We start from the raw sequence: 71562 nt of genomic DNA, 5'->3' as shown, positions 1-71562 counted from the left end.
TCCTAACGTGAAATGGAGAAAGCGCCTGTGTGCTGGATGAATAGTCACATGAAAATATGCTTCTTGTAAGTCGAGGGACGCAAACCAGTCTCCCTTGTCTAGTGCTTGGATTACGGCTGCCAGGGTAATCATTTTGAATATTTTTTCAAAGATAGCGGTTTAATCTGCGGAGATCTAAAATGGGTCTCCATCCTCCCGTCCTTGAGTAGTGAGATGTAGAGGGAACACCAGGAGATGCTGCTGCCAGCTGTTGCTTCTGTGCTTGTTGCAGTGAAGCCGAGGGTGCTCAAGACCTCGAATAATTGCTACAGCAGGGGTAGCGGTGTTCCTGGTGGTGATGCAAGTGATTGGAATCATGGAGAGAATAATGCCAATGGTAAGTGGGGCTATGACTTCTATATGGAGAAGGATGCCTGTAATATACGAGTATGCAGAACGAGGAGACCCTCTTGATGAAAGGGGTGGAAAGCAGTCGTATGCCCTATATGGCAATGCTGAGACATCATATCTGGACCTGTAACACCTGATGTCTTGATATGCTCTATGCCGGTCTGCTCTTGTTAAGTAGGGTGAATGTGGTGAGGATGGTGCTGGAGAGACAGTCAAAGGCTCAGGGCTTAATTGTTCCGGAGGGTTCAATTTTCAGGCCACTTTTCTTGGTGTGGGCAGGGTCGAAGGGCTATATGGGGCCGGAAAATGTTCTCACAATGTAATCGGGTGATTGTGGCACCAAGTCTCTCCATGCTGATGGTGCCGATGTGGACTCTGGGTGTGAGATAGCCAGTGTCGATGCGGTCGGTGCTGTGCGCCCCCATGCCACTGTGTTTGGCACCAACGTCGACAGAGCCAATTCCACCGGTGCCGATGTGGACGATGCCGTAGTGGCTGGCACTCACTTCTGCGCCGGTGTCGCCAGTGCTAGTGCCAACTCCAGCCCAGTGGTCAGTGTGGTTGCCAAGGGTGCCGAGCGATGGTGGCACTGAAGATAGTTTTTGCCGTGGCTTTGGTTCTGAAGCTGATTTTTGCCTGTGCCCAACTGCACCAGAGGTTCCCAGCTTGTCTCCTACACTCTCTCTGGCTGAAGGTAGGCTGGTGATGGTCTCTTTCAGTCTGGGGCCAGCATAGGTGAAGCGTCTCTCCTTTTCTCAGATCTAGGAGATCGCAGGTTTGAGGCTGGCTTCGAGAGCTCTGGCAGTTGCAGAGCTTTGTCAAAAAGTATCATCTTCAGCCTCATTTCCTTGTCTCTTCTCTCCCTTACAGTAAGCTTGGTGCAGTGAACACACTTTGTGGGACATGCGCCTCGCCCAAGCACTTAATGCATTCGGCATGGCCGTCCAAAGCCACTATTGTGTCTCTGCATGTGACGCACTTTTTAAAACCGGGGGGAGCCCAGCATAACTAAGTCCTATCTATGCTATAACTAATGAACAAAAAAAATTTTATACTAACACGAACAAACTATAATGTAATCGATTAACTAACACTAAATACTAAAAATAGCTAACTAATTTAACGTTTCCTAACTCCTGACAGGATTCTGTGAGGAGAAGGAGCTCGCTTCTTCTGTGACTGCAGGCAGTGAAGGAACTGGAGGGAGCCAGACCGCACGAGAAATCAAAGGATGCGAACAGCCCGCAGCGCATACTGCACATGCACGGTCCAGCTGACAGCTGCTCATCAAAACTCTGAGCTGTGGCTCCGGGACGACGCATCACCAACAGTAGAGCACCCACGAGGACACCACTCGAAGAACTATATTCTACTTCACCAAAGAATGTCATGTGAGGTCTTAAACAGAAGCTGGAGTTGCACTGCTTGTTAATATTGGTTTAAAACATATATAAGAATACTATATGTATATATAGAGAATACATTTTTCAAATCTGTATCAAGATTTTAGTTACCAAGAAAGGTGAAAAACAGGTTTTCCTCAGACTGAAGATAGTAAAGTGTATATCTCTCTGCCAGGATGTAAATTAAGCATCATTAGCTAACATAATGGATGCCCATTTACCTGCAAATTCAGATATAAATGAAGAAATGTGAAGTCAACAGATCATTTAAATCGCAGCTTCATTTGCCTTTGCCTACAACCCTCATCTACATGGCTCCATCGATGGAGCCATGTAGTCTAGACACAGCCCATGAGCCCTGCCAGCCCCGTGCCACACAGCTCCCTAGATAAACAATAAGAAGTCCTTTGGCACCTTAGGGTATGTCTACACTACAGCACTAATTCCAACTAACTTAATTTGAATTAGTTAATTCGAACTAAGCTAATTCGAACTAGTGCATCTAGACCTAAAAACTAGTTGGAATTAGCATTTTGCTAATTCGAATTAACATGTCCACATTGAGTGGACCCTGAACCGAAGTTAAGGCTGGCCGGAAGCAGTGCCGGCAGGGCATCAGGTTAGGACTTAGAGCATGGAGCTGCTGTCTCAGGCTAGCCGAGGGCTGTGCTTAAAGGGACACGACCCCCACACCGGACAGACAGTTCTCAAGGTTCCCCGCTTGCTTGTCTACCTCGATGAGGGACAGCAAAGCAGTCCTGACTTGGAGTGCCCTGAGTGCCCACACTCAGCACATCACAGCACTCGGCCATCAGCCGGGCTGCACTTGCCGCAGGCAGCCAGCTGGGGGGGTCAATCGGGAGGCTGCAGGAGAGCTTCCACCCCGAGGAGCCCGCAGAGCCACCTCAGTCCTCCCCATTGGGGGCTCGTACCCCACTCCTCCCTAGCCCCCCTTCCTGATGTACAAAATAAAGGACATGTGTGTTCAAAAATAGAAACTCTCTTTATTTAACAAAACCGGGAGGGGGGGGGATTAACCTCTGGGGAGACTGGGAAAAGGAGGTGGGAGAGAAGAAGAGAGAGCGTGGGAGAGGGGAGGGGGAAACCTGGGAGGAGGGAGCTCAAAGGGGGAAGCCAGGGGAAGAAGGAGGAGGGGAAGTATCAAACTATGGTACACCATATCTTCAGTACTGTGAACAGATGTGATCTCCTCACCCCAGAAAAGATGTTTTGGCCTTGGAAAGGGTTCTGAAAAGGGCAACTAAAATGATCAGGGGTTTGGAACAGGTCCCATATAAAGAGAGGCTAAAGAGACTGGGACTTTTCAGCTTAGAAAAGAGGAGACTGAGGGGGAGATATGATAGAGGTCTATGAAATCATGAGTGTTGTGGAAAGGGTGCATAAGGAAAAGTTCTTCATTAGTTCCCATAATATAAGGACTAGAGGACACCAAATGAAATGAATGGGTAGCAGGCTTCAAACTAATAACAGAAAGTTCTTCTTCACAAAGCAAATAGTCAACCTGTGGAACTCCTTGCCACAGGAGGCTGTGAAGGCTAGAACTATAACAGAGTTTAAAGAGAAGTTAGATAAAGTCATGGAGGTTGGGTCCATGGAGTGGTATTAGCCAGGGGGTAGAAATGGTGTCCCTGGCCTCTGTTTGTGGAAGGCTGGAGATGGATAGCATGAGACAAATGGCTTGGTCATTGTCTTCGGTCCATCCCCTCCAGGGTACCTAGTGTTGGCCGCTGTCGGCAGACAGGCTACTGGGCTAGATGGACCTTTGGTCTGACCCAGTACGGCCGTTCTCATGTTCTTATGTTCTAAGCTCAGGGCTCAGGGTTCGGGGTCTCACTGGACCACCTTGATTTTCATGCAAACCTGCTCCTGGGTTTGCATGTGGACTTTGGTGGCCAGGCTGGCAGCTATCCTGCCCTACACGGCCACTTTCCTGTGCCTAGTGCAGAGATCGTGGACGTTGGAGGCCTCCCCCCAAACCTGGATGAGGACCACGATCTCCGCACTAGACCAGGCGGGCGCCCACCTCTTGTGGCCCCGGACAGGCTCCTGGGAGCCGCCAGCCTGGTCCCGGGAATAGGCAGAGGGCTGGGTGGCAGCGGCTGGCTGGCTCGTGCCGTGCCAGGTGCAGGGTCTGCTGGCTGGGTGCTGGCAGGCTTGCAACTGGCACGGGCACCATAGCCGGACCATGCCCCTTTAAGGGCTCCGGGGCCGGGAGGGGGGCAGAAGAGTTTCCCTGGTTGTGCCCAGAGTGGCCACCAGGGCAAGCTGGGAAGGGCTAGCCTCACACTAGTTCGAACTAAGTGGCTACACAGCCCTTAATTCGAACTACTTAATTCAAACTAGGCGTTAGTCCTCGTAGAATGAGGTTTACCTAGTTCAAATTAAGCGCTCCGCTAGTTCGAATTAAGTTCGAACTAGCGGTTTGCATGTGTAGCGCCTATGAAAGTTAATTCAAACTAACGGCTGTTAGTTCTAATTAACTTTGTAGTGTAGACATACCCTCATAGACTAACAGATTTATTGGAGCAGAAGCTTTAGTGGGCAAAAACCCAATTCGTCAGATGCATATGGGGTCTTTGTCCACAAAGGCTTATGCTCCAATAAATCTGTTAGTCTATAACAGCAGTTCCCAGCCTTTTCCAGATGGGGACCCATTTTGACAATTCAGGAAGACTTGGTGATCCAAGGTAATTCAAAAATGGGGGGATGGTGGGGGCAGTGCCATAACTAGCTAATTTTGTGCCTGAGGCAAGAATATAAAATTGTGCCCCCTCCTGTTTATATATTCATAGTAGTTATTTCATAGAAAAACTGAAAATATATTAATAAAATAATAACACTACATTTATTTGAGTTGTGGTGGGGGAAAGACACTCGTCCCCAAACCACTCCCCGCCCCAACTTAAACCCCACACTCAGAGGCTGGAGGAGTCACACTCAGGAGCTGGAGGGGCTGGGAGTCACACACTCAGGGGGAGTCTCACACTCAGGGGCTGCGGGGCCCACTGGGAGTAGGGGGGCTGGGAGTCACACTCAGAGAGTCACATTCAAGGGCTGGAGGGGCTGGGAGTCACAGAGTCACACTCAGGGGCTGGGAGTCAGGGCCTGGGGGACACACTCTGGGCCTGGGAGTCTCACAGGTGTTACAAAAATATTAGAAACATAATACACATTATTCAAAAAAACAAGTAAAATTTAGTATTTTACCAAACAGTTTCACCTGAACTTGAATTAATGGGATGGTTGAGCTTGCATTTGCTTTGCTAACTGTTGTATCCTCGGAATTGTTGTGGCAAGTGCACATCGAAGATCATGTTCAATTTATTTCGATATTTGGTTTTAATTGTAAGCAAATGTGAGAAGCCTGATTCACACAAGAAAGTCGTTGGAAATGGAAGTAAAAATCTCAAAACTTCTGGCAAAACTGGGTAGTATTCCTCAAAAAATGAGGTTTACAGGATCTGTCAAAAAAGGCTTTATTTTCGACAGATCCGCATCTAGACTGCCCTTTTTTTTTCAAAAAAACTCTGTTTTGAAAAAAAGTGGCAGCCATGTTTATGATAATGAGGTGTAGACAGACGGACCCCCCCCCCCCCATCTCATCCATCTTATTTGCCTCTCTGAGGTTCCTGAAGCATACAGGACAGAGAAGGAGCAATAAAATCAGCATAGTTTATGCTGGCTCATCTGATCCTGAGAAGCTGAAAACATAGATATGAGGAGAGAACGATTAAGGCAATAAGCTGGCCTCGAGGCTGCGAGAAGTGCCCGGCTGGCACCCATGTTGATACGAACACACAGCCATCCCTGGGAGAGGAATCCCCCACTGAGAAAAGAATCTCCAGTACTTCCAATTTAATCCTCTCAACTCTCTCTTACAAGTGTAAATTAAGTTCACAACTCCCTTGTAAGAACTGGTCTCACAAAAGGCAGACCAGCACTATTTGACATCACAGATAAGAAAGAGAAATACGTGACCCCATGGGCATAAAGATGGGTACAGCAGCACACTCACTTTGAGTGTCAATCTACCCTCTACCTGCTGGTCGGGTTAGGTGTTTGACCTCCCGAGGTTCTATGGGGACGCCCACCTCGTATTTTCGTCTTTCCTAGGAATTGAGGGACCGGCCCTGGCCTGACATGCTGGAGTCGAGAGGCACAGAAGGGGGTAAAAATTGTACCTGGATGTGGTCCTCTGTCTTAAGTGTACACAGACTTAGAGATCTTTAAAGATTAAGCTGTTACTTGGTACCATTATTTCTATTTTCCTATCTTTATCTTCTTTGTAACCATTTTTAAGATCTATATTTTGCTAGCAGTTAAGAAATAGAACAATAGCCATTGCAACCATATGATTTATAAGCTTCCTCAATAAACCTGTAACTGTTGAAGCTTTAACCTGATTCCTTCAGTTGCTGTAACAGAACAGGCACAATTTAAAAGAACTTCAGCCGGTCTTAAGGGACAGATATAGGGAGAGCTTGGGCGTTTGGATTTGTGTCACTCCCAGGTGGCAGATCCGTTGGGGCACTTCTCAGCCTCCCTCAGGCTGCCCACTGCGAAGGAATCACGGATTCTAGCAGCTAAAATCTGAAGTGTAATAAGCTCTCCCTGTAAACTTATTGGGGCATCCGTCAACCTCCTCCAGGTTGCCCACTGCAAGGGACCCCGGTCTCAGCAGTTGAAGTCTCGGGTGTATAGCACACACACACACCACTCACTGCCCTGACCGTCAGCTGACATGAGGCATGGGATATTTAAATCCCGGCTTCATTAGCAATTTCAACATGCCTAACGTACATCTCTCTGTCGATAGACAGGTGTAGTCTAGACACACCTTCAGGGACCGGGTATAACAGGTAGTCAAAGGGTCTCAGAGTCTGGAGTGCACGTACTGTTAACCCACAAGGCAAAAGTAGCGGCTGGCAAAGCCCAGAGGAGAGTGCTTTAGTGGCTAATAAATGGTGTAAAGGAGTTCACACCCAGCTAGGCACACGCAAGTCTCCCTCATGCTGGTGGGAAAGGGGGTAAAAAGGCAACTCAATCCTGAGTACAAGAACCAACACTGAAAATCTGTGTTTTATTTTTTAGGTATTATACTTTTTAGCTGCCTAGAAGCTCTTTTTAGAGCATTATCACAAGTTCTACAACCCCAAATCTCTTTAACTAGCTGGAAGATTCACGAGCATGGGCTGTGTAGACATACCCTTAAAGGCTACATGCACACATCCCACATACTGATTGAGATTTGATGAGTGGCACTTGTCTGGAGTTGTTTTTAATTTGTCCTGGGGAATTGCAATAATTACCCCAGACTGATTTAAGATGCTGCAGAGAGCTCAGGAATTTGATCAAAGTAGGTATGTCAAGATTGTTCCCAGTGGGATGAGCGAATTGAACGGGGTGAGTGAGAATGAGTATGCAAAGCTCTAGATGAAGTTGGAGAAAGAGAATGGTGACTATGGTGTCAATGATGGTGGTGAGTCATGGCAGCCTCCAGGAATGGTGAAGGTAACCTTTGCCTTCGGGATCTCAGCAATTGGTGCCGACGCAGATCATGTAGCGTGGGGGACCTCGGTGCCGGCGGTGATGGTGACGGTGAAAAAATCAATGATCGAGAGCATGAGCGACTTCTGCTCCGATATGGACTCGGGGCGGTGCAGTGTCCCAATGCCGGGCACATCGGTGCCGGGTGCGTGTAGCATCAGTGCCGCGGGAATTGCGGCAGGCTTGGTCGGTGCCATATCACACGTCACAGGGGCGGTCGGTGCCGTTGGTGAGTTGGGTGCCACTGGTGCCGTTGACGCTCTCGGGGCAGATTCCCTCAGTGCCGAGGAATCGGCCAGTGCCGATGTGGACCTCGGTGCCGGCGCCAGTCTAGACGATTTCTTGATCTCCACCACCGTCGGAGCTTTGGGGCGCAGTTTTGAGGTACCAGACGTCCCTGGCTTATCTCCTGAACTAACTCTGCTCTGTGTTATAACTGGCAGAGATCTTGTAGGTGATGCCCTATGCTTCTTATGGGCCGCCGTAATAGGGGAAGAAGCCCCATGTTATTGAGGTTGAGTGGAGGAGGCCGCACTTCCAGAAGAGGCTGGTTTAAGTGCCTTATCAAATAAAATCATGCGGAGCCTTATCCTTCTGTCCCGTCTGGCCCGCACAGTCAGTTTTAAACAATGCGGGTATTTCTGAGGGACATGGGCTTCTCCCAGGCAGCGAATGCAACAGGAGTGGCCGTCTGAGGCAGGCATTGCCTCACGACACATGTCGCATTTCTTAAACCCTGAGGGGAACAGCATATTATATATTTTTTTTAATAACTAGTTAAATCTCACACTATGTACAATATTACTATGGGATAACTGGAGGGAAAAGGAGTATAGTAGGACTATAACTGGGTTATGAACAACAGAGAAAAACTGTTTTTTTGGGGGGGCGGGGTTTGTAGGAGATTAACAAGAAGGTATTCGGGAGAAAGGTGAGGAGAATGAACTAGGAATGGAACAGGCTCACGCAAGCAGAAGAGAAGATCACAGGAGAGCAGTTCACTCCACCTGCAGCCTGAAGCGGTCGAGAGGAACTGGAGGGGGCCAGACCGTGCAAGCACAGAAAAGAGTGCGAACACCGCAGGACGCCGCTGCGTATGCACGGTCCAGCTGAGTACTGCTGCGCAAAAGTCTCCGTTCTGCAGCGCTGGGGCAAGCCCAGCACCTATGGTGGAGCACCCACGGGGACTCCACTCGAAGAAGAATCCCCCATTCTATCCCTATTCCAGTGGCTGCCTGCCCCTTTCCATTCTACCTTTCTCACACACCCCAAACACTGTTTTTTTTCCTCTGAGAGATGTTTTATTCAGAGTGTCGGTATGTTAAGCCTAGTAGAAGGGATGAGGAGGTGACGTATTATTATGCTGGATGGTGTTAATGAGCGTCATGATCCAGTTGTTTGATGTACAGACAATTGTAGAAGTGCCTGACTGTTATGGGTGTGCTAAATAAATGGTGTTGTCTCCATGTGTCCACCATTTTTCCCCCTTTCAATCTGACAATTTTCCTTAAAATCAAAATGGTCCTGGTCATTGGTGTTGAAAAAATTCCCTGAAATGTTGCAATTGATTGACTGTGGCATTTAAAAATAATGGCATTGCAGGAAGACAGATGAAAAATGACACCAAGTGGAATACAAGGCCTTCCTATGCCTCATCCAAGTACTGTGCATGAAGGGTGAAACCTTGAGTAGTATGTTGTAGAATCACTTGGCCACTATATGATTTGCTCTTTACTGTTCTAAAGAGAGATGCTGTGTTTGAGACTAAGACTCATACATAGGGTGTCCCCACTATATGTCGCCCCAGTTCCACACTAATGTTGTTGACACTAATAGGAACTGTTGCATTATAAGTTCTCCCATTCCCCACTCTGACATCATGCATAAAAAAAAAGATCAGTTTGCACAAACGGAAGTCAGTCATGGGAAAAAAATTCCCCGCTTTACATCATTTCGCTACACATCTACTTTTTTGGAATGTATCTTAGACGTACATAAGAATGTCCATACTGGGTCAGACCAAAGGTCCCTCTAGCCCAGTATCCCATCTACTGACAGTGGCCAGTGACAAGATGCCCCAGAGGGAGTAAACAGAACAGGGAATCATGAAGCAATCCCTCTCCCATCACCCATTCCCAGACTCTGACAAAGGCTAGGGACACCATTCCTACCCATCCTGGCTAGTAGCCATTGATGGACCTAACCTACATGAATTTATCTAGGTCTTTCTTGAACCCTATTAAAGTCCTGGTCTTCACAACCTCCTCTGGCAAGAAGTTCCACAGGCTGACCATGCATTGTGTGAAGAAATTTTTTTTTTTTTTTAATCTGCTATTAATTTAATTTGGTGACCCCTAGTTCTTATGTTATGGGAACAAGTAAAAATAACTTTTCCTTATTCACTTTTTCCACACCGGTGATGATTTTATATCCCCCCTTAGTTGCAGTTTTTTGAATGTCAGATGTATAGTTATATAGTGGGGACACCCCGAACATGATTCAGAGAAGATCAATAATACCACATCCTGGAAGTACAAGAGTTAATGAAAAAATACCCCAGATAATGCTGATGTAAATCACCTCTGCTTAGCTTTTAAGATCTGACAACATCATAGGCTGAGAAAATGACAGAAAAAATGACAATATCTCATTTTGTCTTATTAAATAAAAAAATGAACTAGTTTGTTTTATGTTTATTGGGGGAAAACAAATAATAAAATTGTATCTAACTTCAGCCTCCTTTATTAGTTTTAGGGTCGTGCATTTTAGTTTCATACCTCAGTGATCCAGACCATCTTTAGATGAGGATATTATTCATATGCACTATTGAAAATTTTGCTATGGTGACTAACCCCATATTTCCAGACTGCAGCCACTGCAACATGTAAAATCTTTTAGAATTAATAGGATGAAGAAAAAAAAGCAAAGATGACAAGATACTGAATCTTAACAGCAGGATGCCAATTACTGTTCTCTGTTAAGAAAACATAGGGGCCCACTAGAGGTGTTCTTATCTCCCCACTTGTACAAAGAAGCAATTCAATTTAGTTATCCCTTTCCCTTTCAAACAGCTGAACAATTCAGGTAAGTTTCACCTAAAAGATCTCCATTTTACTTCACATACAGCATTATTTCTTGTCTCTATTTTGCACCCTGGTTACTATAAATTCCAGCTGTTACACCATTTGATAAATGCAGTAGCTTTCATAGGACACCACCAAAAAGAAGCTTTATAAATAAAAGAAATCATCTTGAATATGAGAGATGTTTTAAATGGAATATATTACATGAAGTAAGGGAATAATATGGCTGTGTCTACACTGCACCCCTTTTCTGGAAAAGGGATGCAGATGAGACAAGTCGGAATTGCAAATGAAGCGGGGGATTTAAATATCCCCCGCTTCATTTGTATAAACATGGCTGCCGCTTTTTTCTGGCTCGGGGCTTTGCCGGAGAAAAGCGCCAGTCTAGACGGGATCTTTCGGAAAATAAAGCCTTTTCCGAAAGATCCCTTATTCCTCTTAAAATCAGGAATAAGGGATCTTTCGGAAAAGGCTTTATTTTCCGAAAGATCCCATCTAGACTGATGCTTTTCTCCGGCAAAGCCTCGAGACGGAAAAAAGCGGCAGCCATGTTTATACAAATGAAGCGGGGGATATTTAAGTCCCCCGCTTCATTTGCAATTCCGACTTGTCTCATCTGCATCCCTCTTCCGGAAAAGGGGTGCAGTGTAGACACAGCCCCCAGGTTTGCCCCCTGTGTGTAAGGATTCTGGGCTTTACTATTCCCTCCAACTTTGTTTCAGGGCAGAAAACTTATAATGCTTCCTAGTCTGAGTACCATGTGCAACGTGGCAAATCCTCAGCTTGCAGCATATATAGTATGGATGTTGAAAAATTTCTAGAAGATGAAGTTTCAGGGAAGGGAGTAACATAAGCTATTTGGTTCAATGGCAGTACTGCAAACCTTCCATACATTCAGAAAAACTGAATCAGGTATCAGACATCCATGAGATGAGATTTTTAAAAATAAACATCAAGTTGTTTTCCTTTGCCTTCTGGAGGGCTGAATGTTGGGTGTGCACTCAGGCGATATTTTCAAGCATTTCTCTATAAGTAGGAGAACTAGAAACTTAGCTCTGGTTTATGCTTAAAAGTTTGATCAATATAGCTGCATCAGCCAGTGTGAAATCCTGACTTAACCCTTGGCATAGGCACAGCTATAGCAATGGAAGAATACTTCAATCGATGCAGCTGCCATCATTTGGGGAAGTGATGCTCCGACACTGACAGAAAAAAAACCTTCTGCTGGTGAATGTTGTGTCTACACCTCAGGGTAATGTTGGTGACCCCTAGTTCTTATGTTATGGAAACAGGTAAAAATAAATGTTCCTTATTCACTTTTTCCACATCAGTCATGATTTTACAGATATATCCCCCCTAGTTGCAGTATTTTGAATGTATAGTCTCCATAGTGCAGACATCTCCTTATTTTTTAATGAAAGCTGAGATTTTCCATTGTCACCTGCTTTCAGGAGCTGAGGCTTTAAAGTAAAAAAAAATCATGAGACTTATGACTGACATACTGTGATAGCAGCTTGTAAGTTGTGCACTTGTGCAGCCACTGAGAAGAGATTCAAATGCCACCCAGCTGATTACCAAAGCACCCACAGCTAGGGTTTTTTTTCCTGATGGTGCATATAAGCACATGTCTTGGTGCATGTAAAATTTATTATGCACACTGATGGAAAAAATCAGTATATGGATGGAAAACATTAGAGGAAATATTGGTCATGATGTGTGCTGACATCAGAACAGCATACCAGAACTAGGTACACACCTGAAACTTATCCTCCGGAGCCAATATTCTTGTTTTTCAATAGGGCTTCAGGTATGACTTCATGTGCCCAAGAAAGCTACAGCTCATAGAGACTTCCATCTGAAGCCATACTTATATGAAAAGCCTTAGGCTAGCTGGGCAAGTTCTTAGAGGATTCCGCTCAGCAGGAAACACTCAGGGATCAGGAGAAACCAGAATGAGGAACATTTTAAAGTCTGAGCTAAGAAACCAATTACCCAAAGACTTTGGGTTGAGAGCTTTGAGTCCTCAAAATTTTACTGTACATCTGTAAAACACTGGGTTTATCTGCTTTCTCATTTACTGCCCTTTTTTGGATAGGATGATGTCAGAGCTTATCAAGTGTGTGTGTGTAAAAACATGGCACCCTTTACTAGCTGCAGTCTTCAGAGGAAAAATCCTAGAGCCTAAGGAAAAGAAAGGAGAGGAGGAAATAAAAGAAGGAAAGGAGAGAGGAAGAAAGAAAGGATAAATGAAAAAGGGGGAAATGGAGGGAGAGGAGATACTGACGTTGTTTGTATTTAAAGAATGAGGGGAAAAGACAGTTACCTTCCATAACTGGTGTTCTTTGAGATGTGCTGTTTATGTCCATTCCAAGTTATGTGTCCGAGATGAGTGTCTCCGTGGGTGCTCCACATTAGGTAGGTGCACCGCCACTGAGCCATCAATCCGAGATTTTAGAGTAGTGTCCCTGGGACTGCGCATGTGCATGACTGCAGCTGTGCACTCCTAAGTGGCAGGCATCGTGCATGCGCGAGGCCCCCCAGCTCTCCTCAGTTCCTCCTCTACCCAGTGAGGAGGCCAGGATTCCAAAGTAGAGGGGAGAAAAGGGAGAGTTGTGGAGCACCCATGGGGACACTCATCTTGAAGAATATCAGTTACTGTCGAGGTAAGTAACCTCCTCTTCTTCAAGAAATGTCCCCATGGGTGCTCCATATTAGGGGACTACAAAGCTATTCCAAATTAGGGAGGTGGAGACTTTGGATCTGGCAGAAAAGCAGTGGAAAGGACCACCTTAGCAAATTTTAGGTTGGAGAGTGGTCCTTGCATAAGTTCATAGTGCTTTGTGAAAGTGTAGTCCTTGGACCATGCAGCAGCTGAACAAATGTCTCCTATGGGTATTTTGCGGAGGAATGCTATGGAGGTAGACATGGCTCTGGTGGAGTGTGCGTTTATATTGTCTGGAGGGATCACTTGAAATTGGGGTAGCAGAGATTAATACAGTACAAAATCCAGTGGGAAAGTCTTTTTGATGAGAGGGCCTGGCCCCTATTGTAGTTCGCTATTAACACGAAAAGTCTCGGAGACGCTCAAAAAGGCCTAGTTCATTGTTGGTAGAACAAGAGTGCTCTGCATAGGTCAAGGACGTGCATTGTCCTCTCAAAGGAGTTGGCATGAGGTTTGGGGGAAAAAGTAGGAAGGTGTACTAAGGTGGAAGGATAAGTGTACCTTGCGGAGGAATTTGGGTACTGTCAGGAGGTGAGCTCAGGTCCTAGAACGGACTCGCCCTGGTTCAGGGGAAAATACGGCCCCCTGGCCTAGTCCCAAGGTTCAGTGCCCCTTGTTCAGAGGAAATACGGCCCTCTGGCCTAGTCCCAAAATTCAATGTCCCTTACTCAGGGGAAATACAGCCTACCAGCCTACTCCCAAAGTTCAATGCCCCTTGCTCAGGGGAAATACGGCCCTCTGGCCTAGTCTCCAGGTACTCAGCCCTCTCCAAGGGCGAAGACAGCCTTCTGGCCTAGTTCCTAGATAAGCCCCTCTCAAAGCGTTGGAGGCTGAATTGTGGTGGGGTGGAAAGGTCGGGGGACTCGGGCCCTCCCACTCCACCAGGTCCCAGCCCAGGGCCCTGATGGCAGCAAAAGTTTTCACTGCCTGGTCGGCGGGGATGCCTGTCGGAACACGCCAACCTCCCGGAGGTCACTCCTCTGCCCTGGGCTCCTTCCTACCTCTTCCCCCACTGTGCAGGATGCTCTGTGGGCTGCTCACCAGTTCAGACCCAATCCGGCGCTCTCCACGCCCCGCGCTGTCACTGAGGCTGAGGCTGGGGCTGGGGCTATGGGTGCTGCTCCTGGGCGGTTGCGGCGGTGGGCGCTACTCCTGGGATGGCAGCGATAGTAGGCACAGCTCCTGGAGTGGCTGGGGCAGTTCAGGAGCTCCTCCATGAGCTCCTGCCCCTCCAGCTATTCCCCCTGCCTGCCTGCCCGGCTTTTATCTGCGGCCTAACTCTTGAGCATGCCCGGCAGGACGGCGGGGGTGGAGCCCGTTGGGCCAGCTGGGCCAGGGGAACTCCTTGGGCTTCAGTGTGGGGCAGCACCACCCAGTCATAGGTACATAGAGTGACCTTGTCTTTAAAAAAGATGGTGTATGAGGGATCCGCCATCAGGACTGTGATCTCTCCCACTTATCTCGCTGAGGTAATGGCTACAAGAAAGACAGTCATCATGGATAAATGCAAGAGAGAGGTGGTGGCCATTGGTTCAAAAGGTGGCTGAGTTGAAGCATTCAGCACGAGATAGAGGTCCCACGGTTGTGTTGGTGGGATATCAGGATAGAGTTATTGAATACCCTTTAAAAACCTTTTAGTGCAGGGGTGGGCAATAATTTTTGACCAGGGGCCACTTCAGAAATTTTTTAAGTGGCCTTGGGCTGCCTTGGAAGGGGCAGGACCTTGGGCAGAAGGGGTGGGGCCATAACACTTCTGTTCTTCCCCATCCCCAAACCCTGATTGGTCTGGAGGTGGGTAGGCGTGCAAAGTCTTTGCTCTGCCCAGAGAGAACCACCAGCTGTTCTGAATAGCTGGCGGTTATCTCTAGGTGCCCATGCCCCTTGCAATGGGACGAGACCTGGAGATCGGGGAGAGCGTGTGAAGTCTCCTCCCACCCTGCCCCTGTCCTGCAAGGAGCATGCGATGCTTAGAAGTGTCATGCCCCTTGCAGGGCAGGAAGAGACTTCACACTCCCCTGCCCCCAGGCATAGGCGTGCGCAGCACATTTCATTAGGGTATGCACCCAAATAATTTTTTAAAAATGTACTCTTTGACCCCCATTAACCACACTTCTAGAGGTAACACTTTCGGGGCAATATGGACACATGACCAAAAATAAAAGGTGTCACGTGACCCGCCCCAAGGACTTTTCCCACCATCCTCTTACCAATAGGGATTAGTTTGGCCCTCACCAAACCCCCCTCATGCAACTGTCTTGCAATTGCATTAACCCAATGCGTGTGACATTAACTCGGGGGGTGAAGAGGCTGGGGGAAGTGTTCCCTCTAAGAGTTTTCTCCCATGAGCACAATAAATTTTGTGATGTGCACCAGTACTGAGTTTGTGGCTTGTTTGGATGTGCCATTGTGGCACCCAAGTTATTAATAAATATCTTATGAACCTCTACCTTTCCCCTCTGCTACTCTGTTTCCTCCACTTGCTCCATCAGCTCCCCTGGTGCCTGCTGCCCCCCCCCCCCAACTCCTCACTCACCTCTGCTGTCCTGACTCCTGCCCTTCTCACTGCCCTCAGCCTTCTTGAGACCTGCCCCCCTCCACCAGCCTTTCCCCCCCCCCCCGTGCCCACTCCTCCAGTAGCCCCACTCTGATCATGTGAGCTACCCCTCCTCATCCCCTCGTCTAACCCGGGCTTCATTTGCAATTGCGGTATGCCTACATTACCCCGCTAGTTCGAACTAGCGGGGTAGTGTAGACATACCCTAACAGAGTTCTAGGGCCCCCCTGACTGTCACCCTTCTGGTGCTCCCACTACTCTGTCTTTCTTAGGTTTCTTAGCCCCCTTTTGGGCCACAAACCCCCACCCCACAATCTCTGGCTCCCAAAGTTCCTGCACCGGGTCCGACTCATAGGGTTGCCAGATAGACCCTCCCCAAAAAAACCAGACACACTTGATCTTGGGTGGCTGGGGGGGGGCAGGGAGGAAGAGGGACTGGCTGGGGGGCAGGGACTGGCCGAGAAGAAGAGGGATGGAAAGCAGCTCTTGGTGAGGCGGGGGCCAGCTGCGCTGCCCCCGACCCCAGCCACCCCCCCCTCCCCGGGGCCAGCCACACTGCACCCGATCCCCTGCCCAGGGCACACACACACCCCACCTTCCCGCCCACGGTTTAAACTCACCTCGCTTGATGGGGTGGCCGGGTGATGTTGCTGCGTCCCTCCCGCCTCTTTCCGTGGGATCCTAAGAACTGCCGGTTTTGGCCGCGCATGCGCGGCAAACCCAGCGCAGCGTCCATTTCCCAGAGCGCCAAAGCGGCTCTCCTTCGCTCACGCCCCCTTTGAAACATTAGGATGTGCCTGGGCACACCCAGCACACTCCATGCGCATGCCTATGCCCCCGGGTTAATCATGGCTTGGGCAGAGGGGAACACACAAAGTCTCTTCCCACCCTGCTCCTGTTCCTGAAAGGAGCACGAGGTGCTTCTAAGTGCCCCATGCTCCCTGCAGGATGGGAGCAGGGCGGGAGGAGACTTTGTGTGCTCTCCCCTGCCCCCAAGCCCTGACTGGCCTGGGGACGGGAAGAGGGGGAACGCGAAGTCTCTTGCTCCCTACCCTCAGACACACGGGGCTTAGAGTCCACAGGCCCTGATTGGCCTGGGGGCGGGGAAGCGACAGGGCCTCCACAGGCCAGATGAACCCACTTGGAAGGCCAGATTCAGCCCACAGTAAAGATGTTAAATACTGGTTAATTGACTAGTCGAGTAACCTCATGAATTCTTATCAGTTAGTCGACCATTCTATAGTACCTGGGGGGTGGGACTGGCAGCCAGTGCACTCCAGCCCCATTCCTGGGGAGCCCCCTGCCGCCCCGCTCCCTCTCTATCAGAGACAGCAGTGGGGGGTGCTAGGCTGGACCTGTTCCACAAGGGGAGCCAGTTTAAAAAGCAGCTCCCCTCACAGACTGACTGCCTGCCACCCCGCGTTGGTGCCCCTGAGGGTATGTCTACACTGCCACCCTAGTTCGAACTAGGGTGGCTAATGTAGGCATTCGAACTTGCATGTTCCCAGGAGCTGCCATTTTTAAATGCCCCATAGTTCGAAGTACCTGCCTGCGGCTACACGCGGCACAGACTAGGTAGTTCGAATTAAAGCTCCTAATTCAAACTAGCATTAAACCTCCTTGCAGGAGGAATAATGGTGGGGTGGCAGTGTAGACATACCCTGATACAGAGTCAGCAGCACAGGGTGGCAGCAGCCCCTGTCCAGGGGAAGGAGGGATCTGAGCTCCTGGACCTGGCGTGAGCCAGAACTGAGCCGGACTGCCTGCCTGCTTGGCTCCTCATACACTTTAAATGCAGAGCCACAGCAGGGGTAGGTCCCAGACCTGGTGCAAGCTGAGACTAAGCTGGTCTGCTGGCCAGCCTGCTAAAAAATGTACTGGCTGGGGAAGAAGGGCGGGGAGGAATGTGCGTAGTCTATAGCATTAACCCATAGGCTTTTGTTTCTTGGTTAATCAACAACACTATTACATCCCTAGCCCATGGAGGTCTTTTTGCCCATCCCTGTCTTAGGGTACGTCTAGACTACAGGGTTTTGTAAACAGAAGTTTTGTCGACAGATTCTGTCGACAAAACTTCTGTCGACAAAGCGCGTCTAGACTACATCAAGCCATAGACAAAACTATTTGCTTTGTCGACAGAGAGCGTCCAGACTGCAGGGTACTCTGTCGACAGAAGAAAGTACCCGGAACTGCTTTGCCAGGTCACAGGAGCAGCATGTACTTCCTTGTTCTGCTGCCTGCACTTTGCAGAGACGCATGCTAAAAGGGCCACCCCCCGACTAGCCATTGCTCTGCTGCTGCAGCTGCCTAGAGGGATAGCAAAGGTTCTGCAGTGCCTGTTTGGAGTGCCCTGCTTCCTGACACAGCACAGCAGTGTGGGGGTTTTTTTTTTTTGTTTTTTTTTTGAAGGTTTTTCCTAACCTTTGTTTACCATGGAGCGAGAGCTTCCCCTGGCCAGGCGCTGGCCCCACTCCACGGTGCTTCAAATGCTGCTGCAACTGCATGAGACTATCATGCTGTTAATGCCTGGTCCGGAACCTGAGCCCAGACTGGAGCCCCTCCTTCAGGATGCAGCAGCACTGTTCCTGCCTCCAAATTTTTTCCCAGACAGGCGATGTTGGAGGATGGAAACAAGTACGGACTGGTGGGACCAGCTCGTAATGGAGCAGTGGGATGATCAGGCTTGGCTCCAAAACTTCAGTATGCGGAAGTCCACCTTCCTGGAGCTTTGCAACTGGCTTGCCCCCACCCTGCAACGACAGGACACCCACCTGCACCCTGCCATCCCGCTGGAGAAGAGGGTAGCTATTGCCCTCTGGAAGCTGGCCACTCCTGATAGCTACCGGTCAGTGGGACAGCAGTTTGGTGTGGGGAGATCTACTGTAGGTGCTGTGTTGATGGAGGTAAGTCCCTTGGGGACGGGGGGAGGGCAGTCCGTAAGGGGACTGTAACCGAAAAAGGGGGGGGGCAATGGAGGGGAGGTGGTGGAGGGCTCCTGTGTCTTATACCATGATACTACTGGGAGCAATCACTGGGGGGAGGGGGGCGGATGGTCGCCAAAGGACTTGGGCAACCCCTCTGACTTCATAATGTGTGTGTTTGTATGTGTCAATTTTTGCAGGTGGTGAGGGCCATCAACTCACAGCTGCTGAATCAGACTGTCCGCCTCAGAGACCTAAACACGATCATGGCTGGTTTTGCAGGGCAGGGATTTCCAAACTGCGGAGGAGCGCTCGATGGAACGCACATTCCCATCCGTGCACCACCCCATCAACCCGCCCGGTATATCAACAGAAAAGGGTACTTTTCCATTGTGGTGCAGGCCCTGGTTGACCACCGTGGACTATTTACGGACCTGTGTGTGGGGTGGTCGGGCAGGGCACATGATGCTCGGATCTTACGCAATTCACACCTGTATGAAAGGCTGCAGACAGGAACCTTCTTCCCCCAGCGAACCTCTGCTATCGGGGATGTAGAGATGCCGGTTTGCATTGTGGCCGATGCGGCGTACCCCCTCATGCCCTGGCTTATGAAGCCATACACAGGGAATCTGAACCCGAGCAAGGAAGTGTGTAATACGCACCTGACACGCGCCCGTTTACAGGTGGAATGCGCATTTGGCCGGTTGAAGGGAAGGTTTAGGTGTCTGCTAACTTGCCTTGACATGGGGGAACACAATATCCCAGAGGTGGTGGCAGCATGTTGCATCCTCCACAACCTGGTGGAGAGCAAAGGGGAGGCCTTCCTCCCAGGATGGGGGCCAATGGCTGAAGTGGAGGGTAGGCGGTTTGCGCAGCCTCGGACAGCTGCCGTTCGCCAAGCCCATCAAGCGGGGGTTCGCATCCGGGAGGCTCTGCGTGAGCGCTTCTCAGCTGGAGCCCTATGACTCCCCAAGGTATCCCCAATGGGGTCTGTGGGCCTTCCCCCATCCCAAAACCTTCCCTCCCACAATCCATCCCTGCATCAGCCTCTGAACAGTTAAGGCGCACACACCATGTTAAACTTGAAATATATGTTTATCAAGGAGTAACGTTAGAATTTAGATCTGTTATAAAAAATAGAATTGTTTAACAACTGTGAAAAATAAACTTTTTTTTAACTATTAACTTGTGTTTATAACTGTGGTAGGAGGGGGGATTTCAACCTGGAGGGGAGGGAGGGAGGGCAGACTTAAGGGTAATGGCGGCCTCGCCTGGGCCGCAAGGCTTTGCCACCCCTTGTCCGTGGACCCTGCCGTCCTCGGGCTTGAGTTGGAGCTGACAATGATTCTGTTCTAGCAGGGGGGGAGGGGCAGGGCTGGAAGGGTGGCAGGGCTGAGGGAGAGGAAGGGGTGGCAGGGGCTGAGGGAGAAGAAGGGGGGTCAGAGGGGACTGAGGGGGAGGACAGGGGGTCAGAGGGGGCTGGAGCTGCATGGGCAGGAGGAGTCGCCAGGGGAGAGGACCTGGCACAGCCAGGGACTCCCGGACGGTGGCACACATTGTGCTCCACTCTGGGAGGAAGTCCTGCAGCAGGCGAGTATGCCACCGAGCCTCCTCCCTCGCTCTTTCAGCCATGGTCTCTTGCATTTTGGCCATGGTCCCCTCAATTTTCTCCATGGCCTCCACATGCCTCCTCAGGAGGTCGTTGTAGGTCCTCCAATGCCTGCGGGTGCTGTGGGACCGGGTGGGTGGTGGCACAGGACAGCAGCAGCTTGGCGGACAGCAGCAGCAGGTCCAGCTGTGGAGAAGAAGAAGGAGAACCGATCAGTGTTAGCAATTCACACACAAGTCCATACAACAAGGGATGGGAATGTTGTTACTGGTAGGCCACATCTGGCCTTGCCAGCCACCTCGGCTGCACAGGGGACCCATTGTGGCTAGGACAATGTCCACCTCCACCCCCTAGATCCTCCCACCCTCCACTGTGGCCGTCCAGGCCAGATCAGTGTGCAGCCACAGTAGGACAGGGGCCTGCTGCACCTTGGGTCTCCCATGCCCCCCACCCACATACCCACCACCTGCCCGCCTGCTTGTACATGCACAGAGAGATGCAAGCTGTCCAGGAGGAGGACCAAGATGTGAACACTGCTCTGCATCCTCTCTGCTTCCACCTCCCCTGTGCTGTGTCTGTGACCCTGCCTGTACTCACCTGATGTTCCTTCTCCAGCGTCGGAGGGTGCCTGCGAGGCTTCCTGCATCTCTGGGACAGGCTGCAGAGTCAGGGTCAGGGTGTCCTCCGTCTGCTCCTCCTCCTCCTCCACATCTTCCCTGGGGACCTCCTGCCGGCTCTGCTGCACTGGTGTGTGCAACCCTGTCTGCACGAGCACTGGTGCAGACATAGGTTCCTCTCCTCCCAGGATGCGGTCCAGTTCTTGATAGTAGGTGCAGTGCACTGGGGCTGCACCTGAAGCCGAGCTCTGCTCTCGGGCCTTCATGTATCCCTGGCGAAGTTCCTTCACTTTGGCCCGGACCTGTTGGAGTGTCCTTGGGTGGTGCCCTTTATCGGCCAGCCCCTGAGCCATGCGGCCATAGATGCTGGCGTTCCTGCGCCGGGTGTGCAGGGCCTGGACTGCTTCCTCCTCCCCCCACAGTTCAAGCTGGGTCAGGATCAACGTGGAATGAGATACTTTTACATGCAACCAGTTTTGGCTTAGACAGTAATTAACAGGGTCACTGAGGAGGGAAAATACACAAGTAGATCATAGCTTTGACCTTTACAAAGTCCATAACTCTTCCCATTTGTACAGGTGTCCTCAGATTGTTTGTACTGTAGGCTAGATCACGCAACTTCATTTGGCTCTTACAAAGGCCTTGTAACATTACATAAATAACTATCAACAAATTTAACATACACAGAAAGTTAAACAGACATGTGCGCTCTTACTTCATAATCCCTGAACACCCACCCATCTCACAGAAGTCACCAAGAGCTCCAGATGCTCCGCACCCTTGAAAATCAGGTCACAAGAGACTTTCAGGTCTTCCAGTGACCCTGAATTCACCTGGATTTAACCAATTTTGCAGGTGCACCAAAGGGGAAAATTATCTAAGTAGATCTGGGTAACCTATGCTCACCAATCACATCTTTATATCTTCTCTAAATGCATTCCAGACTGCTACCTTCCTCCCTTAAAATGGCCTCCATCAGCATGGCTACATTAACTCGGGATAATGATTTTTGGAGTTGCTCAGGTAAGCAGATCAGCTGGCTTCCTTTCAAATAAAAACTGTTTCAGAAAATATCTAATGTATGTATGCCATGGCTTTCAACCTCTATCCTGACACAAAGGCACTAAAAGGTCTCCCCAAAATTAATATCTTATTTTAAGGGTTGCACTCAGTGTATTAGTACTGCATAGAGTTTGGGGAGAAAAATGAATCCTTGCAAGTTATTTTCTGTGTCTCAGGTAATTTCATACGACACCTATAATTTGTTCTAGAGAGTCCATGCAATGTGCAGGTGCCACAGGGAGTTACTGTTTCCCTCTTGCTCTTTCAACATGCTTCTCAAGACATTGGGATCTTATTTTTAAAGGTATGTTGGTGTCTAACTCCCTTTGATTTCAATGCAAGGTAAAAAAAATCTGCTCTCTGAGGCTCTAACCTGGGATTAAAGTGTTACGGTGCCATCTAGTGGGGGCCCTACTGATTGACTCAGCTCCCACAACTATAGGGTAGATGTTTACTTTAAGGCAGGGCTACTCAACTTTGGAAGCCCCAGGGGCCACAATGATACTCACAGCACATGCCGAGGGCCGCAACTTAAGTGTGGTTGAATGCAAATATATGCAAATAGCTTCTTTCACACTGATGGGCATGAATACAAACATTAAGGCAAGACTACACAACACACAGGTCCCATTTAAGTTAGTTCTGCTGATGTTAATAAAATGTAATATTTACTCAATTTCCACCCATATGTCAGCACTTTTAATGGGCAATGACAGCCCAGGAATTTACCTACTAAAACGCACATCAACAGAAGACCATTATATTGACTACCTTTTTGTTTTAGCTCCCACCCGCGGGCCGCAAATGAACGTGCTGTGAGCCACATGTTGAGCCACATGTTGAGTAGCCCTGCTTTAAGGTAACATTCCTGAATTAGTTTCATTTCTGTTAACTACACGGGTTGGACCTCCTGGTCTGGCATCCTTGGGACTTGACTGGTCCCAAATGAGGAAGTTTGCTGGACCAAGGGAATTAAATTCCAGTCCCCCTGCTGCTGGCCCCCCCATTTCCACACCTGGCTTCCAGACAGCTCCCCAGCCACCGGACTGGCTCCCCTCCCAGCCACTGGCCAGGGCTCTCTGCCACCGGACTCCCAGCCAGCCCAAAAGGTACTCTAGCCAAGGGAGCTGTCTGGTCCAGCAACATCTATGTTGTCAACCCAGAGAGTTCAACCTTTACTATATCTGAAGCTCTGAAAAGTCAGAACTAGTTATTTCTCTCTACTAGGGGGAGGTGCCTCTTGTTTACTACACTCACCAATCCCCCTCTCTGAGGATAGGCAGCCCTGGCCCCATGCCTCCAGCCTCCAGGAAGGGCCAGACCGAGGTTTGGCAGCCCTGGCCTGCCCCGGATCTGTCCCCCTGCTGCTGCCCTCCCCCCGTCTCAGGCCAGGCCAGCCCCAGCTCTCCCCCCACTCCTGGCTTCCAAGAGGGTTGAGCCGGGCAGAGGCTGGTCCAGCTCTCTCCCTCCAGCTACTAGAGGATCGGGCCGAGGCTTTCCCCCTGTCAGGGAGGGTCCGAGGCCACCTGCCCCTGACTCTTCCCCCCCGGCACCAAGGCCACACTGGCCCTCCCCTCCCCCCAGGCCCTTCCCACCCACACCAGCCCTGGCTCTTCCCCTGCTTTATCTATTTTTTTAACTCCCCTCACTCAGCCAACACAAGTTATCCCCTCACCTCACGGACCCTAACACCTCATAGTATAGGGCTGCAGCATGAAATCACCCTTTTAATGAATTATATTATGTAACCTCATGAACTGTGGCCCAATTTTTATGAATGGGATTTGGATTAATTTGTTAGTAACCTGTTAAGAATTGACTTTGGAGAATCTATATTGTAATTTTTTGGGGAACTTTTTTTTCCATATATTGTAACTGAAACCCCATTTTAACCATAGGTACACTGACCATACTACCCGATTTTTCTGGGTGTGTCCCAAATTTAAATACTCTGTCCGGGTGCCCCATCAAGTAATGAAATGTCCCGGAAAGCCCTACTAGATATTTCACTATTTGATGGGGACACCTGCGCAGAGCGGCAGCCTCCTCCCCCTCCCCCCCAGCAGGGTACATATGGCAGCTGAGCCAACTTCCGGTGGCGTGAAGCCCTTCCCTCTCCTCCTACCCTCTCTCTGCCCATGGGACCACTTCTGCCATGGGGGGTCCTGGTCCAGCAGCACCATCTCCTCCTCTGGGCCTCCTTGGAGCCCCAGCAGGAGCCACGCGGAGCCCACCTCGTGCGCTGTGGGGCGGGACATGCTTGGGCTCGACAGGTGCCGGGACTGAAGCAGAGGCCACCTGCGGTGCTATATTTAGTACCACAGTCTGGGTCCCCACAGGCGGTCCTGGCTGGAGTTAAGCTGCAGCTGCACGAGGCATGTTTATTAATGAGTAAATAATAAAACAATTTCATCCTTTAGTAGATACTGAAACTAAGTGAATGATGCATTTGATAAATATCAGGCTACTTTCCATAGCAAAAATATACCTTTTACAATCTGTATTACTGAATGTCAGATTAAAGCTCAAGAAAGGAACTAGAAAAAAATTGAACTAGAAGAATCTGTTTATGTAAAATTACATTAAGTGATACTTCAGTCAGTGATACTTTCTCCATCCTTTTAAATGTCACTGAAGATCAGTGCAGTTGATATAAGTCAGTGGTACGCAACCTTGATGCATTCGCGACCCCCGGACCCAATAAAAGGGGTCTGGAAAAATTTTCATTGAGAAAAAAAAACTCGACCCCTTTAATTGCCGCTCTGCTCTGCTCCTGCCACTCCCCTCACCCCCGCCACATTTATGGGCACTGAGCCAGGAAAAGAAAATACCAGTCAATCCGGATCAAGGCGTTGCGACCCCCCTAAGACAGCCACGACCCATGGGTTGCGCACCGCTGATATAAGTCATCCTCTTAAAGTTTAAACCTGTGAATATTTTTTTCAGATATCCCTAAGTATGTAATTTAGGGATAAAAGTTGGGAATCCATAATAAGCATATATCTTGTTACCCTCCATTATCATATGTATGATTTTGATATCTAAAACAGTATTTTTAAATATAGTAAAACACAACAGTGAGACGTAAGAGCTGTGTGAAACCAGAACCTGGTTCCAGTAGTATCAAAGATAGGCTGTTACAGCAGCCCATGTTCAGAAGCATCTGGCAGATTTCTACATCAGGGCAAGTAGAAACAGGACAGATACTTACGGAACAGGCATGACCTCTATATTCTTCAGCAACCTTGCTAGGCAACTTAATGAGCTGTCAGAAGAAAACTGTGTTCTGCCTTCAAACAGAGAGTAAGAGCTGCACTAACAATCTGTGGCAGAGGTGAATACTGAAATAAAATGTAACAGCAGAAGGGGACCATGCAGAAGCGCTGCACTCTCTTTGGGATCTGTATCAACAAAGGGAACTTTCAGCGGAAGCACAGCCCAGGTTTAATGCCCCTGCTATTAAACAAAGGTTTGAAACAAAATAAACTGTAACAACCTGCTATATGAAACAAATAGTAATTTATTCTGAGTATGTGATATACCAGCAATTCTGCTAAAGCCTGACCACACTAAAACATGCTGAGTTGCTTTCAAATTTCCACGGGAATTTGAACTTAACTAGAACACTCCTAGCATTTCAGATTGCTTATATCATTACGGTTACGTCTACACAGCAGTGTTATTTTAGAATAACTGACATTATTCCAAAATAACATAATCCATATCTACACTACAAGCAGTTATTTCAACATAATATCAAAATAATGTTGAGCTGGAGAACTTCTTTTTCTGACTCCTGTAACCTTCATTTTATGAGGAGTAAGGGAAGTTGGAGGAAGAGTGCTCTTGCTCTGACTTCCTGATGCATAGACAGCATCAAAAGCCGAAATAAGCTATTTTGACTTAAGCTACGCAATTTTAGCTTTAGCCCTGCTGTGTAGACATGCCCCAAAAGGACTCTGGCCTCCAAAAAACGGGGAATTGTTTAATGCTATTTCCATAGTTGACTTATTAACTTTAAATTCACTTTTGCTATACAGATAACTGGGTTCTATTCATTACTTTAAAAATATAAAACTATGCAGGATGAATGTTAGTAGTCTTGGACATGGTAAAATAGCTCTTTTCTGAGCTCAAATGATGGAAGATTGAAATAAAATGTTCTGCTATTATCTCACTGTACTCTTTCATGTTTCTTTTTGAGTTTTTCATTTTCTCTTATTTTAAGGGGACATATATTCTTTTGTTGTTTGTGTCTTACTTCCAGTTAATATTTTTGCTACTGAATGTATGTACTGTAATATTAATCTGTGTCTGCCAGACACATTAGTTGTTGGAAACAGCAAATGAGGAGGAAGGGAAGGAATCTCTGCCTTCTATTTCCCCTCCACCTCCCTGTTCTGCTTCCACTTTATTGAAAGTAGAAATCTATTTAGTTTTATTTACATATAGTTCAGTTGAGAGGACATATAATCAAAGGTCTTTGGAAATATCACACTTGTTTGACTTCCTTAGTCCTATGGGGTTCTGCTCCTGTTAACTGACTCAGAACATGACCTCTGCACCTAATGGGGAGCCCAAAATGAAATCTATGAGGCCCTGACCATACTGTCAATTGCAGGACTAGGGCTTATACAACTATTGCAAAACAAATGTCCTTTGTCCTACTTTCCATAAAAAACAAACACATGGACACTGTGCCAAATACCATTTCATCCCACTAGATGGAGTGCAAAACATATGGTTGTAACCCTGCTGCTGAACAGTGAGCCTATAGTCTGAATAAATCCTGGGTGAATAATGGACTTCAGACTTCAGTTCAGAGGTTCTCTTATCCTTCACAGACACTTAGGAGTTGCGATTTGTTTTGTGGAAAATAAGTTAATTGTGGAATTTTACATTTTTACAGTACCTGAGAGCAGAACAGTAGTTTATATAAAAAATGTTAGGAAGACACATATTTGGGACCAGACTGCGTTCCATACATCTACATATACACATCTCTCTCCTTCCCTTTATGAGAGGGTTGGTTCATCCACCACCCTGGCACCACACTCACCATTCTCAGAAGCATTGTGCAGAGCAGTATTTCTCAACCCTTTTTTTATAAAGTACTCCTTTTTCAAAAAAAAATTCATAAGTACTCCCTTAAAAAAAGTTATAAGTACCCCCAGTACCTACAGTTTTCAGACCCACATATTTTTTTTCTACCATTGCAACACATTTGTTTAAACAACTTAATCGTAGCTGGGCGGGCAATGAAGTTTTTGGGTGTAAAAAGTACAAAAATAATAAAGCACTGTAAAACTTAAAACAAAAATTCAGTTTTCTCTAAATTTCAGTTGTGTTGATGTACCTCCCAGACTTCTCTTGAGTATCCCTGAGGGTACTCGTACCACTGGTTGAGAAAAACTGGTGCAGAGGATGGGCCCTGGAAGGAGAAGTTACATTGTTTCACCAATACCACAGGCCATCCACTCACCAGCATGCCTCAATAGTATCAGTAATGGTCAGAACAGAAATGGTCAGACTCCTTCCCTCAGATCCCTCTAGCAGATTTCCCTGGGACAAAAGGGCCTCAGTCTGGCCCCAATCTTTCTAATTTACAAAAGTTAACCAGATCAAAAAGACTCTCTACTTCACAACAGGACATGATGACTAGCTTCTTTCCTTTCCCCCCACTGTTATCAGTCTTGTCTAACCATTATCTATTAAATATGCTGTGCTTACTAAGGATACATCTACACAGCAACACTAGTTCGAAATAACTGGCTTTATTTCGAAATAGCTTGGTCCACATCTACACAGCAGGCAGTAATTTTGAAATAATGTCAAAATAGATGGAGGACTTCTTATTCTAACTCCTGTAACCCTCATTGTCTGAGGAGTAAGGGAAGTCAAAGGAAGAGTGCTGTATTTCAAAATAAGTGCTATGTAGATGCTCCCAATTTTGAAATAAGCTATTTCAAAATAAGCTACAAAGTTTTGCTATTTCAAAATAAGCTCAATTTGCGTAGCTTATTTCGAGATAAGCCCTGCTGTGTAAACACACCCCAATGAAACTTCTATAACTCTCCTTATAGCTTGGCACCTCTCTTTTGCATCAAATAAAAAACTTTAAAGTAGAAACAAAAATAAATAAATAAACAAAAGATAAGGGACTTGTTCTAGCCTAAAGATGTATTTCTTTTGTTACCAAGTTTGTTGGTAACAAGAGGTCCCCAATTACCTACCTGTCCCTGTCCTTTAGCTTCCACCAAACAAAATATTTCCTAGGACTATCCAACAAAAATAACCGTATAGAATCAGGGGAGGGAAATCAACCATAATTAAGACAAGTTTAAACAAGCTGTAGTCCAGCTGTGTTATATAGTTGCTGCTGGACAGAAAACTGCATGTTACGGACATATTAAGGCACTGTGTTTTAGTCTAAATAGATAATTTGCGAGGTCACATTTTTCTAATCAGGATCAGGTTTGTTGATTGCCTCAAAATCATTATAATATGTCCTTTCTGTCCACACAGACATGTTGTAACTAGGGATGTAATAGGATAACTGTTTACTCGGTTAACCAATAAAGTTTTGGCTCCCAGGAAGCCAGCTGCCACCCTGCACAGCTGGCTCTATATTAGAGCCTTCAGTGCAGGGTAGCAACCAGCTCTCTGGGAGTGGGATGGAAGCTGGGAGCTGGTACATGCTTTTAAGCCACCTTCCAGCGTTCACCAGCTGCTGCCCCGCACTGCTGCCTCTGTATCAGCAGTATAATATACGGTACCTGATTACCTACTTTTTAATATCTCTAGTTGTATCGTGGCTAAGCTGCAGCCATGTTTCCCAACTCTGCTTAAATATGGCTATTTTTGTAGTGTAGATGCTGCAGGGAAGCATACTTCACTTTCAAAAATATATAAGAAACTTAAGGTGAGGCCCAACATTGACCAGGTGCGTTTTTGCGTAGATTACACTTACAGGAAGTTCAAGAAATTAAATATATGTAATAGATTTTTTTATTAATGTACTTACAAAAGGGAAGTAACATAATAGTTTTGAATTTGTAGGATTTCAACTTCAAACATTATTCATTTTCTTGAATAATCACTACACATAGTAAATTTGAATCAGAAACTTATACAGCTTCCATTACTCTTTCCATAACTAATCTGAATTATGTTGTGATTTGTAACAATAAAAATTTTCTTTGCACTAAAATGACAGTTGAATAGGCGACTCGATTTTAATTTTGTTAGCAAATATTTTTTATAGACTCTAATAATAATAGTCATGACTTTTTTCCAATGAAAACCAAAAATTACTATTTAAACCAGTGTTTCTCAAAGTGGTCTGTGAACCCACTCTGAGAAAGCTGATACCAGGCTGCTCCAGTTTGTGTATTTATTAGCTCCACAGCTACAGAGCCTCACGGCTCCCAGAGTATGTCTACACTGCAAGGCTTAACTTGAGTACTTTTCTAATGACTTCCCTTATTCCTCATACAATGAGGGTTACAGGAGTCAGAGTAAAAAGTCCTCAAGCTTGACAGTATTTTGACACTATTGAAATAACTGCCTGCTGAGTAGACGCGGACTAAGATATTTCAGAATAGCACCATTTATTTCAAAATAGTGTTGCAGTGCAGACGTACCCCCATTGGTGCGGTTTGCCATTTGAATAACACTGATTTAAACCTTTCACCCATCATATTCCAGTGTAAAAAGTAGTGCATTCAGATCATTTCAGTGGCAGGATTGTTTATGTAAATTTTGGTATCTGTAGGTAATCGGGATATGACTTTATTTTGCACAAACAAATCCACAAACAAACTCTTCATAATATATAGTAATTTCTTTCAATACTCTTTTCTAGGTTATGATGGTCCCGTTTTAGAAAAGACAATCCAGTCTCAAAAGACTCAATGTGTTTTTTAAATGCTGCAAAATCTGTGACTTCATATACTCTGGGAAAATGCTAACTTAAAATATTGTGTAGAAGTACAGAGGCTGCATTGGGTTTTTCAGAAAGCTACAAATAAGAATTGTAATAATATAAAAGGACATTCACTATACAATATCTAACAGAGTATCATTTGTTGTGATAATCAGTAACCAGAAAATATACTAGCTGTGGCTATAATTTGGAGCATATCACAATCAGGATGTTTAGTATCTGACACTTTTGCTCATGCGACTGGTTGTTGTGTAACCACGCACAGCACTTTTGTCATGAAACAACTCCTATCACCTACAGAGCAGGGAGTTTCTGCTTAACTCGATTGCTCATGACTAGTGTCATATGACATTTTAAAGATGGCTGAAGGAGAGAGTTGCAATGCATCTGCTGTGAAACAGAAAGAAGATTTTGAAATAATTGACAGAAACCTGATTCCTAATGTAACTGAGTTGAAAAACGAGGTGAAAGAAAAAGCTGTTGAAGAATCGGGATGGTCTGCTCCCATCTTTTCACTGGCCAAGAAAGCTTCAGAAAACTTAGCAGTGAGCTATGGCAACGCTCTGAAGTCTGCAGCTTTGATAGGACTCGTACCCAAACCAGTCAGCAATGACAACACAACAAAAACAAGTATGATTATGTTTATTCAGTAAACTTCCTTGTACTGTGTACAAATAAGTTAGTTATAATCTGCAAGTGTCAGAGATGCATTATTACTTTGCATTTATTTAAAAAAACCTATCCCCTGTGGATACTGTAATGATTTATGCAAAGTACTTTTGAACCCAGAGAACAAATCTCAGCGAACTTTTACATGCTCAGGGAAAACATAACCTTTTGATATTTTTGGGAGGATGGCTTTTTATTTTATACATTTTTCTTTCTAACTTACCCAGAAAAGTTCAGCTTACATGTAGCATGACCGCAACAGTGTCTAGTATGGTCTCTTTCTTTACTTACAGCTGGGCTGACTAGAACAAGGAAACTATATATATTGCTTTCGAATCACATTAATCTGTCTCCCTCATTCACACAGTATTGAAACATCATGAAGCAATTATAAAATAAGAGATGTAAAAATCTAATAATAATATATTAAAATTATGTATATTTTAGAAAAATATTAATAAAAACTGAATAGTTTATTAGCAAACATTTATGGATGTCCTTGCAGAACTTAAATCTGCTTAATAAGTACAGGCAGTCCCCAGGTTACATACAAGATAGGGACTGTAGGTTTGTTCTTAAGTTGAATCTGTATGTAAGTCGGAACTGGCATCCAGATTCAGCCGCTGCTGAAACTGATCAGTTTCAAGAGCAGCTGAATCTGGACACCAGTTCCGACTTACATACAGATTCAACTTAAGAACCCCAGGCGTCCTCAAGTCAGCTGCTGCTGAAACTGATCAGCAGCTGATTCCAGGAAGCCCGGGGCAGAGCAACTCTGCCTCGGGCTTCCTGTAGTCAGCCGCTGGTCAGTTTCAGCAGCGGCTGACTTGGGGACGCCTGGGGCAGAGCAGCTGGGATGCTGCCGGGTTGGTCCAGTAGCGCCAAGGAGCGGTGCTGCGGGATCAACCGGCAGCGCCCCACCTGCTCTACCACAGGCCCCGGGCTTTGCTCCACGTCTCCCTGGTCTGCTGGGGAGGGGCACTAGCTGCGTGTCCCCCCCCTCCAGCAGACCAGGGAGACGCGGAGCAAAGCGGCGGAGGACCCGGGCCGGACCGCGGCGCTTCCAGATCAGCGCCGCGGTCCGGCCCAGGTCCTCCGTGGCTTTGCTCAGCGTCTCTCTGGTCTACAGACCAGGGAGACGCTGAGCAAAGTGGCGGAGGACCCGGGCCGGACCCGCGGCGCTTCCAGATCAGCGCCGTGGGTCCGGCCCGGGTCCTCCGCCGCTTTGCTCCCCGTCTCCCTGGTCTGCTGGTTCCCCCAGCAGACCAGGGAGACGGGGAGCAGCTTTTCTCGCCCCGGAGGAGGCAGGCGGCGGGACCAGGCGTCCCGCCGCTCCAGTCCTCCGGAGCGAGAAAATCCCTGTTCGTAACTGCGGATCCGACATAAGTCGGATCCGCGTAACTCGGGGACTGCCTGTATAATCTTTGCTCCACTGAAGTCTAAGGGAGTTTTGCCAGTGATTTCAGTAGGGTCAGGATGTCACTTTCTCTGTAGTGTTTACTGCTGCATCTATTAGCTAGTGTTTCTTGTCAATCTTCCAAAAATTACCAGACAAAATCAGAAGAACTGGAAATCTTCCAACATTGCAGATTAAATGCAACATTAATTTAAAAGAGACAAAATAGTCCCAGGCATAGGGGATAAAGGCAGGACATGAAGTCTCTATCTACATTCTCTAAGAGGGCTCACCTCTCTATCTAGGATTTCTATATTGAGGTATCAGATTCTGAGGTGACCCTGAAGTGTCATAGTCTATTGTACTTACTGAAAGCTCTGTCCCCTGGCAGGCTGATTTAACACAGTTCAAGTCCTACCTAAAAGACAAACATTCATATTTAGCTTTTTTATGTAACTTCCCTTCCGTTTTAGTGTACACAGAGAGAACCAACTAGAGGGTGGGGTACAGTGAACATGAATACTGATAGTGCTCTCAATTGCACAGTAAACGGAAAAATAGGAATGTATTGCGTAATTGAATAATCGTGTAACTGCATGAAATCTTAGTGATTACACAACTATTCAATTGTCCCCAAGGGCAGGGCCAGCAGCCAGTGAGCCCTCTGTCACCCCATGCTGCTGCTTCTATATCAGCAGAAGATGGCAGGCAGGAGCCAGTCCACAAGGGAAGACAGTTTAAAAACCAGCCCCTCACTGCACAGGCCGGCTGCCTGCTGCCCTGCGCTGCTGCCTCTGATACATTGGTAACAGCATGAGGTGGCAGTAGCCCCTGTTCATGGGGTTTGAGCTCCCTGCAGACAGGGGCTGCTGCTGCAGGCCTCTGTGATCAAGCTTGCAAGCCCAGGCTTGCTGTGGCCAGAGGTTGCTTTGCAGTCTCCCCTGCCCCTGCCCCATGAGATGGCACAATGGAGCTGGTGCTGGGGAGAGCTGCCTTTTGAGGTAGCACTCCCCCAGCGCTGGCTCCTGCCTGCCAGCTGCTTAAAAGCTGGCTCCCCACATATATCGGCTATGGCGTGCCCCCCTTCCCTCCATGTTGCTGCCTCTCTGTTCCCTGGGCGAGTGAGAGGTGTGAATCAAGTTCCCAACCCCAGACACTGGAGACCAGCACTTTACCCATTAGGCCACTGGAGGATCCACCCCACTGCCCATTGGCCTTCCACTGTGCAGAAACTCAATTTAAGATGTCAACTTCAGCTAAATAATTAATGTAGCTAAAGTTGGGTATCCTATTTCAATCTTATGCTATAGTGTAGACCAGGCTTAAATGGGGTTCTGTGTGTAGTTATTAAAATTGTATATGCCACCCTTACAGAGCAATGTAATGAAATTAATGGGATGTCTCCAGAGTATTAAAGCTTAGCAGCTATACAACTCCTGCCACACATTTCAGATCTTCACAGATTTGCACACAAATTCTGCCACAGAAATTTCAAATCTTTACAGATTTGCCATTTGAGGAGCAAGTAACCATGATTACTTTGGTAATATATAAAGATGTGTGACGTTTTTAAATAGCACTGCATTCCCAGATGGAAAACTGGGTGAGGTCTCGGAGAAACTCAGATCCTTAAATTCAGTAAGTCTTGCCAATAAAATGGAGGAACTGGAACTACTGGTTCAGGTCAAATTAGACATTTTAGGGACTTACAGACACATTGTGAAATAGCAGTTATGACTGGAATAAAAGTCCTGAAGAAGATGTGCTCTTTAGGAGAGTCACAAATAAAGGTAAAATTGGTGGAGGTAGCTTTGTACATCAAAGATCTAGTAAACCCCTCAAAAATACAAAGTAATAGTGTGGACAAAACTGAATCTGATCATGAAAGAAGATCTGTGGTGATAGTGTTAAGGTCTGTTGTAGAACTCCAGGGTTGGAAGGGGATATGGATAGTGTACAGAAATACTGCTACATCTGAAGTTGAAGAAAAATATATAGCTGAATCCAGAGTACTGAAAAATTGGCATGGGAGATTGCTAATCTGATAACCAGGATTTTTAATAATTCTGTCTATCCAGGGATAGTACCAAATGACTGGAAAATAGCGAAAGCCATATGCATATGTAAGGAAGAGGTAGGAGGGGAAAGTGATCCAGGTAATTATAGACCAGTTCGTCTGATCTCAGTAGTATGTAAAGTTTTAGAACAAATTGTGAAAGAATAATTAAATGTATAGAGACAAACATGTTATGCAACATGGTTTTACCAAAGATAGATAGTGCCATAACTAACCTGATTTACTTCTTTGAGAAGTCACCTTTGGGAAGCCTCCATCTGCTATGTGGAGTGTTGACTACTTGCCAGGATCATCGGGATATATGTCAGCTCCCTGTCTTTGCTGATGCCTTGGGCATTGGTACACCTCAGACCTTCAAATTATTTGCCTGTGGTGACATATAATAGTTTAGTCTCTAGTGGGCTGTAATACTTAGCGCTAACTTTCAGTGTTGGTGGCCTGTGATATACAGATTAGACAGGATGATTTGGTGGTCCCTTCCGGCCTTAAATTCCTTGCTTTTGTGACATTCTTCAGTAATTAACACTTCTTTTAATCTAATTTTAGTTTCCTTTTCTTATTCTATATCCTAAATTATGTAAATTATGAATGTTGATAACTATTAGTTTTGATTAGTAAACCACATATTTTGTAGCTGCAACAAATTATTTACTTGACTTGAATTCCATTGTCATGATGTGAAGCAAACAGTTAGCTGTTTGATGCAATCCTGATGATATTTAAAACATGAAAATAAATAGAAAGCACAATAATTAATTTACTGTACAGGCTGAACCTCTGTGGTCCGGGACTCTATGTGGTTCAAGCTCTGGGAGGGAAGGGGAGAAGCAGGGATGCAGTGCAAATCAGCATATTCATGGTGCTCTGAAAGTGCTCGGAGAGAGGTGGAGGAGTAGAAAGTCCGGGACTCCAGTGCCCCAGTGTGCGATAGGTGTGCGGGTGAGGGAGGGAGCAGACAGTGGGTGCGCGGGCCATAGATGGAACCCCAGTCAGCAGCATGCTGCCCACAGGCTGCAGGTTGCTCACCACTGCTGTAAATATTACAAGGGGGCAGATATGATAAATATGATAGCACTGCCTATAGTTAAGGTTGACCAGTACTTCCCATTATAAGACTGTTTTCAGTTGCTTACAATTTTGCCAAACTTTAACCATTTGGGTTGAAATTTCCCATGGCTGGTCTCTCCTCAGGCTGACACATTTTGGAGGAACTTAAACTAAAATGGTAAATACATTTTGGAGAACATGATTAGGGAGAACAAACAGGCTTACAGTCCATGTTAAAAAAAATTACAAATCTTTGATGAGTCCTAGTACTCCCATCCATCAAGGCCTCAAAATGTGGCCATTATTCTGATGTCAGGGATATACTTTTTGCTGCCCCCCTCCTGAAAAAAACACCCAAACATCATGGATTATAAGGGGGGGGGGGGTGTGTGTGTGTGTGTGTGTGTGTGTGTGTGTGTGTGTGTGTGTGTGTGTGTTACCGAGAAAAGGGTTTAACGTTCGTGACTTTACTGCTAGGACTGGGGTCCCATCGCAGAGGGCAGCCAACAGGCTGACAGACGCCCCGAGTTTATAGGAAGAACTTATTACATCTCAGATTTTAGCTGCTAGGATACGGGATCCCTTCGCAGAGGGCAGGCTAGGGAAGACTGAGAGATGCCCCAACGGATCTGTCACCTGAAAGTGACATGATCCAAACGCCCAAGCTCTTCCTATACCTGTCCTTTATGACCAGCTGAAGTTCTTTTAAGTTGTGCTTGGTTCTGTTACAGCAACTGAAGGAGTCAGGTTAAAAACTTAAACAGTTACAGGTTTATTAAAGAAGCTTATAAATCATATGGTTACAATGGCTATTGCTCTATTTCTTAACTGCTAGCAAATATAGATCTTAAAAATGGTTACGAAGAAAATAAAGGTAGAAAATAGAAATAATGGTACCAAGTGACAGCTTAATCTTTAAAGAGCTCCAAGTCTATGTGTACACTTAAGACAAAGGACCACATCCAGGTACAATTTTTAACCCCTTCTGTGCCTCTCGACTCCAGCGGGTCAAGCCAGGGCTGGTCCCTCAATTCCTAGAAAAGACGAATACGAGGTGGAACCTCGGGAGGTCAAACACCTAACCCGACCAGCAAATAGATGGTAGATTGACACTCAGAGTAAATGTGCTGCTGGACCCATCGTTATACCCCTGGGGGCCCGTATCCTCTTTCTTATCTTAAGATGCCAAATTGTACTGGTCCGTTTTGTGGCGCCAGTTCTTACAAGGGAGTTTCAAATAATTTATACTTGTAAGAGAGGAAGATAGCTAAATTAGGAGTGCCGGATATTCTTTGCTGGGCGGGAGATTCCTCCCCCCGCGGATGGCTGTGTGTTCGTATCAATATGGGTTTAAGGCAAGGGCACGCTTCTGCAGCCTCTTGGTCAGCAATTGGCATATCTCTGTTTACAGCCATTTATGGTCACTGAGCCTGCATATCCAGGCAAGCAAAAATGGATGTTACAAGGGGGGTTCCTGTCTGGCTACACCTCTGAAAAATCACAGTTCACACATGCCCAGAGACTTAAGAGTTTGGCAGATAAAGTCTTCAAAGATTCCATCTGCACAGAGTATACTCCAACCCAAGCCAGCAGAGCTGATCACAATTTTCCCTTCAAATTATTCCTCATAGCTGTTGTGGTGCCAGATACAAATATAGAAAGTCATGAGACTGTTTTTCCTGGGCTTTCAATGCCCTGATGCTGTCACCCAGGCAGAGGAGGACTTTGCATTGCCTAACTCTAATGCAAAGAGAACAAGACCCAGACTTTGCGAGGGTGGAAGGGGAACAGGACAGGGAGGTTGACTGGCTTGGAAGGATCCATGCCTTGTTCACTGCACAGAATGAACCTGCTCTGGGGAGGAATCAAGGTTGTGTCCAGTGCAGGAAACTGTTGTCTCATTTGTTGCAGAAGTTGGATGGTGTGTACTGAATGAGGAAGGGATGGCAAGAAGAGAAAGGATGTTTTCATAGTAAAGACAATTGAAAGTTGCCTGGGTAACTGGATTTTACTGTTTCTGCAACAGAGTTCATACGTGATGCTGGGCAAGTCATTTCAATCACATTTTTTCCACAAGTTATCACCAGTTGCACACTCCTCAGTTTTTTGGGTGTCCAATTTGAGATGCTGGGATCTGATCTGCAGCAGGGATGTTAGATAGCAAGTAAAAGACTAGTCAAATAACCACATGGATTCTTAGTGATTAGAGGCAGCAGCATGGGGTTGCAGCAGCCTCTGTCCACGGGGGGGGGGGTCTGGGTTTCATGCAGACAGAGGCTGCTGGAAGGGGAGAGTGGAGGAGCCTGCCCTAGCCTCTATCTGCAGGGAGCTCGGCCTCCCAGCGAACTGCCAGAGCAGCCTCTGTCTGCTGCCAGCCCAGGTCGCCAGGCACAGAGGCTGCTCTGGCAGCAGCTCCTGTCCACAGAGAGCTTGGACCACCTGTGAGCCAAGGATGCTTTGCGACAGCTTTCCCTGCCTCGTTAACTATATCTGTTTAAAATTACACTTTTAGCTAAACCAAGGCAATGTTAGGTGTAGACCAGGCCTTAGATTTACAGTTGCAAAAGTGTATTTCCTTTCAGTCTAAACTCAGATCTAGGAAACCATTGCAACAACTTCATGTATTACTGCTGAAATATATGTAAACAAAGCCATGAATTCCTTATTTCTACAATCAACTTTCTTTTCCCTTGTATTGTGCATCTAAATACAGCACATGCATCAGATTCTTCAAAATCACTTAAACACAAGTTTACCTGCAATTTCAGCAAGATGAATTATATATACCTGAAATCTGTTATCTGATAGAGTTAGTTCAGCATGTGTTTATGAATGTGGTTTTAAGGAATCTCATGAATACCTTGTGCTGTCTGTTGGAAAGGAGTGTGTTGTAATTTCTCAGCATGTTGTTAGTATTTACGTAGTAATAACTTTTCACGTGAGCTGAGATCGATCTGGATATGTTGATGTTGATGTTGCTGTAACTGGATTTCCTATTTCTAGGTTTGTTTAGCTGAGCATAAGGTGTAGCATAAATAATAACTCTTCTCACCACTGTGATGTTTGTTATCCTAAAGTACCACATATAAAGTTGTTTTATCCAGAGATAGAAATGTAGCCGTGTTAGTCTGGTGTAGCTGAAACTACATAGTCCTGTACTTTCTTTTATCCAGGCTGTCAAGCGCAGTCCTGTACTCACAAACAACACCGGGACCCACCTTTTAACGTAGTTCTGAAACGGTTGCCTCACTGCTTCTGCAGAGGGACTTTGTTATCCGATCCAGGGGAAGACATTTTAGGTCTGTCCTAATCTGGCATGGGGTGGGACAGATGCCCTCTCCATTTGAAATGTCTGGCAGTGAGTCAATAGCTGGCAGAGCCCCCCATAAAAACGTGTCTCTAGTTATAAAAGGATAAGGTGAAGTATCTTGTCAAAAGGATTAGGCAGCTCCCACCCCAATAGGGGCTCAGATAGGCAGGTAAGGGGGGGTAGACCCCCCCCCCACACACACACACTGAATAAGTAAAGACTAATGGGGCAGACCCCCCCACACACACACTGCGTAAGGGAGGATTAATGGGAGAGACATGCCCCCCCCCCCACTAGATGAGGAAGGGGACTAATGAGGGGACGGGGTAGGCAGCACCCCACCCCCACTGCATGGCGGGGAATTAACTGAAGCGTCTCTCGAACCAAGGCGCGCGACAGGAGGTTTTTCCCGCTCCCGATCGAGCTGGGAGAGCGTCGCGAGACCGACACTGTCAGCAACTCGCGGGGCTTGAAGGGCGGAGCTAATTTCCCGCCTTGACTCGCGCCAGCACCCCCTGTCTAAGATGGCGTCTAAGCTCCGCTGCCTCTCGCGAGAGACCCAGGAGCGTTTGTCCACATCCCGATCCCTCAAGTCTCGCGCGGCTCTCTTTCCAGCCAATGAGGGTCGAGGTGGGCAAGTGGCGAAGGCTTTCGCCCCCAATGGAAACGTGCGAGGGGCCGGCCTGAACGTCCAGCCAATTGGAATTGGCGTTTGTGGCCCTTGCGCCCTGATTGGCTTGGATGGGGCGTTAATGTTGAGCATCCGTCGCCCAATCAATGGCCTCTCTTAGGAGAGTGGGTGGGAGCTGTTTCTCTGGTAACACTTAGAGCGGGTGAGACATCAGTGCGGGATAACGGGGGGCAGGGATGGAGGGAGTGATGGGTGTTCTGCCTGGGGCCGTACCATTCCTGTGACCCCCCCCCCCCCGCTTAGGGGCTGTGGGTCTGGCCGCAGGGGAATCCTTGTTTGGAAGGCAAACAGGAGAATGGGGAAACTATAATGAGGGGCAGGAGGGGAGCACCCATGGGGGGGCAGAGCCTGAGGAGCTGCAAATAGGGGGGTTCCACTTGGGAGAATAATGGGGGGAGGGGCAGGGGATCATGGAAGTCTCAGGGAGTGTTAGGGGCAGGAGATATCAGGGGAATAATGCTGGGGGGCCAGAAGGCCATGGAGATACTCCCCATTGGGAAGGACAAGAGACAGTTGGATAGTGGAGGTGGGAGGATGGAGGTTAAAGAGCGGACCCCTTCAAGTTAGGTGCCAGTTATTTCACTTGTCTTTTTCTCTCCTAAATATGCTAGATGGACATTAATTGTGGGAACTCAAGCAACCCTGCCACTGAGTTGCCAAGGATGTAGTAGGGTTTCCTTTCAGAGCCACTGGAAGATTTTGAATCATTAGAAGTTCAGGACCACAAGTTGTGTGCTTGTGTTTACTGCCAGTCCTCCTACTTCTCTGGGGGAGGTATGGGACTAGGATAAAGTTGTTGCATTGCAACAAAGTTTCCCACTCTCTGGGTGAAGGATTAAGGTGGCATTTCCCCATGTGTCATACTTGTTGCAATAGCTTAAGGTTTTGGGAATCGAAGGACACAGTCTAGGGTACCATGGAGCCGTCCTGAATCTGGAAACAGTGACAGGAGCATCCTTCAGGCTGGTTGTTTACCCATATACCTCATAACTATATTATTACAAAGAGTTTCTTTTAGAGCCAAATGTTGGCTACATCTCAGTCATACTTCCCATGTTTTACTGTCAATTTGAATCTGATGTGGTGATTCTTGAACCTGAAACCACATACTGCACACTTGGCACCTAACTGAACCTCTGTTCATGCTGGTATTTTTCCCATGCATAGATTTTTTTTTTTAAGGGCAAACAACCTTGTATGTTTTAATTGTTTGCTTATTTTTCTAAAACTTTTAGCTGCTAAATGCCATACAATGGAAGAGCGTTCAAACTTGATGAATATGTTGAAGCTCAGTATCAAAGTCTTGATCCAGTCAGCACTGAGCTTGGGTAGGACTCTGGATTCCGACTTTCCTCCTTTGCAACAGTTCTTTGTGGTGATGGAACACTGTCTAAAGCATGGACTGAAAGGTGAGCACCATAGTTCTTTCTTAAATGAATTTTGCTGAAATCCTAAGAATGTTGAGAGGCTGTGGAAATCAATTCAGATTTGCTGTAGTGTTGTTTCACATCCTATTACAATGTAAAATGTTAGTATTTTATCAGCAAAATTCTGTGGAGAAATATTGGAATACAGCTAAGATCAATAGCATTGTCTCTTTACAATCTGATATGTTCTGCATGGGGTCTTTGTCATCTCCTGAATGAGCAATGAACTCCCTATATATACTGAGAACCTGTAAAAAGAAATATATTTTAAGGCTCTCTTGTTGCATTTTTTTTTTCAATTATGGAGTTAAAGAAGGAAGTTTGTCATTTTCCTGTTTATTAATACCACCATATTTCTTCCCTTTTAGCTAAGAAGAGTTTTATTGGTCAGAATAAATCATTTTTTGGTCCTTTGGAGCTGGTGGAGAAACTTTGTCCAGAAGCATCAGACTTAGCAACCAGTGTTAAAAATCTGCCAGAACTGAAGTGAGTTGGAAGACTGGAATAATACAATAATTTGGGTGAAGAAAAATTCCCTCTATAGTCTCTTTCTCTCAGTTGAGGAGAGAGTGTGTAAATACAGCACAAAACTCTTCTTGTTTTTCATGACATCAGTTTTCAACACTTGTATACTCATCCCAACTTTCAAAAGAACTTGTCAGGCTAAAAAAGTACATTACAAATTCCTTACCTGTGCAACAAGTAACCTTTACATTACTCAATATGAAACAGTTTTAAAATTATTTTTAGTGCAGTTTGTCTCCTTTGCTTTTGGATGAAATTAGACAACTTCCAAGTTCTTGAACACTAACAGAATGCTGCAATGGGAAGATTACAAACATTGCAGCAGAATATTTGTGTTTTTAAAAGACTTTGTTTTTATTGGCATTAATAATTATAGAGAATTTTTCTCTTAAGTTTTTGCTATATCTTAAACTATCTTTGTTTGGGCTGAATTTTCACCAGATGCTTACCATTCACTTAATTACTTCATTTGTTTAATAATTCCTCTATAGTTGTAGAAACACTTCTATTCTCACTTAATTTTTTCATGGGTTTTTGTGCTTGTTTAATAAAATATTTAATATTGCATCTGTATTGTATTCTAGGACAGCAGTAGGAAGAGGAAGGGCTTGGCTTTACCTTGCACTCATGCAAAAGAAACTGGCAGATTATTTGAAAGTACTCTTGGACCACAAAAATCTATTAAGGTAACTATACACCAAATTAAGGTGGTGGTGGTGATGATGATCAATCTTATATAGAAAAAGAAATGTCTGTGCATGTTGGTTTTGAGATAAATTTCCTTTCACTTTTAAGCTTCTCGGGAAGTAAAAACAAAGAATGAGTTAAATTTGAAAAATGCTGGGGACAGTGGATGTAAATGACCAGAAACTGCATGTCATTTATTAATGAACTGAGTGTTCGTTTTCAATCTTGCTGGACCTATCAAGATTGAATTGAACTAAATAAAATATGCATATAAAATCATGGAATGAAAAAATTATGTGAGGTAGTGACTTAAATAGCAACCTTCTCTTCTGAGTGTTTGTATCTAAGGCTTGAAATAGTAGTTTTACATTGTAAGAGGATGCTGTTGCAGTTCTTCAAAATCCTGTCTGGTGATCTGAGAGAGAACACAACAGTTCTGCAAAATTTCTATGTACTTTCTAAATAGTTTGGAACCTATACAATGAGCGTTTAGATCATACAATGTAATTGTTGCTTTAAAACCTTAGTTTACTGAACAACCAAAATTTCCAATAGTATCCCAAGCACAACATTCCCTAATATGACTTAATCCAAATTGATTAATTACTTAGTACTCAGAAATTAAAAGAATACTGGTATTATTGAAGCAAAACATACCAAATCTTATTCTAAAAACAATGGACAGTGAAGCTTATTTTGCATAATCTTTGTCCTTAAAATGGTAATCTTTCTTTAAACAGAGATTGTAATTCTCTATCTTTTATATAGATAAAGGGTTGGTACTTCCAAGTCCTCAAATGCTGTTTTGTCATAGTTATAATGTTCATATAAAACCTTACATTCCTACAAATGCTAGTGCTTGTGAATCTAACAATTTAATTTAAAAAAAAATCTAGCAACAGAGGCAATGACTTTCACAAGTTAGCAAACAAATGTTTCTTACAGGGGTTCTGCATTTGTTGCCTTCCGGTTTTAAGGTCTAATCTTCCTCTTGTACAGTATATAATAAGGAGCAGATCAGAATACACTAATATAGGGCTACAATACCACTTTATGTAACACTTGTTAAATGCTACTTGTGCTATTGCTGATGTTGGAAACGCAATATGTGACAATTTCCTCTAAACTATTTATTTTAGTGAATTTTATGAACCTGATGCATTGATGATGGAGGAAGAAGGTGCAGTGATTATAGGTCTGCTGGTGGGATTGAATGTTCTTGATGCAAACCTTTGCTTGAAAGGAGAAGATTTGGATTCCCAGGTGAAAACTTTAGTTTTCTATTGTAAAGTCATCTCAAAAGGCTCTAACTTCAGCATATTATTAGGTCCCATTATGCTAAAATACACTGCTGAAATGGGATAGTAATGTGCAGATATGATTTGCTAGTTGAATTAATGCTGTCAGAAGCAGATACATTTCTCATAAAATCAAGTAACACAGACAATAAATGAAAATGAATTATTTAAATATACAATTTTGTGAAAAGTAATGCTGTCATTAAACATGCCAGACTATACCTTCTATGTCTGCCTTTAGTAGAAGTTATAGTGGTTTTAATTTTGTATTTACAGCCAGCAAATTAATCCAGCTTGATATTTAGTTCCTAAAAAAAAAAAAAATCACTTTCAAGCTTGAGTCCATATCCTGCTTAACAACAAAGATGGAAGTTTACTGTAGTTTTTATATGACCTTATGTAAACCCCTGCTGAATTATAATTCTAGTATGGATTACTGATGCAATAAAAATTTAAAAACTGATAACATTTCATCAGATCAAGGGCTACTGATGTGAAAAACAAGGCCTATATAGAATATTACAGAGAAATCAAAGTAAGTTTAATACAGAAATTCACAAAACACAGCTTACACTAGGAAACTTACTTCTTATAGTTAGATGGTACCAAATGTATATTGAAAAGTATTTAAGTTCTAGTGCAGAATGGACAAATCTTTTCCTGCACAATTTCAGAAGGTGTGACAAGACTTGCTGGCTACCATGTATTCATTTGTCCTGTTTTCTGAATTACTACTGGCAACTGTTGCCCTGTTCTATGTAGCTCTTAAATAATTGTTCAGTACCTATTCAAGGGAATCATTGCTGAAAGTAACTGTCAGCAATATTCAGTTTCCTAGGATAAAGGACAAGGATAGATTGAATAAAATCCATTGGATATAATTTGTTTCCACTTTGATCTTTTTTTAAATTAAAAAAGGCAAACTTATTTTGCTTTGGAGGATAAAAATTGAATTTCTAAACTTAAACATGTAAATGAAATGTAGTCTTTTAAGCAGTAGTTGCTACCATTATCTAACTTGCATTGTGAAGGTATGTAACTTTTTTAAAATTTGTTTTTATCAGGTTGGAGTGATTGATTTTTCCTTGTACCTTAAGGATATACAGAACAATGATGATTGCAAACAGTATGTATAATGATGTACTATCCCTTATTTATTAATTATTCTTTTTATAGAAAACTCAGAATGTTAAACTGCCGAATCTTTCTTAGTCCTTTGGGGTATGTCTACACTAGCTCGTTAGTTCGAGCTAGGTAGGCAAGTGAGGGCAACTGGAGTTGAAAATGAAGCCTGGGATTTAAATGTCCCGGGCTTCATTTTGCATGTTCCCGGGCGCCGCCATTTTTAAATCCCCCTTAGTCCAAACTCTGTGCCCGCAGCTACACGCGGCACGGAGTAGGTAATTCGAATTAGAGATCCTAATTTGAACTACCGTTACTCCTCGTGGAATCTCTAATTCAAACTACTTACTCCGTGCTGCGTATAGCCGCGGGCACGGAGTTTGGACTAAGGGGGATTTAAAAATGGCGGCACCTGGGAACATGCAAATGAAGCCTGGGATATTTAAATCCCGGGCTTCATTTGCAACTCTGATTGCCCTCATTTGCCTACCTAGCTCGAACTAACGAGCTAATGTAGACCTACCCTTGGAGTGCATCAGTATTGGAGATATATTGAACAGGATAAGAGTTAATGCCCTGAGCTCGGGGCCCCCATAGTCCTTAAAATAGAATGATCTGAGTATTGAGGGGTCCAGTGCATTAAATTCCTTAAGGGAACATCTGATTTCCTTGGTGACTCTCTTCACTGGGTGGAAAAGGATGTTAGAGTTTAATCAATTAACCAATAAACTGATGCTCGTTGGTTAGTGCTTTTGGTTAAACTCTACCCTGCTCCCATGGAGGCATCTTTGCTGCGGGCTCTGCTTATTTAAGCTTCATACTGCAGAGCCCACAGTGCGTGTAACAAAATAAAAAAAAATATCTTAAAATGGTTACATGGTTACTTTAGTAAATGTCCTTTAACATCCCTAGAATGGCTGTGTGGGTGGGTGAAGGGCATTCAGAAGAAGCTTTCTACTTCTTTCTGATTACAATGTTGGTTGCATGATATGAAAGAGACAAAGTTGATGTGGCAATATATTTTATTGAACCAACTTGTTTGGTGAAGAAGACAAGCTTTCAAGCTCCAAAGACCTAGAGAATTCTATGGAAATTTAAAGTCTGTTTCTTTCACCAACAGAGGTTGTTCCAAAAGAAGATGTTACTTTTTGAACCTTTTTACCACTTGATTCACAGTAAAACAGCATCATAATTATAGTATTTAAAACGTTAATGGAAACATTACTTTGTTTTTATATTATCGAACATAGAAAGATAACTACATTTTCCCCTACACTCTATGGACATTTTCACACAGTTGAACAAAGGGGAGACATCTACAAAAATTGGAAAAAAGTCAATGTAAAAATGGTTTCTAGATGAACTAGGGGCAGATGCTGCATCTGTAAGGCACTTTGAAAGTGACTAGATTTTAAGTTGACATTGTTATTTAACTGTTGCTATGTCTTCACATCTTTAGAATGAGTTCATTTGTTTTTCCCTTTTACCTCTTAGAGCAAATGCAGGTGGTTGCTATGCCCAAAATGTTACGTATTTTTACTTCTCTTAACATTTCCTAAGATTAAATTAGTTTGCCTCCTTGCCCCTTACAGCTTGAATTATAAAGGCATCATCTGTTACATACTTAAATACCTAGCTCTTTGTTTATTTTCTAACTTTTTCCATTATGTCTGGTTAACTGAAATCTCTCATTGTCACAGGATACCCTGTTAGCATCAGCATCCCTAAATTTGCTCTAAAGAACATTCTCATTTGGAATGTATATGGGTTTGGTAACTAACTCCTATCCTTGAAATTTCTGGTGGCATTCTATTGTTTCCTTTTTTTTTTTTTTTTTTTTTTTTAAAGAGAGAGAGAGAGAGATTTTATTCACTCTTTCTCTCTCCTCTTTTTTGGCTTATAGTGTTACTACTTTACTCCTTCACGCTTCTGTATTTCCTCAAGAATATGACCTACTTTGTCAGTGCACTTAAGATAAACTAATACTAAAGCCTGGTACGGAGGTTGTTAAATAAGAGGAGTGTCCAGTTAACAGTGTAAAAAGTGCGTAGTGTTCAGTACAGAGTAACACTTAAATGAATACACTTTTAAAAATTGTTTAATCTTTAAAAATTAGAGATGCAGGGATGACTGCTGTGCTTGACCAGAAGCATTATGTGGAAGAACTTAACCGTCATCTAAGGTAAGATTTGTCTGTCTGAATGTGCAAACATTCATTCTGTTTTCATTTTTCCACTGTGACTTTCTCTGTGCCATTCCTATAACTTTTTTTTCTAGAAGTTACTTAAAAATGTCTACATTAAATCAGGGGTGGGGAACCATTTTTTGGGTTAGGGGCCTCTGACCCACAGTAAAATCAGTCAGTGGGCTGCACACAAGTGAGAAGGGGGGGAGCCAAAAAACAGCCCCCCACACTAACGTGGCCCCTGACTATGAGAAGGAGAAAGACATTCCTCTCATACACCAGAGCCTGGGGGGTGGGATGAGGTTAGTATGTGTGCTCCAGCCTCACAGAGGGGATGACCCCTGAGCCTCAAGGACCAGATCCAGACAAGCTGGGGACCACCTCTGGCCCACAGGCCTGAGGTTCCCCCGTTGGGGTTGCCAGGTGTCCAGTATTTGTGGCTTTTGTCCAATTTAAAAAAAACCAAACAAAGTACCTGACATGTAAAATGTCCAGTATTTTCTATTTTTCTTGGACGGAAGGCCGCTTGGGACATTCCTCCCCTGCCACAACTGGTGGGAGTGAGGAGATTTAAAGGCGCAGTGACTTTTTTTTTTTTCTCTCCCTCCCCCCCTCTCCCCTCCCTGCCATGTTCAGTATTTTTTGTGAAAGTATCTGGCAACCGTATCCCCAGCCCTGCATTGAATGATTATGATTCTTTTCACAATACGTGAATTTCCAAAGGAAACTTAATTTCTCATCAGTTGTGAAATCATCTTCTTCTTCTTTGGATATTTTAGAACAAGTCTCTTTCAGCTTTGTACTTAGTACTCCACAGTCTCCAAATGAAAGCGATATTAATATTAATTAATATTACTGAGATACAATTTTAAAAAAAGGAATCTTGTTCAGTTTGATCATTTTATACAAAAAAAATCAGTTGCCTAAACTTTTGTGATCAGAAGATGGAACTATAACTGTGTGGATTCAAAATTATTTATCATACTCTTATTTCTAAATATATTCTGGCACTTATTACAATCTTAGCGGTGATTTTTTTTTTTTAAATGAAAATGCATAGTAGAAGTATCCAAGACTGAATCTGCATAACAAACGCAACTTTGGTGGAAAATCTAGAGAAGCTCTAATCATTCTGCTGTGAGCATCCCTCCTACAAATTAAACTTCTTTTTTGTATTCAGTGTATTGACTTCTTGGATGGCCATATGCATTTTTAAAACATTAACTAGAGAAAAGTAGTGGGTTTTTTTAAATATTTTTTGCTTTTTTCAGGCATTTTTGCTTACCTTGTTAAAAATCAATACCCTGCAATTTATTCAATGTATTTATATGTATGTTTTATTAATAACTTTATTAGAATTTTATCTATTTTTTACTTTAACATTGACAACACACTAAATTAATTTTTCCATAGCTTGTTTTGTAACTGTGCCTCTTGCTTCAAATGTTTTTAGCATGACTAGTTTACACTTGTTTAAACAAAATTCTTATCTTTCCAGCCACACCTATACCAGTACTTTCTCTTTAATCTGCACACTATATTGCTATTCAACAACTTCAGTGACGGAGCAAAATAAGTGTTGATTACTTCCATTTTAGAAATGACTGAAATCTCAGTAATGTTGCAGAATATATTCAGGTTTCTTAGCCAGTACTTTTTGCTTTTTTCTCAGACTTCATGTAAACAGACTGCACCAAACTTAATCTTATCCTAATCTAAAATGTGAACTGACTTACTTTTGCAAAAGAAAGCTAGTATTACTGTTCTAGATGTTAAAAATAAATTATACAATAAGCAAGAATACTTGTAGAAATATGAACAGAGCATTGTGGGTAGGCTGGAGAGGAAATCCAGTGATATATCTTCATTTTAACTATGACACTTTGCAGCTCTTCAGAATTACAATGAGCAGTATTTTTAACTCTTCTGACTAAATCAAGGATTACAGCTGACCTTGGGATTTTATCAGTGGTTAAACTCTGACAAATAGTTCTGTTAAAGATTTATTTTGAAGCAGGGCAATAGTCCTTGATCCAGCTGTGTCTATGGGAGACAACTGACTGGTACTACACGTGCTTAAAGTTAGTTGCTTTTGAGTGCTTTGCTGGATTGGTTCCACCAAGATAGCCCTAAATTCTTTTTCTGGGTGCATAATCTCTACCACTGGTCCCCACCAGAGATCTCCACCATAATTAAAAGTTAATTATTTGTTTTCTATTGCAACTTGAAATAATCCCCTGTAGATAATGAGATTATCCATATTGAAATACAGGTAATCTCATTGGGCACATCTATATAGTATGGCTAAAGCCAAAATAAGCTGCACAACCTCAGCTACATCAATAGCTTATTTCAGCCTTTGGCACTGTATATGCAGCAGGAAGTCTGTTAGAGCATTCTTTCTCCAGCTTCCCTTATTACTTGTAAAATGAGGGTTACAGTTCAACATTATTTCACCATTATGTCGAAATAACTGCTTCCTGTGTAGATGCGGACTATTTCAGAATAACGTTAGTTACAGTGAACCCTCGTTTATCGCGGTAGATAGGTTCCAAACCCGACCGCGATTGCTGAAAATCCGCGAAGTAGGGACACCATATGTACGTACTGTAAATAGAAACCGATAGGTCCCCCCACCCCCTACAAAGTTTCCCCTGTGATTAGCCTATACTGTATTGTAATTCCATATCATTCTTTAATGCTGCACAAAAGCCATCTGTAATGACGAATGATATGAAAGTATAAAGACAATAGGCAAGCACGATATGATACGGATATAAAAAAAGTCCGCGAAGTCGTGAATCCGCGATGGTCGAACCGCGAAGTAGCGAGGGCTCACTGTATTCCAAAAAAACTCTGATGTGTAGACATAGCCACTGTATGTACTTTTTCCACTTGACATTCCATTATCTACTGGTTACCTGTTAATTAAATGTTTGTGTCCGTAGGCTCAGATACATTACGTCAAAATCCAGATAATCTGGTAATTCAAAATCCGCACCATTTAAAAACTAAATAAAACTAGTACTATATAATTTTGTATGTGGTGCCATTTGTACAGGCTCTGTATTAGAAAAATACCAAGAAACTAAACATTTTACTAATGTAAGATGTGAGGACTAAAATATTTAAAATAGCAGAAAAGCCACTCTTTGACTTGGAAAATAACTTAGGTGTATGTTGGGGTTTTATGATTCTTTTCAAACTCAGACCCAAATACTGGACCATGCTCTGGTCCCTTTTTCACAGCTTTAGATCCATAAAGGTGCGGGAACCCAGGTATATCTGCAGCAGAACATGATTCAAGGCCACCGTAACTCAGAGCAGCCAGCTCAGAATGGGGCCTGAGAAATGAATGCAGTATGCTAATTGTAGGAGACTATTGATTGTTCCAAATATATGTCTTTGCAAGTTGATGATGATTTTTCTCTTTCTTCCTCACACCTTGTGAAAGAAGTAGTTGTCACATGCAGAGGCTAGGTTCCAGCTTGAATTTTTCATTCTTTTTACTTAAAACCAAATGTAATTTTTTGCCACAGTTGTACAGTTGGTGATCTTCAGAGCAAGATAGACTGTTTAGAAAAGACCAATTCAAAACTCCAGGAAGAGGTTGGTGGCTAATTTTATCTTTTTTAAAATACAAATGTGTTCTACAGTTAACTGAGAGAGTTTCATTATTACATCCCTAAAAAGAAAAGGAGAGTTTTGCTACTTATTTCTGTTGGTCCAGAGTTTCACCTGACATCTGGAATGCATTTCATGCTTGAGAAATGTGGGGGCTAATGGGACTAGCTTGAGTCAGAACACCATGAAAGCTTTCTCTCGTACAATAGCCATGGTGAAAAATGTGGTATAAAGACCTAGAAAGTTTTGGTTAATATATGTGGTGATGCAAGAAGACTCCTTGTTATACCAGAGATTTCAAGATGTCTGCAGACTGCTCTGTCCAAGTGTTCTTATAAAGCTTTTTTTCTAAACAAACAAACAAAAATCCAAACTTCTCCAATAATGAAGAGGCATTAAATATCTCATTCAACTTACTCTTCAAAATGTTTCTCTCCATAGTCACATCAACAGGACCTAACTCTGTCTGCACATGTTCTCATTTCCTATCTAAAACTGAGAAGAAAAACTAAAGCAAAAATGAAACAATGGAGGGGGGGAGGTTTCACACTTCAGTTTCCAACCAAAGAAACATTTGCCAATAACAATAAGATTCCCACCTTACTACAGTTCTCAACCTATGTGATCATTTAAAATAATCTTAGTGTGATTTCACACTTTTCATTGCATTCTGCAAAGTCTACCCTCTATTCCTGCTGGAGATATGACTGTGACAGCTCTGCCATCCACTCAAAGCATGTTGGGTCTAATGTCCGTGTGGCTTTATATTTCATTTCTGAGCATCCTAAAGATAATTATGTTGACAACCCATGATAGCCCTAATCTTGCACATCCCAAAGCTATGTATGATTAAAATAATGCAGCTCCTATGTTCTGTGCCAGAATTCAATCTGGTGTTTCCCGATGAGAAGTAAATGTAGTAACTCACCAAATTAAATAGCCCCTTAATAATGTAAAGCTTAGCAGGCACTAGTATTGTTTCAGTTAGCTGTATTATGAAACATACTGTACTAACTCTTATTTCTAACTATTTTAACTTGTGTGTTTAAATCTCATCCAGATTCTGTGCTCTTGTCTGTTTTTAATCACTACAGACTGGTGATTTTTTTTTTTCTTTCACCAGCTTGCAGCAGCAACTGATCGGATTGGTTCACTTCAGGAAGAACAGCAACAGTTAAAACATCAAAATGAATTCATTCGTGAGCAGAGTGAAAAGAGTGTGGAGGTTGGACACCCAATTAAGAATATGGAAATATTTTAAGACAGGAAGCCCTCTTTAGTATTATAGAACCATTGTAATTCTAATACTGTTAGTATGCAGCACATTGGTATTGAACATGGTCTTTCTGTTTAAAAATTTGCTTTTCGTATGATATACATTTTTAAAAATGTTAGTATCTAGTGTACAATATGTAGAGGTAGGCTGCAAAGGCGTGGGTAGGGTTTTTTTTGGGGGGGGGGGTTGTTTGTTTTTTTGAGAACTGAATTATCTTCAAAAGTCCTGTACTGTAAAAACCTTCATACTAATATTTATTTTTGAGAATTCATTTTAATATTGACCATTTTATTAGATGTAGGATCAATTCTGTGCAATCACAGGAAATAATTTTCTATTAAAAGAATGAATAAAAATATTTATGGTGCATAACCAAACTACAAGCAAACTTCAAAACTACCTTTGCCTAATGTTTCATGTAGGTAACCATACAGGATACAAAAATAGAACTGGATACCTATAAACAGTCGCGCCAAGGTCTGGATGAAATGTACAGTGATGTCTGGAAGCAGCTAAAAGAGGAAAAAAGAATTAGGATGGTGAGGACCCTACCTGGCAGCGGGTGAAGTGAGATGGGGGTGGGGGAGAGGGGGTTATCTTAATTTTTAGTGCTGTAACATTCTAAGCATGTAATACAGGAAGTGCTATGGATTACTTGAATCTAGGCTCATTGCTGCACAGTAGATTTTTCAAGCATCTCTCATAGCTCAAATAGGTGGACAGCAAACAGTCCATTTAAAAAAAAAACACAAAGAATACAATCCTCCTCTCTTGTGTGCCGTACCAATATAGCTGCTAGGTAAAGACTGTTCCAATGAATACTGTATTTTTTACTATTTTTTTTTTTTTTAACTGTCACTGTAAGAAAACAAACTGTCATTTTCTTTGCAGTCTTGCATTGTGGCGACTTACAACAATCAGCTCTCAGGTGGAGCATTTTCTCAGCAGTTATGGATTGGCTGGATTAAGACTTTCAGCTCCTCTAGCCAGTTTTTACCTAGCAAGAAATACCCAGAATGGAAAAGACAGACTTAAACATTCAGTCCTACCTTCTAGAGAAGGACTGCAAATAAAATAAAATAGAAGAATGCTGATAGCTACAATATACTGTGTGCTGCTTTTTTTTTCTTGCCATTCTTACTTACTCATGTTGTATTATTTGCACTGTCTGTCTCTTTACATATAATAACTCAACATCGTTCCTTGAACATAATGCACAAACAAGTTTTATATAGGTTTAGCACGATAGAAATTTCTTACATATGTTATGTGCCCTAAATAGCAATAACTAGGAAATCTCCTTCTAAGGAACTCGAGAAAGAGCTGGAGCTGCAGATTGGAATGAAAACAGAAATGGAAATTGCCATGAAACTTCTGGAAAAAGATACTCATGAAAAACAAGACACTTTGGTAGCTCTTCGCCAACAACTGGAAGAAGTTAAAGCTATTAATTTGCAGATGTTTCACAAATCTCAGGTAAACCTATCAAATTTATAGACAGAGAGAAATAAAAATGTTTTGGTATTTGGTTAACGTAAACATTCTTTGTTGCAAGTGTATGATTCTTTGTTACAAACTCATATGTGTTGTATCATTATGTGTTGGATAGTTTTACTGTCCAATAATCCACTGAGGAGGTCCTTCCCTAACACCTGTCTGAACTTTGCTTCCACAGCTTTCTCTTCCCACACGTTCTGCATTTTTATTGTAGATTAAATAGGCTTTGCTGTAAATTCCCTTTTGGAATACCATTTGATACCCTCAAGGGAATGAACTAAAGATCATCAATTTCTTGCACAGGGGGAGAATAGGGTCTCAGGAATCCTGATTATTGGTCCTCTGTTCAAGCCACTAGACTGCTTACATATCAGTTGCTTAGAGCAGATGGGCCATAAGATCAAACTGGTGATGGGAGTTACTTGCATTCTGCAGGATGGAAAAATAGAATCCCCTAGATTCTGTTCCCTAGGCTATGTCTAGACTGCAGGCTTCTTTCGAAAGAGGCTCTTTCGAAAGCATCTTTCGAAAGAGCCTCTTTCGAAAGAGAGCGTCTAGACTGCACGAAGAAATTTCGAAAAAGCGGCTTGCTTTTTCGAAAGAAAGCATCCAGTGAGTCTGGATGCTCTCTTTTGAAGAAGCCCTATTTACATTGAAGAACGCCTTCTTTCGAAAGAGGAACTTTCGAAAGAAGGCATTCTTCCTCGTGAAATGAGGTTTACTGCCATCGAAAGAAAAGCCGCGTTCTTTCGAATTAATTTCGAAAGAACGCGGCTTGAGTCTGGACGCAGGGGAAGTTTTTTCGAAAAAAGGCTACTTTTTTCGAAAAAACCCCTGAGTCTGGACACAGCCCTAGTGTCTCACAGGAAGTCAGTGAGAGATTAGGAAAGTAATTTACTTCCTGTTTCCTCCAAAATGGATAGAATATTAATCTAACTTGGCAGTATTATGAAGATTCCCTGATGTCTGTAAAACAATTGTAAATACATACTAAGATAATACTAAGGTACTATGGAAGTGTAATTTAGCCAACAAAAATTTGCCCTTGCAAATGAATATTTGCATACATAGTTGAATAACAGTGGGTTCTAGTCACTATAGTGAAGTACTTTTTAGTTCATCTATTCATTTCATTTTTCAGTTGTACCTATATTTTCACCACTTTGTGTATCTTCATTTACTTTTACTTCCAAAGTTACATATACGTCTTCCTGTTGTGGTCTCACATTTGCCCTTGCTTGTCCTGTCTCAGCTTCTGTATGTGCATCTTCACTTCCTTTTTTTTTTTTTTTTTTTTTCTTTGAGCACCATCACTGATGTCTTTAACTTACCCTCCAAGTTCACCCAACCCAATCGCTTCACTTTTTAGAAATACACACTTAGAGGAAGAGAAGCTTTTGATTACTTTGAATTTTGAAGTAAGAGAATAGTCCATCTGCTCCCGTGTATCTTCTGTTGAAATACTATGGTCTAACTAATGGTTTTTCTCATCCTAACCAAGTAGTTCTTTAAAAATGGTGTGGCTTGGGTTTTTTCACTTCTCCTTTATCACAGATTTGCATATGTTAAGTGACTGACTGTTAGCTTCCAAAGAGGAAACTGGAATGTTCCTCTTTTGCTTTTTAACTTTAATGCTATTTCAACTGATGCTCGTGATAAAAGGCAAACACTGACTCAAGATCTTTGAATAAGTCCTATAGTCATATCTTTTTTTTTTTCCTTTGCTTAGCTTTTTTTTTTTTTTTTTTTTTTTTTTTTTTTAAGGTGTCAACAGTAGTTTTATATACCCTTAATTCCCCTTAGCTTCTAATATAACCCTTTAATTACTGTCACCTTCCTTTCCTCCCAACCTATAATGTTCCCAATCCTCCATTGTTATCTCTTCCACCTTCAGTTACTTGATCCAAGAACCCTTCTTATGCCAGCTTCCTGACCTTTGCTCTCCCATTACTCCCTCTCTAGGACTACATTTATATTACTGCAGAAAGTCAACTTAAGGTATACAATTTCAGCTACTCCTAGTCTACACTAGGACCTTAGTCCGAAATTAGTCCTCCCCAGGCTGGTGGGTGGGGTTTTTTTTGTTTGTTTTTTGGGGGGTAAGTGATGCATCAATGCTGCCAAGCCCATTATTGCAAAATAAGGAGCTGTGGAATTCGAATTCTGTAGTCTTGCTTTCCATGAGGAATAACGCTATTCCTGACCTTATAAGTTTGACATAACGTTAAGTGTGGATGCTCCAGGGCCGCTAATTTGAACTGATTGGCTTTCAGGAGGCCTCCTGCACCTCCCCAGAGTGCTTCTTGGGGCTCTGAGTCCGAGAGAGCACATCCACATTAATGGAGCCTGCCTCAGACTAATTTGATTCTTTCCTGTAGTGAGCACACACAACTTCAACTTCTGGGCACCTTATTTTACAAATGTGAACTTTAGTAAATTCAAAATAATTTCCTAGTGTAGACATGGCCCTACTGAATAATGTAGCTAGAGTCAACATACCTTAAGTCGAGTTACCGTGGGGGGTCAACAGGAGAAACTCTTCTTGTCCAAGTCTTTAGAGCTGCTTAATTGCCAGTGGATCCCCGCGGCAATGTAGATATAGCCTAACTCTTCAAAGAAGAGAACACCTAGTACCATCTTGCCTTTTTCAGTTTTCTTATAAGTGCATCAAATTCTTCAAAATATCATTGTTTTTGTGTGTATGGGGGGGTGTTTGGGGGTTTTTTTTGTTTTGTTTTTTCCCTTTCTCAAGCACTAAACTCTGGCCCTAAACTTGTTGTTTTGGTTATACTTTGGAATATTAAAGAATACTTTGTGAAATTTATCTGTTCAAATTTCTTCCTACAGAATTCAGAGAGTTCACTGCAACAGAAAAAAGAAGCAATATCTTCTATTGAAGGAAAAACAAATCAGATGATGTCTACGATGAAACAAATGGAAGAGAGGTAATATTTACTGGCCCTTCATGCCTCCCCACCAACTCCACCCCTGTCTTGAGGCAGAGCTGTCAGCATAACACTTTCTTTTGCCTTCAAATAGATGTACTTACATCATGAAGGCCAAACTCTAGGCACTTCTCACACGATCCCCATAGAGTGTAAATATAAATGTATAGAAATACAGGTTGAACCTCCTAAACCCAGGACTCTGGTCTGACAACATCTGTGGTCCGGCAGGATCATGGATGTTGCCGGTCCAGAGACTCCTGGCACCCAGGAGTGTGAGCCGGTTGGGAGTCCAGCAGTGGGGAGCCTCTCCATTGGGACCAGCAAGCCCTGTCCTGGGGAGCCCCAGCCGTGTGCAGCAGAGCAGCTGCAGAGCCCTGACCTGGTGCAGCAGGACAGCCATGGAGCCCCATCTTCGGGGAAGCCCCAGCCAGGTGCAGCAGCAGTGGGGCAGCCACGAAGCCCAGTCCCTGGGAAATCCTAGCTGGGCAGGACTGAAGTGGAGCCACAACAGCTAAGGAGTTCTGTCTCGGGAGAGCCCCAGGCAGCAGCGGGCCGGAGCCAAGCCCAAGCCCCGTAGCAGCAGGGCTGAAGTGGAGCCAGCCAGAGGGAGGGGCAGGGTCTTGGGAGGCCAGTAGCAAGGGATCTCCCCTCATTTGGGACGGCTCAAATCCTGAGGGTGCCAGATCAGGAAGGCCCAACCTGTATAAAACTTACGCAGTTACTCTCCTTATTTGCCATACCCATGTATTAAGAGAAGCGCTAATGGGTCTGACACACTCTGCTGCCTGCCTCTGTCCTCATAGGCTGCCTCCCTGGTCCAGCTTCACAGCCTTCCTCCTCCTGAGCTCCAGTCTTTGCAGAAATTGCCAGTCAGTCTGTGACAGGCCACATTGATGCATTAGAATAATAAGACTATTCTGATGGATGAGAACAGGGAAACTAGGTAATAGAGACCAGTGTGATGGGGGAGGGGGGTTCCCTGTGGCTGTCTCAACAGACCCACTTCTGCCCACGTTTCACAGCAGTATGTGCTAAATTTCCCCCCCTCCACTGCCTCCCATCCCCCCAAACTTTGCATAGCTTCCAGCCATTCACACCACACCATCCTCTGCCCTATGTGTCAAGGTCTCCTGCTGACCTCCCTCTTTCTCTTTCTGCCCCTATACATGTAGATCTGGCCCACAACACATACTGCATGTGTAATGTATTCTGCATACACTCAGTTAAGGCATGCCCACTACCTCTGTGGATGAGCTAGAGCTTTAAATGTCCTATTGCTGTGCATACTCCTTTTCAGTTGCACCCATTTTTATACAGTGATACAATAGAATATTTAAAAAGTATCGTGTGTACTCAAAAATATTTTGTGCATTGATTATAATAAATGCACCACCCATCTTTTTTTTGTTTTAAGATTGCAGCAGGCAGAACAGGCTAAGCAGATAGTAGAAGGTAAAAACAAGAAGATGAAGCAAGAGTTTGATGGCAGAATTGAGACGCTTCAGCAACAACTCTCACAGCTGGACAGTCAATGGTACTTTGCTTACTTCTGTAATATTTTAATATAAAGAAGATGAAAGACGTTGAATTTTTTTAAGATTTATGTTTCTTCTCTATCAGTGGTAAAGAATAATAATTTACCATCCATGAAGAACTATTTATTTGCAATCATTAACTTTATGTATGTACACAGGTAAGATGCTGAATGGATGCTTTAATAATAGATTAAACCTGCATCTTTGCCTCTTTAATAACAAAAGGCTATGAACGACTAACTTCTTTCCCATCAGGGAGTGTGCTAGTTCTTCTGCAGATAAATACCTGACCCAAAAGGCTTACAGACTTAATGGGAATCATTCAGACAAAAGAATGGGAAAGGGTACATTAGGATGTTTTTGAGCATTCCAGGTGTTTTAACAAGTGTAATTCATATAATAATGCACTTAATGGAGGCATCTGTTATAATAACTTCAGGTTTTTGAGCATAAGGGATCAATGTCGCACCAAATGCTATGTGCTAAATCAGGGCTGGGCAGGATGTGGCCCGGGGACCAGATCCAGCCTGCCTTGCATTTTGATCTGACCCACAGACTGCATCTGGCCATTTTCTATTATTATCTTGCTGCCCGTGCTGCTGAATTTCCAGGCAGCCGCTCAGGCAACAGGACCCTATTTAAATGATGCATGGTTCTCAGGAACGACGCAACTGATAAGATGGGGTCATAATTCAAAATGATCTGGACAAACTGGAGAAATGGTGTGAGGTAAAGAGGATTAAGTTTAATAAGCACAAATGCAAAGGACTCCACTTAAGGAAGAACAATGAGTTTCACACATACAGAATGGGAAGTGATGGTCTAGGAAGGAGTACTGCAGAAAGGGATCTAGGAGTCCTAGTGGACCATAAGCTAAATACGAGTCAACAGTGTGACATTGTGTTGCAAAAAAAGCAAACATGATTCTGGGGTGCATTAAGAGGAGTGTTGTGAGTAAGACACCAGAAGTCATTCTTCCACTGTACTCTGCGTTGATTACTCAGTTGGAGGATTGTGTCCAGTTGTGGGCACCACATTTCAAGAAAGATGTGGAGAAACTGGAGAAGGTCCAGAGAAGAGCAACAAAAATGATTCAAGGCCTAGAAAACATGAGCTATGAGGAAAGGCTGAAGGAATTGGGCTTGTTTAATTTGGAAAAGAGAAGACTGAGAGAGGACATGATAGCAGTTTTCAGGTATCTACAAGGGTGTCACGGGGCGGGGGTGGGGGGATTGTTCTCCTTGGCCTCTGAGTATAGGACAAAAAGCAATAGGCTTAAACTGCAGCAAGGGAGGTTTAGGTTGGACATTAGGGGAAAACTTCCTACCTATCAGGGTGGTTAAACACTGGAATAAATTGCCTAGGGAGGTTGTGGAATCTCCATCACTGGAGAGATTCAAGAGCAGGTTGGATAGACATCTATCAGGGATGATCTAGACCAGGGGTGTCCAAACTTTTTTCAAAGAGGGCCAGATTTGAAGAAGTGAACATGCGTGAGGGCCGACCATTTTGCCTGACATTCTTTGAACCATTAAAATTAAACACAAATTAACTATTTTATGCAAAGTTTATTGCAAACGGCATACTTTTCATTTCGTCACATGGATGACAAATCTAAACAGGTGTTAAATCACTCTGCCTTTCATATCTGAAGGCCAGATTAAAAAAAAATCCAGGAAGCTGAAATATATGTCAGGAACATTGTAAAGTACATTACATATTATTGGTAATAGAGTTTGTCTGTCAACTTTTAAGTTCAAAAAATATGAACAGGAACATAACACCAAGTATACATGTTGTGCCCAAATATATTTATAACTGATTTAGACCAACTGACATTAACTGAGATTTTACAATGTATTCATCTCAATACATATGGATTCGTTGGGGGCCATAAAAGATAGATATTGCCAAATTACCTGGGGGGCCGTATTAAACCAGAACACGGGCCGCAATTGGCCCGTGGGCTGGACTTTGGACATGCCTGATCTAGACCATGCTTGGTCCTGCCATGAAAGCAGGGGACTGGACTTGGTTCTCTCGAGGTCCCTTCCAGTTCTAGTATTTTGTGATACCCTGACAGGAGCCAGAGCCATGAGCCCTTTAGTCACAGCAACCCCAGGCAGCTGCCAGGCAACAAGGAAAGTAGTAGGCCCATGAGCCCTTTGCTGTGTTTTTACATTCAAAGCCTCCAGACCCAGATAACTCTGAGGGGAGGCTAGTCCCCAACCCCATCACATCCACCCCAAGCTTTGCCCCTTCCGAAGGTGGAGCTGACTAGTGACCATGTATCAAAATTCATTAAGTGTGCCCCCCAACCCCAAAATTATTGCCTAACCCTGTGCTAAATAAACCATCAAATTTTAGATCGAACTGTAGGGTTTTCACTTTCCTTTCCTTTCATTTTTAGATGTCTCTTCATTTTCTAATAGGTCTGCCTTGGCAACCTGAACACTTGTGTGACCATACATCAGAAAATATTGTTTGTAATTTATTAGCACACTACTCTTCAAAGTTGTATGATAGCAGTAGTAAAAGTACCATTTCCCTCTTTCCCCTATTTGGACTGAGACATCTAGTTTTAAAAAGTAGCCCAAGTCTACTTGTCATTTTCAAGCTGCTTTAATTTGTGCCAGTGAATAATAGCTTCCAAGGAGACCCACATTCAGCCCGGCATTTTATACCAGATGAGTTTCCTAGCATAAGGTAATTCTCAGCTGCTGCCTTAAGGCAATTTTCAGTCCCCTTTGTGCTGCTGGAGTGGCACAAATGGGATTTGGGAGGGGTAAAGATCTGCCTCCATGTCTTCAGAATTGCAGTAAACAACCTGACATCCTGTTCTAGGACTGAAGATTTTGTTTATCTTCAACAAGATTAGTGTCCCTGAATGAGTCCTAAGAATGGTACCACTCTCATAAGCCAATCTAGAAATACATTTGTTTTTCTTAACTCTGAGCTTCAGCTGGATGGAAAGTGTGTTTGTGGAGAGAGATTTATTCACTGCTATATGGGTGGCCTTGAATCCTACTTATCAAAGTTCCTTCAGAGAACTTGGACAGCTTCCTTAAAGACAGCAACCCAGTATAGTTACACAGAACTATATGATTAATTAGAAATTTGCAAATGCCTCCCCTCCCACAAATACACCCACCAATATTTGATTCCTTTTACTTGCATAGAAAATCTCAAACTAGGATCCTTACAGCTCCTAGCTATATGCATGGACACTGCTTTATCCTGATAGAGATAAGATATATCTGGTAAAACATTTTTTTCCTAGGGGGTGACAGAGTGATATCATCACCGCACAGTCAGCCTATGGAACTCCTTGCCAGAGGATGTGGTGAAGGCTAGGACTTTAACAGGGTTCAAAAAAGAGCTATATGTGGTTAGGTCCATCAATGGCTGTTAGCCAGGATGGGTAGGAATGGCGGCTCTAGCCTCTGATTTTGTCTGGGTGACAGGAGAGGGATCGTGTGAGGATTACCTGTTGTGTTCCATCCCTCTGGGAAATCTGGTATTGGCCACTGTCAGCAGACAGGACACTGGGCTGGAGGGACTGTTGGTCTGACCTAGTATGGCCGTTCTTATGTCCCCCTGCCTTCTCCCTCTTTCCCCCCCTTCCTCCTCTCTGAGCCTGAGCCTGACCTCACTGTTTTCCCACAGTAGCCAGCAAGACCCCACATTGCAGCCATGACCGCTCAGGGGCAGAAGGGGGGAGGGTACGGTGCTTAGGACAGCAGCCCTGGGCTCCCAGCTGCGCTTATGTGCAGCAGCAGACTCTTGAGGAACTGGAGCATGGTGCCCTACTGCCCGGAGTCCAGCTGCCTCTGCGGGGACTCACCCCTCCCCAGAGGCTGCACTTCCCGTAGCTGCCAGAGCGCCCCCGAGCTGCCACACTGACCTGTCTGCTCCATGCCTTCTGCTTCTGGTGGGCAGACAGGCGGCCCTGGGCTCGGCGGGCAGGGCTGGGGCAGTGAGCAGCGCAGGTGGGACCACGCAGGGGAGAGGTCAGGACAACAGCTGCCTCCCCCACCCCAGCAGGCTGCTGTGCCACGGAGCACTGCATGCACACAGCCAGGGGTAGAGCCGGCCTGGTACGCACTATGGCCGACAGAGGAGGGGCTATGGTTGGGGGGAGAGAGAGGGCTGGGCTGGCCGGGGGTTGGGGAGGGAGAAGGGACCTGGGCTGGCATGGCCGTAGCCCAGCCCTCCCAGGTGGCTGTGAAGAGAGCCAGGATTGCCTACCCCCTGTGAGATAGGGGTTGGCAAGTGCAGCGAGCAAGGGACACAGCCCCCTAGTAGCCTCCAAAAGTTTTTAAATTGATTGTGGATTGGAAGCTTTATGGGATGCTGTCTTGCTCCTTTCTGTGGCTTATCCTGTTCCCAAATTTCATCTGATTCACTTTGAGTCAGTGCTCAAATTAAGAAACAAGCTTTTACTGCATTAAAAGGGTCTAGAATTTATACCAAATGCATATCCCACTGTGCTGCCAATTCTTATCCAAGTCTTTCCAGGATTTCACTGATGGGGCTAAGTACGCATGCGCATATACTCTGACTTGTAATGGTTTGTATGTTCAATACTTATTCATACATATGTAGGAAAAAGAAAACCTAACTGAATACAAATTCCACAACTCCTCCAACCCACACTTGCTGTGACCAAAGAAAAAGATTGTTGAACATAATTTTTTTATCTCTGTGTTGCTAAGAGGTGTCTCTTGCTCCTACCTCCGAGGACAATGTTTCCAGTTTTGCCCTCAGTTGGACAACTGTTCCTGCCTTTCTTTTTCTTAACTTTTATTATGAAAACAGCTTCTGTTAAAACCAAAATGTATTTTTTAACAGCTCAATTCTAGAGAAGGAGTTAAAATCTGAAAAAGAACAGAGACAGACTCTGCAAGGCGAGCTACATCAAGAGAAGGATACTACTAGTCTGCTAAAAACAGAACTGCAACAAATGGAAGGGTTGAAAAAGGTAAGTATTTTGGGATCATGGTGAGTGGTTTGGAATAGGGATGTTAAATATCGGTTAATTGAATAGTCTGGTAACCTCATGAAACTTTAACGGTTAGTCGACTGTTCTCTAGTCCCCGGGGGTGGGGCTGGCAGCCAGTGTATCAGAGGCAGCAGCGCGGGTTGTCAGGTGGGAGCTGGTCCCATGAGGGGAGCCAGTTTAAAAAACAGCTTCCCTTGCAGACCATCTGCCTGTTGGCTTATGCTGCTGCTTCTGAGAGAAAGGCAACAGCACAGTGTGGCAGCTGTGCCTGTCTAGGGTAGGTGTGTGCTCCCAGATCCAACATGAGCTGGAACTGAGCTGTGCTGTCTGCCTGCCTGGCTCTTAATACACTTGAAATGCAGAGCTGCAGCAGGGATAGGTCCCGGACACAGCACCAACCAGGACTGAGCCAGGCTGCTGGCCAGCCTGCTAAAAAGTTTCCTGGCAGGGAGAGGGAAATGCTTATAGTCTATACCATTAACCTATAAGATTTTGCTTATTGGTTAATTGACTACACTATTACATCTGTAGTTTGGAAATGAAGTCAACAGAAGCTGTGCAAAATTTTCCCACCTTGCCTTGAATAACTAGTTAATGTCTATAGACTTCCCCAGATTGCCCACTTGCTAAAGTTGTTACTGGAAAATGCCCAACAACTCAACTTACTTTGTGCAGGAAAACGCAGATAAGAGGAGTTTAGGGTCACTTAGGCCATGTCTACACTAGGAAATTATTTCGAAATTACTAATTTCAATTAACTCCTGATTTAACAAAATCAAACTAGTGTGTCCTCGCTACAGGGAAGCATCAAAATTAGTCCAAGGCAGGCTCCATTAATGTGGACATGCTACCTTGGACTTGGAGCCCAAGGAAGCACTGGGGAGTAATTAGTTTGACATAGCGACACCAGAGAGTCCACACTATATCGTTATTTTTAAATAACTGGTTTGGAATTAGTGTTATTCCTCATGAAAAGCAGAGGTACAGATTTTGAATTCCATGGCCTGTTATTTCAAAACTAACCAATTAGCCCGTCAAAAGATGGGATTTTCAGGTCTTCTCTCCTGAGCGCTCGTCCGCTCTCTCTCTCTCCTCCCCTCCCTACTGCCTCCTCCCGCTCAGCTCTCCTCTGCCTCCTGCTTCTCTCTCTCCATCTTTTTCTCTTCTCCCCCTCCTGCCTTTCACTCTCCCTTTCTCTTCTCCTCCTCCTCCTCCTCCCCTCCGTCTCTCCCTACCCCCCTTTCCCTTCCCCTTCCCCCCCACCGTGGCGCTTGGCTGAGGGCTGCCTGCTCATCCGGGCTGCCGCGACGGAGGGGGGGTGGGGTGGTGACGTACACGGCTGGGGCCAGGGCCGTGTACATCACCGCCCTCCCACCCCGGGGCAGCCCAAACAGCCCCTTGTGCTGCTGGCTCCCCCGGCGACCTGGCTGAGGGGCGCAGCACTCAGCTGAGTGCCACAGCAGGAGGGAAAGGGGGGAGGTGACATACTGGCCTCGCCCCCTGGCTGTGTACGTCACCGCCCCGCTCCCTTCCCCTCCCTCCGTGGCGGCTCGGCTGAGTGTTGTGCTCTCAGCCGGGCCGCCGCAAGGGAGATTGGGGCGGGGCAGTGACGTACATGGCCAGGGGCGGGGCTGTATACGTCACTGCCCCCCCTTCCTCCTCCTGCCGTGGCACTGAGTGATGCACCCCTCAGCTGGGCCACCACACGTGGGGGGCGGGGGGAGGGGATGGGGGGGCGGTGACGTAGACAGCCCCACCCCCTGGCCATGTACGTCACTGCCCCGCCCCAATCTCCCTTGCGGCGGCTCGGCTGAGTGTTGTGCTTCAAGCTCCCTTCTGCACCCCGCCTCTGTCCCACACCTTGCACCTCCTCCATTAATATCCTGGAATAGTGTGACCCTGAATCACTTTCCAAAATCTTGGAGTGGCCTCCCATCAAAAATTATTGCCCACCTCTGAGTTAGTGTGTTAATTACAGGAACTGCGAAAATTGCAAGAAGAGAAGCAGCAGTTAGAGAAGATCTGTGGAGAACAGGAACAAGCTCTACAAGAAATGGGACTACACCTTAGCCAGTAAGTTCTGACAACTCAAACTATGTAACTAAATGATGTTGGGGTTTCAAACTCAATAACATATGCTACAGTTAATGAGCATCCCAGTTATATAAATCAGATGTGTGAATTTTAGAAAGTAAGTATGGAAAAAGTATACACAGATTTTGGGCAACCTATGTTTTTTGGGTTTTTTATAATTCACTTCAATAGTACTACTTGCACAAATAAGGATTGTGGGTTTGGGACCTTCCCCCACCCCCCTTCCTGTAGTAGTTCCATCTGAACTGCTACATTTTATCTATAAAGTAGTCCTTATCTGATGTTAACATTGGAGCTAACTTCTTAAATTATTTTCCAGATCCAAACTGAAGATGGAAGATATTAAAGAAGTAAATAAAGCACTAAAGGTACTATACACTTTTTGAAAATGTAAATTAAGTATTATACATATTTTATTTTACGTGACCTCATGCTGAAAGTAATTCTTAAAATTGAGCAGTTATGGCTGTGGTAAATTACAAGTGTTGCAACCTAAACCAGTTTCAACTTCATATCTTTTCTCCAAGTAATTCATAACTGAATGGATCTTTCTTGCATATGTGATTGTTTTGTTTTAGGGTCATACCTGGCTAAAAGATGATGAAGCAACCCACTGTAAACAATGTGAGAAGGAGTTCTCCATTTCAAGAAGAAAGGTAGTGGTTTTCAGTAGATAATCTAGGAAGAATACCTTGGTGGTGGGGGTTTTTTTTGTTTGTTTTTTGTTAAAGCAGTAAATGAAAGAGAATTATAACTTGGTGCATCTCCCTTCTAATGTAGCCCAGCTCATTTGCCAGGGGGAAAAAGTATTATTTAAAAGTCTCTAATTCCACATCTTGTCATACATCCCTAACTAGAGAAAATAGATGTTACTGAGTAATAATCTACCCCTTTAATATGATGGGAGAGGGAGAACAAGTTCTTTAAAAATGTTAGAAACTGAATGTGTTTGTAAAAAAAAAAAAAAAAAACTGATTTTTTTTTTTTTTCATAAATCCGAATTTTGCGTGTGCTTTCGAGGCTGTTGCTTGATATCAGGAATTTGTAGTTTTCTGTGAGCATGATACACTGCCCTTGGAAAAACTAAGTTCAGTTCCCATTGTGGCTTCCTTTTCTAAGCAGCAAGAAGTGAAAGTGCTAAAAGGCAGTTTTTTAATCTTCTGAAAGAATAATAAATGCCTCAAGATACACAAATAGGCCCTTCTGGCTAAGCGGCTGTAAAGATAGCCTCCAGATTGAAGGCTGTATAGTCTCTCTCAGTGGAAGGAAGTGGGCCCTTAATTTGGGGAGGAAGCAGTGGATGGTGCCAGCAGGAGCTTATCACATCTTGCTAATTGCATGCTGAAGTTAAAGGTTAAACTGCACATTTATGCTTACTCAACCTTTATTATGTTTTAAACTGTCTTGTAGCATCACTGTAGAAACTGTGGTGACATCTTTTGCAACACTTGTTCCAGTAATGAACTTGCACTGCCATCCTACCCTAAACCTGTGCGTGTTTGTGATACATGTCATACTTTACTGCTTCAGAGATGTTCATCTAATGCTTCCTAATGCTTCAGTTGTTTCAAGAGGACCATTTGAATCCTGGAGAAGGAGCCATGTTGGTTTTTAAACTCTGAATTCCAATACCCCGTTTAGACTTCAACACTTCCCATTCTAAAACTGGTCAAGTAATTTAAAAGATCTAATGGTATTTATGGGAATTAGAAAGCTAATGTTTTGCTAATATATTTCATAATGAAATCAAGTAGGAGAAATTTAAAAAAATCATAGAAAATATGCTCAACCTGCTGAAACTGAGGTGAAAATTCACATTTCTGAGTTTTATAAAAAACTATTTTCTTTATTTAAACTTTGTACTTCACATTTGTACATCTGACTGATTTCTCTTAAAAAAAAAATCACCTTTCTTTCTCTCCCCCCCTCTCCCCCCTCCCCCGCACACAGTAACTCCCTGGTTCTACTGTAACTACTCACTTTTAATATACTCCACATTATATTATGTTAGTTATGTACAGTTTTGTATGTGGTCAAAGTAAGTTGAACATGAAAAGAGTCAGCCTTCCACAGTTTGTCTACGAAAAAAAGCTTTAGAATGCAAGTGTATAAATGAATGTGCCTTCACAATATACGTATATAGACTATATTTGTTTCTAAAGCACTTATGAATAAAATAGTGATTATGCAATAAAGTCTTTGTTAAACTATGAAAATGAACTTAGTCTTCACACTGTTTGGGTTTTTTTTAAATAAATAGCAATAAGTAAAATAAAAAAATCTTTAAAAATTTTATTTTGCAAAAAAAATACTCCTTGTAGACATCTGGATGTCTTGCAAACCAGTGTCTCCCCTCTCAGCTGTTGCGCAGGGGCATGTGCTCCTTCCAATTGTCTCATGCACCCCCTCTGCACAACAGCTGAGAGGGGAGACACAAGGTTCACAAGACATCTGAGGGAGCGCATGCGCAGCGTGTTCAAATGCCCACGCAACAGCTGAGAGGGGAGACGCCTGGCATGCCATGATGTCACATGCTGGGACTTTAAATTTTAAAACCATGCGGCCCAGCTCCAGGCCTGGCACATGGTCTGGGATCACGGAAGCAGCTGGGGCTGGGCCTGATCACAGACTCAAACTGGAAGACAGAAGGTGGGGGGGGGGAAATAGGGGGAAGGGGTGAGAGAGGAAGGGCTTGTGCTAAGGGGAGGGGGGCAAGTCAGGAGAATAAAGGGAAAGGCACCAAGGGACAGGGTGGAGGAGAGACAAATGCCAAGGGCGCCAAGTGGAGACAATGAGGAAAAGGGCAGTAGGGGAGGTGTCCGTGGGAGTGGGGACAGGGTGATGCTGGGAGAGGAGAGGGTAAGGGCATTGGGGGCTGGAGGGGGAGTTGCTGGGATAAGGCTTGAAAGAAGGGGGTGGGCATGAGGAAGGTGGGAATGGAGCAAATTATTTGTGAGGGAACAGGGGCATCAGGGAAAAAGAGGGCAAAGGGGCAGTGAGGGAAGGGGGGCACCAGGAGGGTGCAGTTGCCAGGGGATTCTGGGGGTGAAGCAGAAGGGCAGACACCTGCAGGGGAGGGACCAGCACCAGAGGAGAGAGGCAGGGCAGGTGTGTAGAGGGAGGTGTTAGGAAAGGGGATAGCTCACATGATCAGAGTGGAGCTACTGGAGGAGTAGGCACAAGGGGGAGAGAAGGGCTGGTGGAGGGGGGCAGGACTCCGGGCAGTGAGAAGTGCAGGAGTCAGGACAGCAGAGGAGCGAGAGAGGTTGGGGAGCAGCAGGCACCAGGGGAGCTGATGGAGTAAGGGGAGGAGACAGCAGGTGGTGGGGAAGGGGAGTGTGAGATTTAAAGGTGCCATGATTTTGGTGGGGGAGGGTGCTTTTTTTGCTCAATATTTGAACATCCACCCTTTTTATTAATGCAGAGTTTTATGTAATACAAAAACCATCATATTTAATATTATTTAATGTACAAATACAAACTAAGCCATGAAAAATTGTTGGCGTCCGCTACACTCTTCTGAAAACTTGAATGTGCTATTGGCCACAAAAAGGTTGGGGACCACTGCTGTAAAGGGTCTCTCAAAGCATTATGTGGAGGGAAATGGGGAAATTGCACATTGGATGCCACTGCTCCTATAACCTGTGTAGAGACTCTATAAGGTCAGGAGGTATTATCATGATCAGCTAATCTGATCTCCTGCCCATTGCAGGTCACAGAACCTCACCCACTCAGTCCTGTAACTTAACCTCTGGCTGAGCGGTTGAAGTCCTTAAATCATTGTTTAAAGTTCCAGAGAATCCACCATTTTCAACCTGCAAGTAGCCTGAGCCTCATGTTGCAGAAGAATAAGAAAAGACCACGGGGGTCTCTGCTAATCAAACTCAGGGGAAGATTCCTTCCCACCCCCAAATGTGATTTTGTTAGACATTGAGCCTGTGGGCAAGACCTACCAGCTGGACACTGGCAAAGAATTCTCTGTGGTAATCGGAACCCTCCCCATCAGAACCATAGCAGCCAGTGGAGATATTTTCTGCTAACAGTTGCACGTCAGCTACATGCCATTGCAAGCAGTCTTGTTATACTATAAGCTTAACTAACTCCTTTGTCTGCCCAGGGGTTGTCCCTCTGATATATTTCCAGAAAGTAATCCTGGTTCCCTTCAGTCTTCTTCAGGTTAAGCTACATAAGCCAAGCTCATTTTGAGTGGCTTTTCATAAAATCTGTTTTCTATTCCTCAGTTTATCCTAGTAGCCCTTCTCTGCAACTATTCCAAGTTGAACTCATCTTTTTTAAATATGGGAGACCAGAACTACACACAGTATTCCACATGAGGTCTTGCTAGTGCCATGTATAATGGCACTAACACTTCCCTGTTTCTAATTAAAATATTTCACCTGATGCCCTGCATTAGCCTTTTTCACAGCTGCATCACATTGGCAGTTCATAGTTCTCCTGTGATCAATCAATAGACTCACGACTTTCTCTCCCTCTCACTTCCAATGTTATGTCCCCAGCTTATATCATAACATGTTAGGCCCTCAATGCTTGCCCTTGCCCTTCACACTGTTAAATTTCATCCAATTTCTATTACTCCAGTTTACAAGGTCATCCAATTTTCTTATATGATATTCTGGACCTGCTCTGAGTTGGCTAAGCCTCCCTGCTTTTATCATTTGCAATTTTTATTACACTCCAACTTCTTGTGCCAAGATCAACAATAAACACGTTAAATAAGGTTGGTCCCAAGATCAATCCCTGAGGAGTTCCGCCAGTAACTTCTCTCCAGCTTGATCAGTCACCTTTTAGCATGACCCATTGTAATCTCCCTTTTAACCAGTTCCTTACCCACCATTCAGTTTTCTTATTAATCCCTATCTTCTCCAATGTAACTAATAGTTCCCCATGTGGATGTGTATTAAATGCCTTACTGAACTCCTGGCACATTTTCAAAGTGATCAGGATTGTTTGATTTAGTCTATTGTTGATATGTTGTAGTTTATACCAATTATAGTTTGTGGTCAGAAGTCAGGACACCACACCGGTGACAAATATCTCACACTGTCCAGTGCTGTCAGTTGTATGTGCTGCATTGGCTCTGTGCAGGTAGCCAATATAGCAAATGCCAAAAGAGCCCCCCAAAAACCATAAAATAAGGATCAAAGGCACCAGGTTTATTGTCAAATAAATGTAAGTAAATAGTTGTCAGCAGACTCTTTTGAACTACTATACCCATGTACCCCTGACAATGGACTCCACTCAGTCCGATGGAGGAAAGACATCCTCTCCAAGGCACATCTTTATACACAGGTATAAAGAAGTTACACATCACTCCTGACATATCAGCTTGCTTCCTTTTGAGGTTACCTAAATACTACCCATCACCTTACACCTGGTACAGGCAGTCCCCGACTTACGTCGGATCCGCACTTACGAACGGGGCTTTCTCGCCCCGGAGGTCGAGGTAGCGGATTGCTACCTGCGAGCTCTGGGGCCAGAGAGCCCCGTTCGTAAGCTGCTCCGGTGCCCCTGGTCTGCTGGAGACCGTCTCCAGCAGACCAGGGGCACCGGGCGGGTTCCCATGCTTCTGAGGCTTTGCCAGAGCAAAGCCTCAGAAGCGCGGGACCCCCCCGTGGCTGCGGCTTCAGTCCCGGTGCCTGTGGTCTGCTGGGGACCATCCCCAGCAGACCACAGGCACCGGGACTGAAGCCGCAGCCGCGGGGGGATCCCGCGCCTCTGAGGCTTTGCTCTGGCAAAGCCTCAGAGGCGCGGCACCCCGCTGCTGCTGCGGCTCTGCTCCCCGTGTCCCTGGTCTGCTGGGGGGGGCGGCTAGTGTGCCCCCCCCTCAGCAGACCAGGCTTTTGTTTTGGACCCTGGAGCAGAGCAGCTGGGGCGCTGCCGATTGGTCCTGCAGTGCCGCTCTGGGCACTACTGGACCAACCCGGCAGCACCCCAGCTGCTCTGCCCCAGGTCCTGATTCAGCCGCTGCTGGTCAGTTTCAGCAGTGGCTGAATCAGGACGCCTGGGGCAGAGCAGCTGGGGTGCTGCTGGGTTGGTCCAGTAGCGCCGAGGAGCGGTGCTACTGGAGCAACCCAGCAGCACCCCAGCTGCTCTGCCCCAGGCATCCCCAAGTCAGCCGCTGCTGAAACTGACCAGTGCTGACTGCAGGAAGCCCAAGGCAGAGTTGCCTGAGGCCTATAGTTTCCTACATCACTTTTTCCTTCCTTTTCTTGAAAATAGAAGTTATAGCAACAATTCTCCAGTCAAAAGATACAATCCCTGAGTTTGAAAATGTATTAAAAATTCCTGCTATTGGGTTTGCAACTTCATGCAGCCCTTCCCTTCAGATTGCAGAAATTAAGTAATTTGATAGGCTGCCTGTTTACCGATAACTGGCTAACCTTTTACATCCCTAGCCCCGTACAGCCATAAGGCCCTTAGCACTCACCAATACTAAACCTAAAATGGCTGGTTCAGCAATCTGTCAGATATCACCCCCAAGAAAAGCTGGACCCTACTATTAGCAGTAGTACTTTTCCTCCTATCTAAATTTTGTTAATAGTTGGAATATTCCCAGAAGTAAGTACCTTATTGGTTATTGATAAACGTGTGAAAGCATTGCATTTGGCTGTATAAAGAACAACTATTGTGGGAATGTCCAGAAAAGAGAATGTAATTGTTGATAATGGCAATATCTTTATACGTTTTGTTGCCTTCAGCAGTTAACTTGCTAATAGAAAATCATGTCAGATTGTCTCTGAAACTCAGTCTGTGAATAACACAGTTGTACTTTTTCCAGTACTAATTCAGTTGCTCAAAGCTGAATAGGTGTATGCTATTTCAGGTCATGTTGCTTCATTTAGATGATTTCCAAAACTGATAGAATAACCACATGGTTTTGCATTGCTTGAGGGTCAGAGAAAATGCTTTTTCTACATAACTAGCTCTACTTATATATATTGCTCTTTATTCTTTGGGCTACATCAGCCATGGCCAACCCTAGGCTCACGAGCTGCATGCAGCTATTGGCTCTCCCCCCCGCCCCTTATGGCAGCAAAAACGGCCCTCTCCTCCCGGCTCCTTGTGCTGACCTGGGCAGGGGAGCTGTCTGGCACGGCCATGAAAGATGCAGAATTAAAGATGGCGTCAGGAGCCTCGTGTGGCCATAATGCGTTTTCTTAAAGGGTTTTTTTGTTGTTGTTGTTGCTTTACCAAACTCAACCGGGGGCTCCTTTTAAAGGGGCAAAAGGGACTTTTTGTTCAACAACTTTGCCCTGG

General features: G+C 44.5%; 2 protein-coding genes across 5 annotated transcripts; one reads left to right on the top strand and one right to left on the bottom strand.

Moving 5' to 3' along the window:
* Positions 1 to 20253: 20253 nt before the first annotated feature.
* On the bottom strand, positions 20254 to 21894 carry LOC142818742 (uncharacterized). Its single transcript, XM_075900509.2, has 2 exons — positions 20848 to 21894; positions 20254 to 20436 (listed from the first exon to the last, which is right to left on the bottom strand). Exons 1-2 carry the CDS (start codon positions 21218 to 21220, stop codon positions 20333 to 20335), a joined length of 477 nt encoding a protein of 158 aa, XP_075756624.2. The 5' UTR covers positions 21221 to 21894; the 3' UTR covers positions 20254 to 20332.
* An 8314-nt stretch (positions 21895 to 30208) lies between these two features.
* Positions 30209 to 66504, top strand: RUFY1 (RUN and FYVE domain containing 1). Of its 4 annotated transcripts, none has more exons than XM_075900503.2 (18): positions 30209 to 30504; positions 40300 to 40473; positions 40860 to 40977; positions 41601 to 41702; positions 42843 to 42966; positions 44066 to 44127; positions 46240 to 46305; positions 49848 to 49917; positions 51056 to 51157; positions 51631 to 51747; positions 52517 to 52684; positions 55553 to 55650; positions 57068 to 57187; positions 62040 to 62169; positions 64169 to 64263; positions 64604 to 64652; positions 64863 to 64940; positions 65695 to 66504. In XM_075900503.2, the coding sequence occupies exons 1-18, from the start codon at positions 30234 to 30236 to the stop codon at positions 65836 to 65838; spliced, it is 2088 nt and encodes a 695-aa protein (XP_075756618.1). In that variant the 5' UTR covers positions 30209 to 30233; the 3' UTR covers positions 65839 to 66504. The 4 variants fall into 4 exon arrangements, with proteins under 4 accessions (XP_075756618.1, XP_075756621.1, XP_075756619.1 ...); XM_075900506.2 differs by lacking the exon at positions 30209 to 30504 and adding an exon at positions 39057 to 39206; XM_075900504.2 differs by lacking the exon at positions 30209 to 30504 and adding an exon at positions 39471 to 39626.
* Positions 66505 to 71562: the final 5058 nt, after the last annotated feature.

The sequence above is a fragment of the Pelodiscus sinensis genome, chromosome 16, assembly GCF_052426305.1.
Source record: "Pelodiscus sinensis isolate ZL-2025 chromosome 16, ASM5242630v1, whole genome shotgun sequence".
Classification (NCBI taxonomy): Eukaryota; Metazoa; Chordata; order Testudines; family Trionychidae; genus Pelodiscus; species Pelodiscus sinensis.
Note: the sequence above shows the minus strand (reverse complement) of the source record. Positions and strands in the feature narration are given on the sequence as shown.

Coding starts and splice junctions, on each gene's coding strand:
- RUFY1 (XM_075900503.2), top strand. CDS start 30,234: ATGGCTGAAGGAGAGAGTTGCAATGCATCTGCTGTGAAACAGAAAGAA. Junction 46,306..49,847: donor GAACTTAACCGTCATCTAAG/GTAAGATTTGTC, acceptor TTTTTGCCACAG/TTGTACAGTTGGTGATCTTC. Junction 64,653..64,862: donor AAGTAAATAAAGCACTAAAG/GTACTATACACT, acceptor GTTTTGTTTTAG/GGTCATACCTGGCTAAAAGA.
- LOC142818742 (XM_075900509.2), bottom strand. CDS start 21,220: ATGGCTCAGGGGCTGGCCGATAAAGGGCACCACCCAAGGACACTCCAA. Junction 20,437..20,847: donor CGCTGGAGAAGGAACATCAG/GTGAGTACAGGC, acceptor TCTTCTCCACAG/CTGGACCTGCTGCTGCTGTC.